General features: G+C 39.9%; 1 protein-coding gene across 1 annotated transcript; it reads left to right on the forward strand.

Annotated features, from left to right (window-relative positions):
- Positions 1 to 13,177: 13,177 nt before the first annotated feature.
- Positions 13,178 to 46,581, forward strand: LOC116986775 (protein phosphatase 1 regulatory subunit 12B-like). The gene is made up of 7 exons (XM_033042444.1): positions 13,178 to 13,598; positions 23,348 to 23,364; positions 23,936 to 24,080; positions 27,371 to 27,475; positions 27,574 to 27,624; positions 28,463 to 28,513; positions 40,430 to 46,581. The coding sequence occupies exons 1-7, from the start codon at positions 13,497 to 13,499 to the stop codon at positions 40,514 to 40,516; spliced, it is 558 nt and encodes a 185-aa protein (XP_032898335.1). The 5' UTR covers positions 13,178 to 13,496; the 3' UTR covers positions 40,517 to 46,581.
- The last annotated feature ends 25,508 nt before the right edge of the window (positions 46,582 to 72,089 follow it).

Genomic DNA, 72,089 nt, shown 5'->3' on the forward strand with positions numbered 1-72,089 from the left:
AGTTACAATGTAACTAAATATTTTTAAAATATTTTTTAATGTAATGAAGTTGGGTTCTCGACAGCCACATGAATTTTGAAACCTATCGGAGCAGGTTAGAAACTGAGTATTCTGCACTGTGATTCCTCTCCTGAATCCCATAAGCCTTTCTAGTATTTGCCAGGTGTGCAAGAAATGTGATTAACCTTTCTGTGTTTGTCCAGATGATTACAGTTCCAGTAATAAATCTGTGGCTGTATCCTGAACAGAACATCCCATATGAGAAAATAGTTCATCCACCAGTTCAAAATTTTATTTGCTGCAGTATGTTCTACCCACCATGTGCACTGCAGCAATTCAACAAGGCTGCACCAATAGCATCTCTGATGGGGCCTTTTCACGGGGCGAGTTGACGCAAGATGTCACCAGAGTGAAGTGGTCGTGGTCCAGCACGAGTCTCGCACGATATAACGGGGGTAGATAAAGAGTTCCCACGGTACTCGGCATTTCTGTTATTTGTGCGAGTGACTTGTCCGTTTCCCGAGCTTTCGCGTTAAATCTTGAATGAACATCGTGAACTACACGTGACACAAATGATGTAACTTTTTTTTTCACACACTATATATATCCTCCCTTGGTTGAATTGGCTCATTTGGAGACATATTTTACTGTGTATGTGGGAGACACAGATGGACTGAGCACAGTACCTCGGTCTTACTGTGTGTGGGAGAGGGGGAGAAAGAGACGTACACTCACAGAGGCAGAGTCTCTCAGCCTGTGTAAGAGGGAGAGAGAGAGAGGCACACACAAGGTGGATGTGAAATCTCACCTGCCTGTTTCAGTGACAGACACCCGCCGCCAGTAAATGAAGACACCCCCATCTGTCTCCCCCTCCTCTCCCTCGACTCCCCCACCTTTCCCTCCCAACTCCAGTCCCGTCCCGACCCCCTGGGAAACTGAATAGAGCAACAATATAGATATAGAAACTGAAACAATATAGAAACTGAATAGCGCAACATGGCAAAAACATGTCTGACACGCTTTACCCCCTTTCTTTGAGATTTTCTGGGAGCCATCTCTGCAAGTGTTCCTGTTAAAAAGATTATCCAACAATGACAATTAGGTGGGACGTCCTCGAAGGACACATGTTCCCTTGTCGATATTGAGACCACCTGTTTTACTCACCTTCTGTCCCCTCTGTCCAGCTTCCGGGTTTACCGTTCACAGGAGTTCCCACGCGCTATATCTCTAAAATCTGAAGTTAGGTAATGTCTAAAGGAACTGCAGACGCTGGTTAATGCTGGTTAATACGCACAGAAGGACACAAAATGTTGGTGTAACTCAGCAGGTAAGTCAGATCTGGGAAGAAAAACATAAAAAGCTGGAGTAAGTCAGCGGGTCAGGCAGCATCTCTGGAGAAAAAGAATAGGTGGCGATTCGAATCGGAACCCTTCTTCAGACAGCCTAATCGGAATTGAGTCTGAAGATGTGTCTCGTCCCGAAACATCAGCTTTTTTTCTCCAGAGATGCTGCTTGACTCGCTGAGTTACTCCAGCTTTTTGTGTCTGTCTTCGGTTTAAACCAGCATGTGCAGTTCACTCCTTACACGGGTCTCTGTACAACATTGATTGGTAGCGTTCCGGACCCCTGGACCCGAGGACTCCGACCTGTATCTCTCAAAGAAGTACATGTGAAAAATTTCTCACAGACCATAAAAATGCGTAACCTTTCAGTAAAGTCCCTTTTAAAGTCCCTTTTAAAGATTATAGTTATTTTCTTGAATCTCATTAACATAACTCATGAATAAGTTGATGTCCATATGCGGATGCAAATCTTTATTTTTATTTATTTTTTAAATTCAATCCCACAGAAGATAATTTTTACTCACCTTCTGTCCCTTCTGTCCAGCTTCCGGGTTCACCGTTCGCAGGAGTTCCCACGGTACCCGCAAGAGTTATTACGGATATCGCACTGGCCACTACGTTCATATAATGTTGCAATGTTCAACCACAAGTGTACAAGTCAATCTTGGAGAAATTCAAACTTTCTTGAATTTTCTCCCGAGTGACCAAGTTACACGATGACCTGCCGTTAGCGCTACGGTGGTCCACGGTGGTCCACGAATGCCGTACTGTTATCGCACGAGGTTCCCACGATGTTAAACTCCGGTTAACTCTTGCGTCAAGTCGCCCCGTGAAAAGGCCGCTTAAAACCTGCAACATTTACCTTCTGAAGGAAAAGAGCAGAAACCTGAAAGGGATGGTACTACCTGAGAATCAGCATGTTAAATTATCACTATTCCTTCAAACTCCCTGGGTCAAAGCCTTGTATTTTCCTAAGTAAAATAGCTGTGGGCATATGTTTACTGCAATAATTCAAAACGGTAGCTTGCCATTAGCTTCTCCAGGGCAGTTAGTAGTGATCTATAGCCATGGTGCCAAGGCCAGCATCTGTGGATGAATAAAAAAACATTGCAGAAATTGCCCTCACTAATTCTACAAATATTCTTCCTCGTTGGGCACGCTTCTATCATTCCTCATTAACGCAGGTTCTATTTTAGCTAATGTTTCTAAAAATGCTCATAGAAATGTTTATCAGCAGCACCGAACATTATGTACGCTTTGACCTGTTTCCATCTGCTACATGTAGCAGCTATTTCCTAAATAATTTAGAAAGCTTGTGTGGCCTTTGTCCCGTGCTCATTGTATATTCTGAAGTTTTCAAGTAGTGTTTTGTTAAAATGTGAAGGGTTAGAATATTGCTCAGTTGTGCCCTTTCTAGGTATAGACAAGTGCCGTCTTGGATAAACTGGCTACCCTGCTGATTTCCAAATATGGTAAGGTATGCCTGGGCAGAGTTTGGAGCTTGCTGCTAGGATGTAGGTCATGGAATAGGTGAAACAGTAAGTAAAATTTAATACACTATCAAACCATTGATTATCAATTCATCAAAGACTTGAGGGAGCTGGAAAAACAAGTTATTCTTGAGCAATATAATCTAGATCAGTTTGATGTAAAATATAAAAATTCACCATTTGCACTGCTTTTATCTGATTGGAATATTTAACTGATGATATAATTAAAGTCTTTTTGTACATGAAAATGTCGTCAAAATTTAGCTCTTGAACAAATGATGTATTCTATAAACAAATGTTAAAAGCCTCAAGGCATGTTTTTAAAAATACAATGAAAACATAACGCCTATTTATTTAATGTATTTAAAGTAGCAAAATTGTTTCAAGGGCTTCATATGACCACAGTTAGATAAACATTTGATCTGATAAAGTGACATTAGGGCAGATGACCAAAAACTTTGCCTATTAGGTTTTAAGGAATATTTTAAAGGAAGGTGTTCTGGAGAAATTGAGAGAAAATTCAGAAGTTTTAAAGAATCAGTAGCTTGTGGAACAGTTAAGTTAGGGATGTTGAAGAGGTTAGAATTAGAGGAATCTGATTTCAAGATTATAAGAGTTAAGAACAGTAAGACCACATAGAATCAGAATTTCTACATGAGAAATGAAAATCACATTTATACCACCCACTGCTCCTGAACCTCCCTAATTGTTAACTGATTTGTTAACTGATTTTCAAATGTCTGAAATATTTTCAAGACTACACGTTAATAATTTGATTTGTTTGCCATGGATATAACATTTCATAACTAAGTCACATGGACTAAAACTGCAAATCAATAAATTGACTAGAAATGAAGTCAACTTTAATAATCTAAAACCTCACCAATCTTTTGAAGCTCTGGTAGTGATGCATATGCTCTGTAAGATGAGTTACAGTTGTTCTAAATAAATGTGCAGAGAGGAAATCAATTGCCGGTAGAAAAGCCAACTTGGGGCTATCTTTTTGAATTTGCTGTATAGGTCCATAGAATATACCGTACTGATTATTTGACTCCAGCATTTTTCATGGCTCTGCTCAATATTTGACTTAAATGTACATAGTCGACAGATTGAAGCTTGTAATTGAACAAACAATTTTTACACTCAATGCAATATTGTATTGAGATAGATAAACAACTTATTACATTTTGGCAACCATAATTTTGTAGTTCATTTATATTTTTCCTCAAAAAAACTGCTGTGAGCCATGATTACATTTTGGCCGGGATGGCTTTCAGCTTTCAGAAGAACATTCAATAAAATAGTAATTGCTGGAACTAGCTGCAAAATAATGGCAAGAGACTGCAGATGCTGTAAGTATGTCCTGCATCATGACAAGCAGAATAAATCCAACAAAAAGCTTTTCACTGTACCCCTGTACGTGTGACAATAAACTAAACTGAACTGAACAAAATCCAATCCAATTATCGCTCAACAAGTCTATTTTCAGTCATTAACAAAGTGACGGAAGGTCTTCTGACGGTGCTATCAAGCAACGTACTCCACAATAAATTGTTCATCAGTGTTATATTGGGTTTATCAGGACCTCTTGTCGCCTTACTTTGCTGCAGTTGGAAATGTCAACCAATGTTACCCTGGGTATGACTGGACACTTACTTGGACCAGCTTCAATAGCTGGGTATCCTGTGCCAAGTGACTCATCAGCTGACCTACAAAAGGTTTCCCATCAACTACAAAGCTTTATTTTTGGCAAACTCCTTGCTCCTTGTACCATACTAACTTGAAAATATGTAATCAGTCTTTCATTGCCCTGAAACTTGCTGCCCAACAACACAAATTTTCAGTAGTATGCAGTAGTTTGAAATGGCTCACTATCTCAATGGCAATTCACAATGGACAGTTAATGTTGACTGTAAAATTGAAGTTAATATCAGAAATAATTATTTTTCTATCCACAGCATAATTGTTTATTGACATATCAGTGGTAAATAACAAGTTAAACTTGAAATGATTATTTATGTTTTACTGGGGTAGTATCTAATCATAGCAATATGGTCCTTTGAAAGTAATAATTCACATGTGATTCACTATTTGATTTCACCCATCCTACCACCGCAGTCTTGCATAAATGAGTTCAATCTTGACCTCTGGTGCAGCCTGTGGGATGTTTGCACATTGTGGGGTTTTCCTGGGTGCTCTAGGTTCCTCCCACATCCTAAAGACGTGCAGTTGCTAGCTTAATTGGGCAATGTAAAGTTCTCCCCTACTGTGCGAGGTGATTGCTAGAATCTGAGTGGAGTTTGTGGGTAAATGGAGAGTAAATTGGGATTACTGTAGGATTGGTATGAATGGGTACTGGAAGGATGAATGTATTTATTTATTTATTTATTTATTTATTCCGAACAAGTAAAGACATTAACGACATTAATATTAACAAAATCGAAATTATCAAACAATTGGACATTACAATCAATATTTACAAAGCAATGAGAAGAACAAAATCAAAGTTCCAATGTCCAACTCTGTGTCTGTACAAGCTCGAAAAGGAGTGAGAAGAAGAATAACTTATTAAATCTCACCCCTTTTCCCCAACACTTCTACCTTATTTAAAAATCAATTCATTACTAATAATAATACTACCCTAGGCAATTTCCCATAATACCTACAGACATTTCTATACATACATATACATACATATACATACAACTATTATGTACATACAAACTTCATATCTGAAGTACCCAAACATAAGTAAACAATAGTAAAGCAATAGATAAACATCAACCCCCACTTGTCAACCATCCCCTCCATCCCTGTACCCCTTGAGAATTATTTTTTTATATATCTTTTAAAATGATTCATGTTTGTGCATTGCTTCAATTCCCCGTTCAATTTATTCCACACTCCTACTCCACAAACCGAAATACAAAAGTTTTTTCTAGTCGTACGGACTTTTTGTTTCTTAAAGTTAAATATTCCTCTTAAATTGTAACCCCCCACACGCTCGTTAAATAATTTTTGAATGTTTCCAGGTAAATTTTTATTTTTGGCCCTAAACATTATCTGAGCTGTTTTGTATGTAACCAAATCTTCTAATTTTAATAATTTTGACTCTAAAAATAATGGATTTGTATGACACAGATACTTAGCATTATGGATAATACGAATTGCTCTTTTTTGCATCATGGTTAATGAGTGTATCGAATTTTTATAGTTATTACCCCAGACTTCTGCACAATAATTTAAGTAGGGTAAAATTAATGAACAATAAAGAATACGGAGTGATTTGTAATCCAGAGCTTGCTTGGCTTTGTATAATACAGAGATACTTTTTGACAATTTTAATTTTACATGTTTAATATGTGATTTCCAGCTTATTTTATCGTCAATTATAACCCCAAGAAATTTATTTTCATGCACTCTTTCAACTATGGTGTATGGTGTATGGTGTGTAGATGATGGGTTGAGGGGCCTGCTTCTGGCTGTTATTGCTGCCACCCTTCATATACAAGGCAATTAATCAGAGTTAGACAAAAGTGCTGGAGAAACGCAGCGGGTGAGGCAGCATCTATGGAGCGAAGGAAATAGGCAACGTTTCGGGCTGAAACCCTTCTACAGACCGTTCTCTTCCAGCCCAGCTGAGGCTTGTATCACCACCATTTCCATCCATGTGTCCAGTTTCCCTAACCTCAAATTGTCACGTGCATTAAGCACGTTTCCCTTCCCTTCCATGTTGACACATTTTCATTGTTCCTTTTTTTATTTATCTGTTATTCACTCATGACCTCTCGCCTATGTTCTTCTTGTTTGTTCTCCATTCATTAACAACTATCGATATTTTTCATCATATACTTGAACACTATGGTGATGTCAATTGACATGAATTAGTTTGTGTTCAAATTCCATTTACCAAAACTAATTTGTATTAGGTGTATTGGATATATTGATTTGTTTGCTGGTCTGCTATGATGCCATGTACAACTGTTCACTGACTGGCATTTTAAACAGCTAATTAATAAGCCTCTCACCCTCAGTCTCCAGTTTAGTGCCAGCCCGGCACCTCCCTGCCAACGAGCAATTTGAGTATTCTAAAGGTATAAAACAGTATTGCAAGCGTGGAATTGACTATATTATTCAGTTTGTTATTATTTGTTTGAACTACTGGGCATATTGGATCATAAAGTGTCACCTTCTGTGGTGTTTAATATGATGTGAGTAGACTGTATTCAGTCCACAAAGGAGCTCTGTGTTGTAATTGCTTCCGCTATCCATTAAGCTTTACATTTTGTCAAACAAGGTAATTTCATTTTCTAATTGCAGAAGTTGTACCAAGTGTAATTTGAGGTTCGTGTGTTGCATAGATACGAAAGCTGCTATGGTTGAAACAAGTTCAGTTCTTAGCAACCATGCCAAATGTTTAAAGACGTGGAGAATACAATACCTAGAATCTAAACTACTAAAACATTTAAATAAGGCTACTGACAGATTTTAAGAGTTAAGAATTTGCATGGGTCTGCCTTATTATTTGAACTCCCCATTGTCACTACACTGAATTAACAAAACTATTTGATTATATGAAAGTGTCTTCTCCACGTCTATCTAGAGTTTTATCATTAATGACATTGGTCTTTGTCAAGCCCCTGTCCCACTTTCACGACCTAATTGGCGACCTCTGCCAAGTTTGCCCTTGACTCGTACTTGCAGCATGGTCGCCACGAGGTGGTAGGAGGTCTTCGTAACTCTTCCTCATGCTTGTGAGTGGTCTCCGCGTACTCGTGGCCTCAAGTAGGTTGCGGTGTTTTTTCCAGCCTGATAAAAAATGTCCACAAGTTTTTTTTTAAAAAGGTCAGCATGGAAAAAATTGATACTTTTTACTCGTAGGTAGGTCATAGTAGGTCGTGATGGTAGTCGTAGGTAGTCGTAGGTCGTTAACTGGCCCGAGAAAAACAATGTAAACATGACATTTTATCATGTGATAATTTCTACTCATAGCTAGTCGTAGTTGGTCTTAGGTGTGGAAGACTGAGGTCGTAGACATAATCGTAGGAGGTCGTAGACATAGTCATAGGAGGTCGTAGACATAGTCGTAGGAGGTCGTAGACATAGTCGTAGGAGGTCGTAGACATAGTCGTAGGAGGTCTTTTACTTCGGCGCATCAACACGACCTTGACATTTTTTTTCAACTCGTCTAGGGTCTTCTTAACCAAGTGGGACGACCTAATTGTAATATTAGGGATGAAAAATCCTATATCTAGAATATCTAATCCAAGTTTTTGTAATTATAAAGAATGTTTACAGCAAAAGATTGTTTTTGTGCGTTTGCATCGTGTTGAACATTCGTTATTCCTCATTGTCCAAGAGAACCAGTAACCAGCAGGAAAAAGTTGTGCGACATTCAGAATATTCAGTCGGCACCAGCAGTAAAAGAAATGTTCAGGCATGGGTAGGTAATTTTCCAAAATTTGCCAGCAATTTGTTTAACATCTGTATTCAATCTTAAAGTTGTTGCTTTTACCTACAACAGAAGTGAATATCTTTAAATTGTGCATGACCACCAAATTGGACATGCTCCAGTGAATCAATATAGTGTCCAGTCTTACAAGCCCACGTGTTGTTCATGGAGTACATAGAACATACATAGAAAAGTACGCAAGAACATGCCCTGTGACCTGCGTTGTCTGTGCTGAACATAATGTAAAATTAAACTAATCCTTTCTGCCATATCCATCCATTCATCCATTTGCCTATCTCAAAGCATTAAAAAAGCCACTATCACATCTGCAGCCACTTTGTGGTGTCATTGTAGTATATCCTATGTTTAATCCTCTACAATGGCTTCCCTACTGCTGATGAGGTTCGACTGTCTATAATTTCTTGAATTTTCGCTATTTCTCTTAAACAAAGGAACAACATTGGCTAATCTCCAGCCCTCCGGGACTGTGCCTGTAGCTAAAGCGAATTCAAAGATCTTCGTCAAGATGGAACGATCTCCACTTTTGTCCTTCTCAATAATGAAGGATAGACCACATCAAACCCTGGGGATTTATCCACCTAATGCTCTTCAAGAGATCAACACCACCATGTTCTTGATCTGAAAATACCTTGGCACATGTCCATGTTCTTCTAGGTGAATACCGATGCAAAGTACAACATTCAACCCCTGGAACTTGGAGTTGTCAATCATGTTCACCCTGAAACCAAGTCTGCAATGGCCACAACATCATAGTTCAGTGCCCTGATCCAGACTCAGTCCATATGCTTTAACCATAATGCTCCTTGCGTTGAAATAAACGCACTGCAGCCCACCATTCTCACCTTGCTCAATAACCTGTCCCTGCTTGTCATAACCTCTATATTCCCATTAATCCCTGTAAGGATATTGATTTCTCTGCATTTCAGGTGGAAACCTATCCCTCGTGCAGGTACTCCCTGCCCTTGAAGAGAGCCTAATAATCAATTTGCCTGAAGCCCTCCTTCCTGCATCAATTTCTTGGTCACACAGCTTTCTATTTCTTGCATTGTTAGCATGTGGCACAGGTAGTATTCCTGAGATTACAAGCCTGATGTCCTGTTTTTTAACCAACTGACTGACTCCCTATAATCTCTTTGCAGGACCTTGACTCCCTTCCTATCTTTGTCATTGGTACCAAAGAGGATGGTGACATCTGGTTGCTTACCCTGCCCTCTCAGAACTTTTTGATAGAATCTAAAAGCCATCTTTTTTTGAGAGACTTTTTTTGCCAGTTCCAACTTAATTGTTGTATTCATCTATTGTTTCTTACTGGACAAAAATGCTGGAGAAACTCAGCAGGTGCGGCAGCATCTATGAAGTGAAGGAAATAGGCAACGTTTCGGGACAAAACCCTTCTTCAGACTGATGCAGGGTGGGGGGCGGGAAGAAGAAAGGAAGAGGAGGAGCCAAAGGGCTGAGGGAGAGCCAAGGACGGGAGGAGACCGCAAGGGCTACCGGAAATTGGAGAAGTCCATGTTCAGGCCAGTGGAGTGCAGACTGCCCAAGCGGAATTTGAGGTGCTGCTCCTCCAATTTCCGGTGGTGCTCACTCTGGCAATGGAGGAGGCCCAGGACAGAAATGTCAGATTTGGAATGGGAGGGGGAGTTGAAGTGCTGAGCCACAGGGAGATCAGGTTGGTTAATGCGGACTGAGCGGAGGTGTTCGACGAAACGACCGACAAGCCTACGCTTGGCCTCACCGATGTAGCTTAATTAAAAAGTCATATATGAAAGATCAAGCTGTAATTTTGATCTCCTGGGTGTATTACAAACCTTATAATACTTACTGAACTGATTGCTATAATTGCAGATGATTCTTTGTAGAAAATCTGACAGCAAAATGGCCAATTTTTCTCTCTAGAATTTAATCAAAAATTAAGCTGTACTGCTTTATGTAAGAGTTTGTAAGGAAGTGTGCTTTGAAACACACACATTCAGAAGATTTTTTAACCTAACACATTGTAAAACCTCATGCCCTTTAATGAATCTCATATCTGCACATTGCAGAACCATTGTATTATTTAACTAATTGCTTTTGTGCATTCCAGCACACAATGGAATACTCGAGGAATATTCCTTTGACATTCAAGGAAGATATTTGACCCATTGTTCTTGTCGGGTTTTTTAAATAACTATATTGTCAACATCCCTACTCGTTTTCCATTGTCTTCCAACTTTCTGTTGCAGATTTATATCATTACAAATCACAAATAATTCTGATTTGTAACAGCTACCAGTAACTATCCAAACCCTCACCATGTTGCAATTTTATTCACATCTCCCTATCAAAGTTTTTGCTAATCACCTTAAAACCGTTCTCAAAGTACTGACACTTCTGGCAGTGGAAACAGTTTCTCCCTGCAAAAGTACTTTAAGCACCTTTAATAAATCTCCCAACGTCAGAGATGCTAATCCCAGTTTATTACATGTGGAGATTCTCAAAATCTTTGATACCATTCTGGTAAAATTTCTTGCACAATGCCTTTATAAAGCGCTGATGTCATTACTAAATTGTGATACCCAGAATTAAAAATCTAAACGGTAATTTGGAACTGCTTATCTTCCTTATTCTTTTAAAGCGCTTTCTCAAGAGGCGACTTGATGCAAGAGTTAACCAGAGTTGAACATCGTGGGAACCCCGTGCGATAACCGTACGGCATTCGTGGACCACCGTGGCGCTAGCGGCAGGTACTCGTGTAACTTGGTGACTCGGGAGAAAATTCAAGCAAGTTTGAATTTCTCCAAGAGTGACTTGTACACTTGTGGTTGAAGATTGCAACATTATATGCACGTAGTGGCCAGTGCGATATCCGTATTAACTCTTGCGTGTACCGTGGGAACTCCTGCGAACGGTGAACCCGGAAGCTGGACAGAGGGGACAGAAGGTGAGTAATCTGGAATGAACATGCTGTTAGGCTGGGATCATTCTCTGCGAGATGATCTTAGTGCGGGAGACAAGTGTAGGAGAGGTGTACTGACTGTGTGGGCAGAACTTTGGAAGTGATTGCCCACCATTCTCAAAAGCCGCTGTGTCTCCCTGTCCCTCCAACTCCAGAGGAATCCGCTCCCCGATGGGCTGCTATGGCGACAAGTGGCAAGCGACAAGGGATCTCCGTGCTTGCAGTCGGTGTCCCGTTGGTCCTAACGTCTCCGGCCACCCCCCTGGACTGGAGCTGAGACTGTGAACTGTACCGCCCTTGCCCCCTCCCTCTGCAACTGCAAACAACCCCACAGTTCCTAGTCTCAGCTCCGGAGACGTCACAGCCCGAGCTGCGTCCCCACATCCGCAACCCCAAGAACAAGACGTACCTTGCACACCATCAGCTTCTGTCCCTACGGGGAGCGTGTTCCTCTGGAGTTGGAACGGGGCTGCGCTGCTGCTGGCTGTGGGTCTCTGGGATCTCAGTGCTTGCAGTGGGCCTGGGGGTCGGTGTCCCGTTGGTCCTGACGTCTCCGGTGACTGGCACTGACCTGCTGGCATAGCCGACGTGAAGACAGTGCAAAGCCCCCGCGCCGGTGCAATGGGCGGGGAGCTGAAGAGGGGAGGGAAGGGGTCACACACATGGCCGGGAAGCAGAGGGGTGTAGGTGGGGTGAAACTGAAGGGAGCGACAATCTGCTGCTGCCTGTCCGCTGAGTTAAAAAGTTCCCAGGCAAGACTCACGATACACTGTATATCGTGAGCCTACCGTGGGAACTTTTTAACTCAGCGGGCAGGCAGCAGCAGATTGTCAATTATTAACCCTCCCGCGCAATTACCTTCTCTTTTATGAATGGGGATTCACAATGTTCATTCAAGACTTAACGGGAAAGCTCGGGAGACGGACAAGTCACTCGCACAAATAACAGAAATGCCGAGTACCCGTGGGAACTCTTTATCTACCCCCCGTTATATCGTGTGATATCGTGCTAGACCACGACCACTTCACTCTGGTTACATCTTGCGTCAAGTCGCCCCGTGAGAAAGCGCTATTATTCCATCGCTGTTTCTGAAACGATATTTACTTTGCTATATTTTTGTAGATGCTAACCATGGTGGAAATGTCTGTTTGGGGACAGGTTATTGGTCAGAGTAATTTTAAAATTATTTAGATTAGTGGAAAATTGTTTAAATACTAATTAATGTTAATGGTCAGTAGTAATTTGTCTCGGCTGCAAAGCAGATATGATAGTGTTGTGAAAGAAATGGTCTGAATTGCGTTCATGTGTAAAAAATATCACTTTTTAAACACGCTTCTATTAACGTGGACAAAGGGATGGACTACAATGAAAGGATAATTTTAGTAATTGTGAGGAAATGCATACAATTTATACATAAAATACACAGCTGCAATAAATACTCTAATTTCACCAAACGATTGCAAAGAGTTAATTGTTGACTATGGCAGCTTATTCCACTGAATGGATGAAGCTGTTCAAAAGTAACTGATATTGCTCTATCTTCTTTTAAATCTGAGAACGTCTACCTTCTGAACCAGTGACTTCCTTGTTAAAACTATTGATCCTATATGTACGTAAGGAACTTTTAAGGAGTTTCTTCCTCAGAGGAAAAAAAACTTAAATCCCATCTGAAACCAAATGGTGCCTTTGGCTTAACTCCAGCATTCCTTTTCAAGTCAGAAAAAAAAAATTGGAATGTCAAAAGAAAGCAGTGCTTGAAGCAGTCCAGCTAAGGCAATAAGTACAAAACAGAAGTTGCTGTGTTCGTACATCATCGAGAGTTGCTGCAGTCCTTGATGTGTGCAGAGTCTCAAAATGAAAAATTGTGCTTTGATATTTATCTCAATTTAGTCTTCATGTGACACAGTTCAGGTAAATTGAAACCATTTTCCTGCAGCTGCAATATTTTGAAAGACAGTCCTTTAGGATTTTGTTTGTCGCTTTCATCTTTTTTTTTCAAATGCGCTGAACTCTTGGTGAAACTGAAGAAGAACAAAATTTGACTTGAGGACCAACAATTTTCATCTAACGGTCTTATTTTAATTTTGCCTGTCAGCTTGCAATGTTGTAAAGAAAAACGTATGCATTTCAGTTTTGGATACAGTACCAACCAGTTCTGAAGGCAGCGTGTTAGAGCACAGAGGAGACTTGCTCAGCAAAGTGAACACTATCACTGTACTGATCAGAAGCGGATATCTTGGATTTGGTTAACTATGTCAGCGCTATATTCTAGGAGTAAGGACCTGACGAGAAGCAGAAAAACACAGCCAGAGACACCACCTTGCTCACCTTCACCCACCAGCAAGACATTTCGAGTAAGCAAACCATTGTCTTTCACTGGAGTGCTCTGGTACAGTAAGAAAGTGACAGTGAATGTGCAACAGATAAACCATTGGTTGGTAAAAGAACCTTGAAATATCTGTCACACTTGGTCTTTAAGCAAACTGTGTTCTATTTATGGTTATGGAGAATTAATTAGTTGCATATTGTTAGTATATTTGGATGTTTCAGATAATTTAGACAGTGATTATGTTCTCATAAAGATCCACGTTGAAATAAAAACATGCTGCCGGCTTTTCCCACTATCTTAAACAATGATTGTTTACAGCCAGCTCACGACTTGATTTTGACAAACGGACTGAATTGTTGGATGGAGTTAAATAATATAACAATCAAATGCAGGGATTTTGTCTGCTATCCTGTGTTTTGTAAGTCCGATTTTTATATGGTTCTGTTTACTGTTTCATTCGGACAAGTCTGAGCTCATGTTTTCCTTTTCAGTAATTGGCACTGACACGTATATGCATCCCCAAAGGTTTCACCTCAGTAATGGTTATTAATCGGCATTTTAAATACAGCAGGGTGGCTAATAGGTGAACAATCCAAAGGAAAATAATGAAGTTTATTGCAAACAGATTTATTTAATGTCAGTTCTAATTGGGTGGCCTCCTTAAGCATATACAGGGACAGTTTCTGGGAGGTTTTTGTGGAACACTGATGTCATAATTAGAAACAGCTGTAAGTGCAATAAGCACAGTGTTGGTTAACTTTTTGAGTAGGTTGGAAATGAGGGGAAAACTTGCTGGAGATACTTGGCTTGACATAATTGCAAATCTTAACAAATTTTTGATCAAAAGACCACTTCGAAACCATTGGATTTGTTGGTTGCGCGCTTGAATGCTTTTTGCTTTTAAAATGGATCCATGAAAAAATATACTTGGTGAAATTCAGTGACTCTTTTGCAGAATCACAATTCTTAATTTCCTTTCATGCATATGCTCAGTAATACATCAGTAAATGTGCTTGAACAGTTTATTCATAGCAGATTTAAATATCATGTTTTATCAGTTTAGGTAGGAATATATTTGGTGTTCAATGAAACTTACTTACATTTGATCTACAAAAATAACATCTGTTTTATAAGCACCTAGATAATTAAAAATTTAATTTCAGATTGAACTAAAATGTTTGCTATCAGCCACACAAAATGAAGAAAAATAAGTAGCTAAGGAGGGTACATTGAAATATCTTAAGTGTTTACATTTTTATGTATTATAATAACCGTACTTTTAAAATTCTGCTGTGAAGCAATCTTTCATCCGTGGGTAGTACTTTAGCTTGCACTCGCATTTCCTAATTGTTTTCTTCCTTTAACACTTGCTTGGGTTTATCTTGGTCACCTTGTGCCTTACGACGTGACATTTGCAGTGCCAGTTCCTCATTTCATTCAGGAATGAGGATGCTGAAGGACTACCTAGCCATGATGGTTATTGCTGCCAGTCCTGGATGTCTTTGTCCAATGTGCAGAGATACTCTTCCAATTTCTAACTTGTCAGTAGTAAACATTCAGTTTATATTTGAGTGTGCGTACAATTGTGGTGCAGTACAAAAAAAACTTTTTCTGTGACTTCCTTTTCCCCTTTCGCTTTCCTTTTCCTCTTTCACTTTCCTTTTCCTCTCCCCTACTCATTACCTAATTCACATTTTGTCTTTCATTTTTGTGGTCTGTTTTAATGTTTTAATTTTAAATTTATTTTTCATAACATAGAATTATGGATACATTGGGGTGATTAAAATTGTTGTGCTTGTTGAGTTTGGATTTTATTTTTTTAAAACACATCCAATGCGAACTGCCCTTCCGACCTAAAAAATTCACTCTTAAATAAAACTGGCCAATAATGTTTGATTTTCGTGTGGTTACTAACATTAATACTGCCTCTTATCCTGCTGCTGTGAGTTTGAGAATTTTAAATATTAATTCAGATTTATTAGGTTCTATTTATTTAATTCTACTATCTAAGCAACAAAAAAACATGTGTAGTCAGAAATAAAGTTTAAATATTAAAATTAATTTGCGCAGGTCTATTTCAGTTTACAGGTGGCTTATGGGCCTGTCCCACTAAGGCGACTTTTTAGGCTAGTACAGGAGACTCTGCGCTTGCCACATTTTCGCTGGTGGTCTCTGGTGAGTCTCTTTCATGGTCGTGAGGAGTTCTCGCATTCTGGGAACAAGACGAGTAATGTCGCCGCAAATTTTTCAACATGAAAAATTTTCTGCGACCAAAAATTGGTCGCCATGGAGGTAATCGATAATCCTGTAGTCGTAGATGCAGTTGTAGTGGGGTCACCATGTAGCTGTAGGTAGTCGAGGTAGTCGTGAGTAGTTTAAAGGGCCTGTCCCACTTGGGCGTGATTTGCTCGCCATTTACGCGACATCATTTACGCGTCACGGCGCACGCGCCGTGACGTGCACGTGATGCGTGCATGGTGCGTGGTGACGTAGGCAGTGATGCGCGCGCGCACGACGACCCAGGATTTTGGGATGTACAAAATCTTCGAGCGCCATCTGCGTGACGCACAAATGATGCCCAAGTGGGACAAGCCCTTTAGTTAATCGCCTTTGCTGACCATTCATTTTCATTGGCTCATTGTGGGGAAAAAACGTAAGCATGAGTTTTCAGAACCAAGGATAACCGACCGGTAATGTTAAATGTCCCCCGAACTTCACAGCTGTGTATCTCTGGCTTATTAAAAGTTGTCTGGCTTGTTAAAAGTTGTCTCCCCTCTTTCTCCCCCCCCCCATCTCCCCTTCCCCCCCCCTCTTTTAAAGGACTTACTGTACATTGTGCTAGCCGTCTTAATTAAAGCGCCAACCTTCCTGTTCATCGCTGTGTGTGTCTGTATCACCTTGGCTTTGCACCGTGTGAATATCAGACAGCGCTCCCCCCCCCCCCCCCCTGCTTGCCCTGGCCCCTGCCTTTGCGATGTGTTTGTGTGTGTGTTCCATTCTGACAGTCGCCGTTCCTGTTCCCGGTTTTTCAGGCGACTGCCGGCAACTCGACAGCCGCCAGCAGTAGGCTGAAAAATCACCTAAGTGGGACAGGCCCATTAGTCGGAAGTACTCTTGCCTCTAAAACAAATGCGTAAGTTCAAGTTCAACTCCCGAGACCCGAATGCAAAATTCTCAGCTGGCACATTCCAGCGCACTACTGAGGAAGTGCTCTACTGTCAGAGATGCCACCTTCCAGGCACTTGACTGAAGTTTTCAGATGAATGCAAATGAAGTTATTTCAAAGAGCATGGGAGCCATCCATATTAGCCAAACAAACTATTACCTCAATGGACTAATTTTTTTTTTTTTTTTTTTTAAATCAATCTTTCTGGCCATTATCGCCATAGTGCAGAATATTTTCCATGCTTCCAACACTGCATTAGTAACTACATTTCAAAATACTTGATTGCCTACTAAGTGCTTTTGAGATGACCTAAGGACACTCAGCACATCAATGTGCTGGTAATTTATCGGACTGGGAAGAAAGGAGCACTGTCTCTTTTGAAACCTCGAACTTGGCTGTTGATTTTTTTTTTTTCTAGAAACTCTAAACTTTGAAATATTATGAATTAAAGGATATTAAATTATGCAATGACAATGGCAAAAGTATTCTTTGAACTAAGATAATTTGTTGTGGCACAACTTCTTCAAGCTATTTGGCAGAATTATGCTTTCTGAAGTTATCATTCACAATCGGCATACAGTATTTATTTATAAAAGCCGAGGTTTTATTGTTGATGTTATTTCATATTCTATTCTGCATATAGGAAGATTTTATCCTAAACATTCTCCCCTCTTACACAATTATGTAATAACACAATTACACACTCCTTTTGCCACTGATAAATTGACAGGCAGGGCAGTGTGATGGCTTTCGCAAGTATTGAAGGTGTTAAAGATATAAAAAAGCGGAGTTTGATTGCTTTGGAATAGCCCTCACATTTTTTAAGGTAAATCACCATAAGATTTTGGAAGCAATTTACATTAGTTCACTTGATATTTGGTATTTTTATACCATAATCAATATTTTGATACCATACTGACCAGTTGTATTTTAGAGTAGGTTACCAGGATGAGCTTCACAGTTCTGTTTCAGTGCAGATACAGTTAAACACTCTTGACTCTTGAGCAAGAAACCAACAGATTGTTATTTTGAGTACAGGTCCACCACCGATTTTCTGACAAGTGATGATCCAATACCTCCTTTCATCCAGACAAATTTATGAGAGAGCACTTGAAATCCTCCCGGAAGTCCACCCAGAAATGTGGTACCTAGGCCGGGTGAGACGGCCGATCTCAACCTCATTGGGTCTTCTGCGTCGAACTCAACCTCATTGGGTCGTCTGCGCCGACCGGTGCATCAAATTTTGCGCTCTGCAGCCAGAGCTCTGGAACTTCAGCCCAGCCAGAGTCAGCAGGTCTGTTCCCATAGACTACTTTCGAGGCCGTCTTTGCAGGCCAGTATCTTGGCTACCTGGCAGCCAAGGTGGACTATTCTGGTACCGTTGGACTCTTCCCGGAAGTAGTGACATCTGCTGGTCTGGCAAAACAGACAATCCAGAAAGGCTATGGAACCAAGGGTGCTGGAAAATCGGTGGTGAACCTATAATTCAGGAATCTTGGTAGTAGATAATGTTTTAAAGCTGATTGCATTTAGATGTGAAATTACACAATTTATTTTCCATTAAATAAATTAATAAGCCCATCTAAAAGAAATGTAGTTTGGCTCAATTGAAATTACAGACTAAATAGCTGTATTTATTCTGAACATCCATTGAATCATAGATATTTATGGCACAGGGAGATTATTTGGCATATCGCGTCCACGTTGGCAAAAATGGATCTTGTTTTCATCTCAATGAACCAGTATGCTAGAGTGCCAGGGAAGCTCTTTGCTTGAGAAAATGCCTTTTGCTTCTTAATCTAACCAATCAAAATGAGCAGACCCTTTGTCAAGCAGCTACACCGTGCTTTAAGTGATGCCATTAGCAATACAGTATATTTGTTCTGAAAATATAGGGATATTGCATTGGTTTGCAGGCTAGAATTAAAAAAATTCAAATTGTTCTTGTGGGTCCTTGCACCAGAGATTACTGCGGTGGACAAGATGCATCTGTCTTCAGTTACATCGTCTGTGGGAGAAGGGAAGATTGTCCAATTGAAGGAAATGTGCCTTCCTACATCAATCCAAGCTTGTCTTAAAATAGCTCTATATTTATAGAGATTTAGCTGGGCTGTTCTAAACATTCATTTAGTAATAGTGTGAGTTGAAGGAGAACGAGTCAGGAAAAGGAGTTTTACTGAAAAAGAAACTTCACCACTGGTCGCACGGGAAGATTATATTCAGAATATAAATCAGTTCAGTATTTCACAAAGTATCTTGGACTAAATTTATGAAACAAACAAGAATGCTGAAGACGGATTTTGACTCAATGTCACCCATTCCTTCTCTCCAGTTGCCTGTACTGCTGAGTTGCTCCAGCAGTTTGTCTATCTGATTTAAACCAGCATCTGTAGTTCCTTCGTGTACATATAATGCTTACATTTTCCTTTATCAACATGTCAGTGAAGACATTTTATGTGGCTCCCTTTTTAAAAAAAAAACAGGTACTTTTTGAACAATATGCAACTTTGAATGCTACCCTCTAAATGGAAGCACTTTGTACGCCTATATCCTTGGGGCTTATTAAATTAATACTGAACCAAAACATTTCTTTCAAGATACAGTTAGTCATTTTGAAATTCCTCTAGTGGCATTGATTGTTCATTTGTTAAGGAAGTAATGTTGGATTGGGCTCCGACATTTTAACTATACATTAGGATCAGTTATAAGACAAGCATGTGATCTTTCTGATCTAGCTGGTCAGCTAGACATTGCATGTGACGGTCAGGATCTTTGACGGTCAGTGGAATTCTTTACCACAGAATGCTGTGGAGGCCACGTCAGTGAATATTTATGGCAGAGATAGATAGATTCTTGATTAGTTCAGGTGTCAGAGGTTATTGGGAGTGGGCAGGAGAATGGGGTTAGGAGGGAGAGATAGACAGGCATGAGTGAATGGCAGAGTAGACTTGATGGGCCGAATGGCCTAATTCTACTCCTTATGATCTCCAGCATTGCAGGAGCTACCTGGGTATATTACATACCCACATCCTGGAGTAAACTTTCTGCGCCAGACTAAACTAGCAGTGGCATTCAGTACATATTACCGGCTGTAAAGATTTTTTGAATAGATAAAGGTGTTGTAATCCATTGCTTAACTTAAAACAGCTTGCTGGAAAGAATGACAGGAAACAATAGTAACTAAAATTCTGTTCAACCATTTGCTGTTTTTGAGTCCTTGTAGTTTTGAACTTAACCTCCTGCGCAGTGTTTTGAATGTTAAAGTTAGATACTGCAATTTGAATTGGATACATATTACGTTAGACAAAGGAACTCAATGTAGGTAAAGCTTGTACAAGTTATGGATGAGACAGGTTTAGAAGGAAATGGGTCTAACGCAGGCAGGTGGGACTAGTGTAGATGGGGCATGTTAGTCGGTGTGGGCAAGTTGGACTAAAGGGCCTGTTTCCATGCAGTATGACTCTGACTCCAAGTATCACATTAATGAGCGGCATTGTGAATTTTTACACGTAAGTTCATGTCGCAGAAGCAATGTTGAAGGCTCCTGATTCCACTGTTTGATGTTTCAAAGGCTGTGAAGTCAAGTCACTGGGCAATATATTACGTGCTGATGTAATACTTGAATTTAACCATTGGAATATTTGGAAAGATGGTTATTTTCATTATTAAGCGTGAGTCAGTCAGCTATTGGCAACTTCCGTCCTTCATAATAATAAATACAAATGCACATATTGGTTCATAAAAGTACTAAATGAAAACTTGATCTCTTTTTTGTTTTAACTTATTAAAACTGGATAATTCCGGTCTATTTAGCTGATGAAACAAACGCACATTTTGAAATACTGTGAGAAACTCTGATCTTTTTAGAAGATATTACAGAGAAATTAATTTTGTCTTTTCTGCTTTGATCTTTTTACTGACGTCACTTATACAAGTATTTATACAGCGAGACACATGGATTTCTATTTTCCATTTGCTAACTTTATCTAACTTTCATCCAAACTTCTAAGCTTTGAATAATATATAGACTTAGAAACATTCTTAAGGTCGGATACAAACTGTCACTCCACAACTGAATTCACCATTGCATCCAGTGGTGGAGGAGTGACCTGATGAAGAGCAGTTCTGGATGCACTTCACATCCAACCAATAGATTTATGCCAGAGAGGGCTGGTGTCTGATTAATGACTTTGTTTACATGAGGTCATTGAGCCTGTGGAATATCATACATATTTATACTTGATTTGAAATGTTTTGTTGGCTAAATCTTAAATGTATTCATTTTTAACTTTTTATTTAAATCCAATAATATCCATCTCCGTCTAAAACAGTGGTTCTGAACCTTTTTGGCATACGTAGGCGCATACGCGAACAAAATACTGTATGTGGTATCTACCTTTGTTAAGTTCTTAAAAATGGGCTCAACAAATGGATATGTTATTTATGACCCCTTCTTGTCCCCTGGTAAAGCCCCAAACGACCCCCAGGTTAAGAACCACTGGAAGACATCTAAATGGCCAAAAAGCCTTTTTGCAGCCTTTAACAGAAAAGAAGCTGCTGTTCAGCCTTCCACAAGAAGTACAGCTGGCCGAATTTAAGCAGAGGCTTTTTTTCCACGATTACCCAGCCTGAAAAGAGTCTTATTTTCCACATTAAAAATTGAAATATGAGAACTGTGAAATTAGTTATTTAATGAGATGACTCCGTAAAATTAGCAGAATAGCAACTGATTTGTGTACCTTTTGTTTAAAAAAAATTCCCCGTGAATCTCCTTTTTTTAAAAAAAAAAAGGGAAAGATTCAGCTTCATTTTATGCAGTTTTCTCAGTACCTTGCATTCTTTTTTGATTTATGTAATCTTTCTTTCAGCCTAAATTGTCTTCCCTGCTTTTTTAAAATAATCAAGGTGTGATCTTCAGGTGTAGTTTCCTGCTTTCCAAACACCTTGTGTTCAAGTTGACTAATTGAAGGCGAAGTTGGGAAGAGACCTCTATTGAGCACAAATACATGGACCAAGTATGATTTTTGTTTTGGTGTTTTAGGAATTGTATACAGAGCACTATAAATAGCAATAAAAAAGCAAAAGTACTGACAATGAATACGGAGGTCTCCAACACAATTAAAAAAATAAAGATACTAAAGTTTGGGGATATGTTGAATGTGATCTCTCACTTCTTTTTACTGGTGCCTTTTGGAAACTCTCAAAAGTGCACAAATTGCATGTGATCTTTTTGTGTTTTCTTCCTCTTCGTCTGACCACCACTTTAAACGTCCAACCTCGACCTCATTTCTAATATGCAGCATGTCCCAATATGTAATTTTTCTAAAACAGAAGGGGCTTCAATAGCGAATTAGTAAAATGGTAACTGTCTGTCTATAATCTGATAATGTGTCAAATTATCCTTCGACTAAATATTTTCCTCCTTCCAGGTGCAATTTTTCTGGAGAGTCTTTGCTCCGTAGTAAATTTTAGAGAAGTATATTATCGTTATTCTCATGAAGGAGGATATACTTAAATTCCAAATAGCAGTTGTTATGAGTATCTTGGTCATCTCTTCCCATTCAAATGCTAATAATGAGAGCAGAAAATAAGATACATTTAATAAAAGTACACTTTACAACCTTAAATTGCAAATGAAACATGAAGTTCTTTATAAAACTATGTATTCATTGAAAGCATATTTTGGTATTATGTTTTTGGACTTTGCTTTAATTGATGGTAATGGGCTTTTGGTAAAAACAGATTTTAAGGAGACATTATGATTAGTATGCTATAATGCAAGAAACTGAAGACTGCTTATGACAGTTGTGTAAAACATTTTACAAGAATACTTAACCAATTTTGGATTGGAACGTATTTTGAAGGTTATTCAGCAGAGACAGATACAGGAAATACCAGTACACAGACATTAATTGCAGCATGAAGAATAAGTGATTAGCCTTGGAAGAACTGGCAATATGTATTCTAATTCAAAATTCTCATCCCTAATAAAATACCATATATATTTGAATTTACTTTCACATATCTTTACTTGAACTTTACTTAACTGGAGTTGCACATCCTCTTAATTTGGAGAGTAAAGTTATGTATTTGTTAATTAATTGCATGGTGGTAAAGAGTCCTCAATCCTGATCTGTAAAGGTACCACTTGTAGTGTATTCAGCTGTTTCTCAGCCCGGTTGGATGCAAATCATGAGCTAGCATAGTACGTTTCTTCATCCAGAGGGAAAAAAAATAGTGTAACATTTTGTTTTGCATATGTCTCTAATCCCAAATAGAACTTGATTTGACCAAGTGTTTCCAGACACATGATGTATTTCTGTGCCAAACTTTGAACATCAATAATCTGACACATCTGCTAGCAGTTCCTTTGGGTTTAAAGATCCAGCATGTTAGGCTTCAAATGAGCTATGTCTCTAACAATCAGATGATGTGTTCTGTTCTTGAGGGGTTCATATTCACTTTCTTTACTCACAGTATTTGTGGGTTCGGATTGAAAATCTGCTCTATTATGATGCTGATTTAATTTCATGCCAAAATCCTAATTCATCAGTAAAACTTTAGATTGTCTCATCAATATACTAAACAATTTTGTTTTAATTTTGCAGCCTGACCGTCTCAGCAGGTAAGAACATTTCCATACCTTGCAAATACTGTAACATCCTGTCCATCCATTTTTTAGTGTTGTATACGATACTTCTTTCAAAGTTAGCTAACTTTAAAGGAAAAATAGTTAACCTTGGTCTTTGGCATTGCCAAAATATTCATGCACCGTTTTGTGGGAGAAACGGCAAAGATATTTGGTCATATTTGGACGTGAACAATTTCAATCGTTGTTTTAAGTTTTATGTTAACATTTAGTTCAGGAGAAAGCATGTCAAAATGTCTTAATTTTCTTGACAGGTAATAATTTTTGGATTAACTGAAAACTACCCTGTTAATAATACCATATTTGCTTGCATTTTATGAAGAAATTGTACAGATCTGATAAGTATTTAATTTATCATTAAATAATGGAATAATTATGAAGTGTCAATGTATACTCTATTGACACTTAGCCTCCAAGTAAAAACAGTCCTTTTGCGATCTGAGTCAGGGGTGTATTGTTTTGGATCATTAACAGGGATTTGATTTGATGTGTTTAATATGGCAGTTATACAGCTTAATTGTGGATTTTGGACTGCTTTTGCTTTCAGGTTGGATTCTGGATCATCAAATATCTCGACAGACATTTGCAGTGATCGTTTGTTGAGTCGAACAAGTTCCTACACGCGCAGGGAGAATCGATTGGCATCCCTAACTAAACCAGAGCAAGACAATGCTATAAAGGATTATAAGAAGGTAGCTAGCAAAGATGGCACACTTTGATATGCTATCACCAACAATTATGATATTTATGAAAAATTGCACCAAATTAATTATTTACGAATGCTTGACTAATCTTCTGGAATTTTTTGATGATGTAACTACGAAAATGGACAAGGGAGAGCCAGTGGATGGAGTGTACCTGGACTTTCGGAAAGCATTTGATAACGTCCCACATAGGAGATTAGTGGGCAAAATTAGGGCATATGGTATTGGTGCTGACATGGATAGAAAATTGGTTGGCAGACAGGAAACAAAAAGTAGGGATTAACAGGTCCCTTGCAAAATGGCAGGCAGTGACTAGTGGGGTACCGCAAGGCTCGGTGCTGGGACTGCAGCTATTTACAATATACATCAATGATTTAGATGAGGGGATTCAAAGTAACATGAGCAAATTTGCAGATGACACAAAGCTGGGTGGCAATGTGAACTGTGAGGAGGATGCTATGAGAATGCAGGGTGACTTGGACAGGTTGGGTGAGTGGGCAGATGCATGGCAGATGGAGTTTAATGTGGATAAATATGAGGCTATCCACTTTGGTAGCAAAAACAGGAAGGTAGATTATTATCTAGATGGTGTCAAGTTTGGAAAAGGGGAAGTACAACGGGATCTGGGGGTCCTTGTTCATCAGTCAATGAAAGTAAGCATGCAGGTACAGCAGGCAGTGAAGAAAGCGAATGGCATGTTGGCCTTCATAACAAGAGGAGTTGAGTATAGGAGCAAAGAGGCCCTTCTGCAGTTGTACAGGCCCTGAGTGAGACCACACCTGGAGTATTGTGTGCAGTTTTGGTCTCCAAATTTGAGGAAGAACATTCTTGCTATTGAGGGAGTGCAGCGTAGGTTCACAAGGTTAATTCCCGGGATGGCGGGACTGTCATATGCTGAGAGAATGGAGCGGTTGGGTTTGTATACTCTGGAATTTAGGATGAGAGGATCTTATTGAAGCATATAAGATTATTAAGGGTTTGGACACCCTAGAGGCAGGAAACATGTTCCCGATGTTGGGCGCGTCCAGAACCAGGGGCCACAGTTTAAAAATAAGGGGTAGTCCATTTCACACAGAGAGTTGTGAGACTGTGGAATTCTCTGCCTCAGAGGGCGGTGGAGGATAGGGCTCTTAAAGATAGCGGAGTCAGTGGATATGGGGAGAAGACAGGAATGGGGTACTGATTGTGAATGATCAGCCATGATCACATTAAATGGTAGTGCTGGCTAGAAGGGCTGAAGGGCCTACTCCTGCACCTATTGTCTATTGTCTGTTAATTAAAGACGTGGCAAAATATTTATTTTGAAAAATACTTTAATCTATTTAATAACACTGGCAATTGATTTGGAATCGTAAATGGTTCGTGCGTGTAAATGTTTCTGTGAGCTAATTGAATTGTTTGCTCACAGGAAGGCTAAATTATTTGCAACCCACGAATCAGGATGGGTCGATGCTCAAACTTTTATCCAAAACAATAAATGTGCTATTTGAGGAAATCTGTTTTGCAATATGTTCATCCAGTACCAATAATAGGTAGGCATTCTCCTGTGAAATTAGTTATTTGGGTTGCTTAAAATATAGCAAGAGCATTAAGCTGTTTCTACATATTAGAAACCTTAATTATTATACTGCTGCATTCCTCTTCTCCTTTGGTTCCTAATTGCTTTCTGACGCCTTGACTGTAAATGGTCTTCGCAAATATTCCTTTAATTTTTGTAAAAATCTGTTTAGGTTTGGAAGATTGCAAAATTGCAACTAAAATGTGATATAATTTAGCATTTATTTTGTATTTTTAACTATAACTAAATATGATTGTGGTCTAAGAGATTACTGTAACATTGGGACAATATAATATACCCTGTCATTCATAAATGTTCACAATATTTGGAAACCCATCTCTGGATTAGTGGGGGGGGGGGGGAGGGAAGAGTTACATTTGCAGCATTAAGGTTGTTTGTCTTAAGTAAATAGACATTTAAGTTATTGGTCACCAGGCAAGGAAACTTTAAACCTGCGTGGGTATATTTTGGTGTTGAATACTAACAAGAAAAGAACAATATTATCCTCTTTGTACATTACAACTGAAGCATTAATTTTATTACAAAAATCAAGTGGTTCATAAGTAATTAATAACACCCTTCATTAATATAGTGTGCATGATTAAATAGTCAGCATAAAGTGGTCTAAAAATAGGCTAACCATCAAAACCTAGGAGTTTTTGAAAAAAAATGTATTGCTTGAGTATTTATTCATAACTTCAATGCCTTTTTGGCTTGCTAGTTGTGTTTTAAATGGAAGTGTTCCTTCAACTCCATTTACAGTAACAAAATAGTCAAATCTGTGCTCTAATGTCCATAATCTAATATAAATAAATCCCAAGCGGCTGAATGTTTAAAAAGAGGATCAGTGGAAAAACTACTGCAAACCCCATGGACAGTGAAATTGGAATGGGCATGGTTCTTTGTGATTAAATCATGTAATAGTCAGCTTTTCTCTCTTACAAGATTGCTCAAACTGTTGCTTATGACAGCAAAAAGAATTTGTACCAGAATTGAATTATTTTGCAGCACACTTACTTTTAGAATTTGAAGCCATTCTTTCCATCTCACCATACCCGTCCACCCACATGAAGGCCGAGCAGTCCTTGTATAATATGAATAGAGTGTATTCAACAGAATACAGTCAATGTTCCAAAGTTGAACATGATCTCAGCTCAAATTACATTGTCCAGGCTGGATGTCATTTTTAATTTGTCCAGAAACAATAATTCAAATGTATTACATTCCTGGCAATATTGGGAGGTTGTTAAAGAATATCTGTTTGGAAAAATATGGGGATAGTTTTAATGTATACAAGATGATAAGGAATATTCTAAATTGTTCCCAGACGAAGCATGATTACATTCCTGAAGCCTCTCTCACTTCTGGAAGTAACCAAGTTTGAATTTAATTGTAGGTACACACAAAATGCTGGAGAAACTCAGCGGGTGAAGAGAAGGAATTGGTGACGTTTCGGGTTGAGACCCTTCTTCAGACTAATGTCGGGGGAGGGGGTAGGACAAAGAAAGAAAGTGGGCGGAGACAGTAGGACTAGTAGGAGGACTGGGAAGGTGGGAGGGGCAGGAGAGAGAGACCAAGGGCTACCTGAAGTTATTTGTGCAAGTTGAAGAAAGCACTTTTTATCTTTTAGTAACTGCAAAAATTTAATTTAATTGCATTGTTGAGATGATTTTTTTTTTAAATTATAAATAGTGCACATGTGTTTATTTCTGTTTTGAAGTTGTATGAAGAGGCCTCGACAGAAAATGATAAACTTAAAGCCAAACTGCAAGTGGCACAACTTGAACTTGCTGACGTGAAAGCCCAGCTGGAGAAAACGACTCAGGTAGTTTTTCTTGCAAAGCTCTTAAAATTAAATGTTGTGGTCGAGAAGGTTGCATTGACAATTCAGTGCAGACTAATGTACATACTTGTGTGTTTCAGAAACAGGAACGGATTTCTGATAAGTCTTCGATGCTGGAGATGGAGAGAAGGGTAAGTTAAGTACATCTGTACACCATGTGTCTTATCAAATAATAGGAACAAGCAATTAAAACATATTCATCTATTGTTACATCACTTTTCAAATCATTACATTAAGAGCCAACCAACTTAACTGTTCCATGGCAAACCTTTTAAGCATAAATTAGGTGAAAATACTGGTTGTTCCTTGAGTTCTGAGCTTTAAATTGAGATTTGTATAGGAAGGAACTGCAGATGCTGGTTTAAACTGAAGATAGACACAAAAAGCTGGAGTAACTCAGCGGGACAGACTGACATGAATATATTAATAAAAAGGTATCCCTAATTTACTGCATAATTTACTGTTAAAGGTAAATAAGCAATATGGAATATGGTTTTAGTTTAAAGTAATTGTACTGACGCATCATCCAGAATTGATGATGGTGAAGGCTTGTTTCTATGTTATATCTCTCAATCGATCAGTTGTAAGTGAAACAGAGAGGGGAGTGTTGTATAACCTAGAAACGTTGTCAGATGTTTAAAGTGGTGATAGTTCAGAGCACGGGTGCAGGGGTACAACGCTAGGCTACCCTGCAACTTTTCCCAGTTTGTTTTCTTCAGGATCAACAAAGTACATATCATCCAAAGTTCAGACGATTTATGGATTTGAAGAAAGTAAGAACCAAGAGGGATTGATTACCCAATCTATTTGGCTATAAAAATGGGTGTGATGACTCAAGACTGTCTATGGTCCTCCACAGCGGGGGAGACAGTTGGAACCAATCACACCTTTTATGTTTTTGATATATTTTTATCTTGAGATACTTGACTATATTCCTTATTCTAATATTGCACAATGCATCCATTACAGGAAAAACGTGCTTTGGAGAGGAAAGTTTCTGAAATGGAGGAAGAGCTAAAGGTATGATGTTTCTCTTCAGTATACAAGCATGATTGATTATACCTGAATACATAGATAATGTAATCTCCAAAGTGACCAAGGTAATTCTTTACCTTGTCAATTGCTATTACATATTTACTCTCCTATTCAGTCATCCATGCTGGATATCGAACAAATTCCAGAAATGTATGCTTTTTTCCCTCCAAGTTGATCAAGATTCTCTAGTGATAATCTAGAAGCCTATGGATAATCCCCCTTTTAAAATACTGAACTTTTAGCAAAGATTCTTTCTTTAAAAAAGGCCAAGTATTTCCCTCCTTTATTTCATTAAATGCAGTTATATTCTTAATTCAAAATACAACAAACAAAACACTTCCAAATGAGGAATCGGCTAAAGAGGTATTGCTTCTTCTTCACTTTGTTTGAGGCGCATCATACTGAGCCACTACATTAAAACAAAGGCAATTCAGACCGCTAAAGCCGTATAAACAATCTCAATTGTAATCTTGAATATGGAAGCTTTGGTTGCAAATCCCTTAATGGAAACGTATCTCAAGGCCAAAGTTCCTAATCACTATTTGAACCCTCTGTATTCATGCTGCCCTCCGGCTTTTATTAATTTAGTTGGATAGGTAGCCTTTGTGCTGGGAATGGACACCTCATGTAATATAGTGTGAAGACTTAAGCTTCTTTCCAAAGTATTGCCTGAAGTTACTGTATCGGCTTCAGGCATTTCAGCATACAATTAACCTCCATCCTACAGAATCTCCACTCAATTGACTGCCCTCTTTGTACCATTTTAATAATCCTTGCAATTACAAAAGTAGAAGTGTTTTGATTTGTAACCGTGCACACCTTCCCATGAGTCTGATTTCCTTTGCTGCATCATTGTAACACTTAACGGGCTCTTCCCTGAAATTTGCTAAACTTGCTGAAGTGCTTCTGGTGCATAATTATTCTAGTGTTGGCAATTGTATGCTTAGCTTGTTTATTTATTTAATGGAAGATAGCAAGGATTGTAGTGAAAAATATTAATAAGCTAAGTATGTCAGTTTAAATTAATGGGGAAATTTGCAAATTCCACACCATTATTTTGACTTTACGTTAAATGTGCTTGTTTATATTACTTAAATCAAATGTGATTTTGTACTGTTTTTGTTCATTCCCATTGTAAGCTTTGAATTTGTAACCTTTACTACTTTGCCTCTTGGTTTGCTAATTGATGGGCAGCACGGTGGCGCAGAGGCAGGGTTGCTTCCTTAAAGCTCTTACAGCGTCAGAGACCCGGGGTCAATCTCGACTACGGGTGCTGTGTGCGCAGAGCTTGTACGTTCTCCCCGTGACCCACATGGGTTTTCTCCTAGATCTTCAGTTCCTTCCACACTCCAAAGACGTACAGGTTTGTAGGCTAATTGGCTTGGTATAAATATAAAATTGTCCCTAGTGTGTGCAGGATAGTGTTAATGTGTGGGGATCGCTGGTCGGTGCGGACTCGGTAGGCCTAACAGCCTGTTTCTGCGCTGTATCTCTGAACTAAATTAGTGTAGTAGAATCTACTTGTTTTCCTTGGTTAATAAATATGTAAGTATACAAGATTCACTGTACCTGAGAAGTGTAATTCACAGCATTCTATAATCAGTGAACTAGCAACAAAATGGACTGAAACCAGTGCGGAAATTCAGACAGCATTGATGGAAAGGGAGCAAGAACCACCATTAGTCGATTGTCCTTCAGAAATAGGAAGTTTTGGAAGTAAATGCACTTTAATTTATACAGGTACATGGGCAGGAAAGGTTTGGAGGGATATGGGCCAAATGGGGTAAGGCATATTGGTCGGCACGGACACGTTGGACCAAACGTTGTACAACTCTGATTCTAAGTGGTAGAAAGTCATAGGGAATACCTGCGATAATGAGGAGACCAAACTTAACCAGCTGACAAAATGATGTTAATACCATCTAATCATTGGGTAAATGAGGACAGTTAAAACAGAATGTAGTATTCAGTAGTTGGCAGAACCCATGGGACCATTGATGTACAGAGGGATCTCAGGATGCAGGTCCATAACTTGAAGGTTGCAACATAAATGGATATGGTGGTAAAGAAGGTGTGTAACATGTTTACCTACATCATTCAGGCCATTAAATATTAAAGTTAGCAAGTTGTGTTGCAGCTGTTCAAATCTTTGGTTCAGTCACACCTTTAGAGTATTGTGTGCAGTTCTGGCCACCATATTGCAGGAAGAATGTGGATGTTTTGGGGAGGGTGCAGAAGAAGTTCACCAGGATGTTGCCAGATTGCAGAATATTATAATGAGAGATGGATTGTTTTCACTGGAACTGAAGAGTGATGTGCTGGCCGATAACATTTTGAGAGGCGTAAAGAGAATAAATATATTTTTTTCCCTGGTGTGGAAATGTCAAGTACGAGAGGGCTTGGGTTTACGGTGAGAGGGCGAAAGTTTAAAGGAGATTTACAAGATTTTAAACGGGGGTAAATGCTTGAATCCACAGCCAAGGGTCATAGTAGAAGCAGATATGATAGCAACGTATAAAAAGCAGTTACATAGATGCACGGACAGGCAGGGAATGGAGGGATATGGACATGTACATAGGAAGATGGAATTGGTTTACATTGCCATCATGCTCGGTGCAGACATAATGGGCCAAGGGACCTGTTCCTGCACTGTTCTGATCTCTGTTGCAACAGAAATAAAAGAACTGTTGGAGCCAGAACACGACATTTGGTGGAAATCAGAAAAAAAAGAGAATGCAGCATTTGTCTTGTTTCTTCCCTCTGCTCAAAGATCCCAACTGTTGTTCCAGATGAAACAGCAAGTCACTTGCATTTCTTCAGCTCAGAATATTGCATTTGATGCGCACGATTACACAAAAGCACTGCAGCTTAACGTGCACTTGCTTTCTTATGTCTTCAGTTCATTGACTTAAAATATCAACTCGCTTGCACTCTCCTGCCTGATCTTTAGATTCTTTATTTAGAGATATAAAAACAGAAAACCAGTAGGATGTTCAGTCCTTTGATCTTACATAGCTCAAATTTAATATAATTATGGTTTATCTTTTGTTTCACTGCCATATTCTTATTGTCTCCAGCCAAATCATGATGCCTTCATAGTTATCTCCTTCTGAAGTACATTCAGAGACTTGTCATCCACATATTTCAGTGGTAATGATTCTGCAAGGTTGCCACTGTCAGTGAAACAATTATTCCTCATCCCAGCCCTATATGTCTTGCCACATATCTAGATATTGTGACCCCCCCTCATTCTGAACCCATCAGTCAGGTGAAAGGCCCTTACTCCATCCAGCATATCAAGCTGTCAGATTTGCAGATGCTAGAAATTCAAATTTATTATTTGATTTGAAAATTAAGTTTGAAATAGTTTGTGGAATGTTCTTCAAATTTTTAAGTAGTTCTACATTTTATGGGACATCTACGTTTTGGTTTAATATTAAGATGTAGACAGAACAATGCAGCAGACGAACAGACCCTTCTTCAGCCTGCAATATCTGTGGCAAATTGAACAAAACTTCTCTGCCTGCTTGCCTGCATGCAATCCATATCCCTTTATTCCCTTACTCCAATTCCCTGACTATCTGAAATGCCATTATCGTACCTGCGTTCACCACCTCTGACAGTGCATTTCAAGCACTCATCCCTCTCTGGGTGTACAAATAATAACTTGCCCCACTCATCTCCTTTAAACTTTGCCCCTCTAAACTTCAAGTCTTTGACGTTTCTACCCTGGGAAAGACTTTGTCTATCTGTGCCTCTCATAATTGTATATACTTCTATCACATGTCCCCTCAACCTCCAACATTCTGGGGAAAACACTTGTCTTGTTACTTTCAAGAAGCAATGAACTTGGATCCGTGTGTATATCAATATTGTTAAGGGTCTCATCAGTAACAGTATACTTTGCCCTTGCATTATGTTTTAAGATGCAGGGAAATCTGAATTTAACGTGTAATATTTGCAAAGTTCTCTCTTAAATCACTGTCCAAATTTTGTTTATTTTTAAATCTCCATTTCCATCCCTATGTGCTGTTCTCAATGGAACATTCCAGATAAAGCTGCTGCTTGCTCTGAGGCAATTAAACTAGTCGCTGGTAGCTGAAAATAAGCCCATGACCCAGCCAATTGAAAATGCCTCTGGGTCTTCAGAGGAGCTTGAGACTGAACTCGCAGACTTTAATTCCCCCTTCCCCCAGGGCCAACCCTTTCTATATAAAAACAGGTGTTTCCATTTGAATGCTATCCCTGTACTGTTTCAATTTGCAGAGCCGTTTGCAATTCTAGTATAAATGTGCATTTAAAAGAACCATCTGTTAAGAAGTAAAATTACAGTGCAATCTATTGCAAATCATACAGTTTGAACTATTTTTCTAACCATGGTTTAAGAAATTCTACCTCCCATCCCCTTTTTCTGACCACCTCAGATCTATCCTGTCATTAAATCAAAGAAGTTTAAAGAACAGAATGAGGCCCATATACGTGCCAGCCAAGATAACTCATCTGTTGCTAACCCTTCGTCTGTAGTCATTTAGGCTACAGCACATCAAGAGTTCGCCCATGTATGTTTTGAATGTGATTTTTTTTCTCTCCACTACCATTCTCCCCAGTAAGTACCATACTCCAAGCATTTTTACTGTGATATGATATTTTCTCAACACCCCACCTCAAGGAAAAAATATTATTTCTGTCAATTACCTTTCACCTATGCCACCATCTAGCCCTCTTTCCATCCCCTTCCACCCATTCCTGCAGCTCAGTAATTTGCTTGCATATTTCTTCTAATTTGCATTCTTCCAACTCGCTACGAAGTTCTGGTAGGTTTATGGTGCACTTCAGAAGTTTGACCTTTTAAATTCCTCATTTCAACTTGAGTGAATTCATTTATTCCGCTTTCTAACGCATCATCTGCCTTCAGTCATGAATTGTTTTTGTTTTAATCAATTTGCGACTCACTTTTGTAATCTCCATCTTAATATTGCCTGAGAACTGGCTGTTCTTTTAACTGTGCTTCTATGATAGCAATAAAACTGTCCTTTAATCTTCCTCAGTCTGCAACTCATCAGCCTCATTTCCTAACCTAGTTAGATTGAAGAAAATAAAATCATTCCCAACCAGAAGAACTACAGTCACTTCTTCCTATTACCAATTCTTTATGAGAATCCAGACCTTAAGATCTTTTAAATTTGGTAATGAAGACTGGAGGTGTCTCTGGCTTGTCTGAAGACAATAGAGGGAATACATCTGCTGCGCGTTGTTATTTAAAAGCTGGTGCTGAATGTTTGATGTTGATGACGAGGATTTTCTAACCATTGACAAATTAACAACGCTACCTTTGAACTTGAAAGTTGCCCCATATGGATCTTGCACGCTCGGGTGTTAATTCCAGTTGCCCCATATGGATCTTGCACGCTCAGGTGTTAATTCCAGTTGCCCCATATGGATCTTGCACGCTCAGGTGTTAATTCCAGTTGCCCCATATGGATCTTGCACGCTCAGGTGTTAATTCCAGTTTTCCAGCATTAATTACAATCATGCTTTAGTGTTAGAATAACTCTAGGATGGTGAAAGTATATTATATTATTACAATTATTACTGTATATTAATATTAAGGGCGGCACGGTGGCGCAGCGGTAGAGTTACTGCCTTACAGCAGCCCGAGACCCAGGTTCGATCCCGACTACGGGTGCTATTTGTACGGAGTTTGGACCTTAACCCCGTGACTGCGTGGGTTTTCTCCGAGATCTTTCATCCCACACTCCAAAGACGTACAGGTTTGTAGGTTAATTGGCTTGGCAGAAATGTAAATTGTCCTGAGTGTGTGGAAGATAGTGTTAATATGTGGGGATCGCAGATCAGTACGGACTCCGTGGGGTGAAGGGCCTGTTTCTGCCCTGTATCTCTAAACTAATATTATAGCACCCATGGTTATGATTGGACCCAGATCTCTGGCTCTTTAAGGCAGCAACACTGCCGCTGTGCTACCATGCCACCCTGAAATATACTGACCATAAAACAAGATCTCACACAGGTGATTCTAGTTCATGACAGAAGGTGCAACAGGGCATCCTGTCAAGATGCAGTACTTCACAATTTCTGGATTTCCTTACAGTGATGCAGCTGGTAGAGCCACTGCCTCACCGAGCCAGAGACCTGGGTTCATTCCTGACATTGGGTGCTGTCTGCGTGGAGTTTACGCGTTCCCCCTGTGACCACATGGGTTTCCTCCGGGTGTTCCTGTTTCCTTCCACATTCCAAAGATGTGTGGGGTTTGTAGGTTAATTGGCTTCTGTGAATTGCCCCAAGTGTGTAAACAGTGGATAAGAAAGTTGGATAACATGGAACTAGTGTGAATGGGTGATCGATGGTCAGCTTGGACTCAGTGGAAGGGCCTGTTCCTTGCTCTATCTCTGAATCTAAATCACACAAGATATTTAATTTTTTGAGATCCAGCCATTACTGGCTAGTCCAGAATTTATGGCCATTCCCCAATTCCTCGTGAACTGTCGTCTTTAACCACTGCAGTTCTGCTGATGAAAGCACCCTACTGTGCTGTTGTGGAGGAAGTTTTGGAATTTAAACCTAAAGAACTGGAGTCAACAACCTCAGCCGCTTGAGAGTAGACTGATTTGGTAGTAATTCGAATGATTAGACCACTTTCTTTGTGAGCAAGGCATACCTGTGTAATTTCAGAATTGTAACGGAATGACAGTCAGTTCTAGCATGCCTGTCTTCAGTACAACAGTGGCCACCCCTTCCAATTTAGGTGCCAGAACCCCAGATATTTGCGGGAATGGTTTTACATTTTTTGACTGGGCTGCAATAAGCTTCAACCTACCTAAATTTGTTGCTTTGATCAATGCCTGGTGATCCGTCTGATATTATTGTTTCTGCAGCAATGTTGTACGTTGAGCAGCTTGTTTAGGCCATTTCAGAGATAAATTAAGAATCAACACCTTAGTTGATCTGGAGTTGCATCTGCAGCAAAGATGACAAATTTCCTTGAGAGATACATTTGTTTTATGGGGTAATGATGGTGAACGCTGACAGTTTTGCCATTATACCAACTGCAGGTCATGGCCAATAGAGTTTCTACATCAGGGATATTTAATTCAAAGAAATAACAGTTCTCTAAGCATCTGTTAGTCATTATCCAAATCTCCTAATTCTCTAGGGAAATTCATATGTGCTGTCATTCCCAAAAGTTCATGCAGTTTCAAAAATAGTTTTTGTTTTGAATTTCAATGTAAAATTTGACCATGCAAAATTATCTATGGCAACAATTTAAAATTCCCTAAATGAAACAGTTTGTCCTAAGGAGTTAGTGCACTTCGCTGTACTAGGAACATTTGTGATGGAAAGAACTACCAAATCATTGAACCAGAAGAAAGTTATTTGTTAAATCCAGAAATGCTTTAATATTCTCTCAAACTGATTTTGAAAGTCTGAGTTCTAGATATAGATAAATATTAAATGAATACTATGATACAAAGTTGCTTTAAAATCAAATTTCAGAAATAGTCTTCATTCTTCAAAGCCAAATAGATAGAGGCAGATTGATTTGTTGTTGAGCTGTATGTACTTTAGCTAACCTATTTTACGTTCCTAGATTGTTAAACATAGAAGGCTATTTCGTAATTAATAATTCATCCGACATTTACTTTAGAAATTAGAAATTCACCACTTTTTTCTTTTTTGCATATGTGAAAACATTTTTTTATCCACAGAACATTTCAGTATTTAATTGTAGAAGTGTTGATGCACCCAGTGAAAGTGTTGCGAATTGATGACTTGTTGGCCTGAACCTTCCATTTAAACATTGTTTGGGGCATTTTATTCCTACTTAACAGCATTCATTTAAAGATTAAAATGCTACAGAATTCAGAGGTCAGACGACAAAAACAGCAAAATAAGATTAAACAAGGTCTAAAGCCTTAATTAGTACACCCGTGTGACTGAACCTCACACGTTGATGTTTATCGTGACCTCTGTCAGATCCCTTTTGCAACATGTGATTTTGTTTTTAACAGAAGTCTGTCTTATTAGCAGCTTAAGCTTGCATTCCTTTTTATCTTAGTATACTTTTGAACTACATTGATTACAGATATTTTGAGCAGAGAACAAAGCCATTAATGTATATAGAAACCATCTCCTACAAAATCACAAATTCATAAAATTATGATCCATATTTTGTGCTTTTTTTTGGTATCTCGGTATTTACTGATTGCATTCTCATTTTATTCGTTACATATGTGGTGCTGAGAAATAACCCAATGAGGCCCATCGGTAACTTCAGTTATTATCATTTAAAATTTAAGAGGAAGTAAAGCCAGAATCTGATCAGTGTTCAAGATAATAAGAATTCAATCCAAAAGCATGGTGCAGATTGTGGAACATCTGTATCCATTGTGTGGGTTGGCCATTTTCACTGCTTTGAAGTATGTAGCTAAACATGTGTTCTTTTTGGAATCTTTTAGTATGATGAGGTAACATTTTCTTCTGCACAATTTATCTACTGCAAAATTCTGTCATAATAAAGTTGCCAATCTGAACATCTCAACCCTTCCCCCTAGATTAAGAACCCTATTTCCAAAAGTAAATTGTTCCTCAGCTGAGGAATTCCAGTGGTGCAAACACTTTTACCATATTGAATGGCAACAGCTACATATCCAGATCAGGTGTGACAAGGTTGAATGAAAACAGTGATATTCCCACAATATTAACTATAACCTAAACTATACCTTCTGCAATGATCTTTGTACAAACACATGTTCCGATTTTGACTCGGTCAAAAGGGGATTGATATAATCTAACAGTGAATTGCATTGTTTTTACTTGCTGTTTGCTACCACAGGAGAAATTAAGTTGATATTTCCATCCAAACATATTTATCTTTGTGTATGATGGGTCTCATTCATATGCCACTGAGAGAATACATGCCATACAGAAATAAATTGTATGTGTACGTGTGTATATATGGATTTCAGCAAGGCAAGCGACAAGGTTCAGCATGGTAGGCTGCCTTGGAAGGCTAGATCACATGGGATCCAAGGGGAGATAGCTGAATGGCTAGAAAATTGGCTTCATCGAATTGGCTTCATTGGTGGGAAGTTGTTTTTTTGATTGGTATGCCTCAGAGTTTGGTGCTGGGCCTGTTGCTGTTTGTCATCTATATTAATGATTTGGATGCGAATGTACATTGCAAGTTTGCTGATAGCACCAAAGTGAGTGATATTGTAGATAGTGAAGACGATTGTCAGAAATTGCAGCATGAACTTGATCAGGTGGGCTGAGGAAAGGTAGATGAATTTAATACAGAGAAATGGAAGCTGTTGCACTTTTGGGAAGTCTAATAAGGGCAGGACATACATGGTGAATGGTAGGGCTCTGTGGAATGTTGCAGAGCAGAGGGATCTTGGAGTGCAGTTACATAGTTCCTTGAAAGTGGCGTCACAGATAGATAGGGTGGCCAAAATGGTCACCATGTTATAGGAAAGATGTTGTCAAGCTGGAAAGGGTGCAGAGAAGATTGACGAGGATGTTGCCAGGTCTCAAGGGCCTGAGCTATAGGAAAGGGTTGAGCAGGCTAGGACTTTATACCTTGGAGCTCAGGAGGATCAGGGGTGAACTTATAGAGGTATACAAAATCATGAAATGAATAGACTGGGTAAATTCCCAGAGTAGGGGATTTGAGAACCAGAGTGGTTTAAGGTGAGGTAGGAAAGATTTGATAGAAACCTGAGGAGTAACTTTTTTTACACAAAGGGTGGTGGGTCTGTGGAACAAGCTGCTTAGTTGAGACGGGTACTATTGCAACATTTAAGAAACATTTAGTCAAGTACATGGATAGGGTAGGTTTAGAGGGATATGGGCCAAAACCTGGCAGATGGGACTAGTGGAGATGGGGCATGCTGGTCTATGTGGGCAAATGGGACGAAGGGCCTGTTTCCACTCTGTATGACTATCTGCCCTTGAGCTTGCCCATCAGATCTCACTTCACGGTTCCCATTATCACTTTCTTTGCTTATCAGATTCCAGCTCTGTAGATAGCAACTGTCTCCACTTTTATCCCTCCCTCCCCCACCGGCTTCCAATATCCCTCTTTTAATTCCTCCTTGTCTTTTTCCATCTAACACCCCCTACCTCTATCTCACATTTACACTTGCCCACCCGGCCTCATCTGCACATTATCACCAGCTCTGTCCACCCATCACCTATTGGCCCCTATCTCATCCCTCCCCCTCTTTATACCAACTATCTTTCCTCTCCACTCTCAGCCCTGATGTCGGGTTCCAACCCCAAACTTTGAAAATTTCTCCCCCATCCAGATGCTGCTTGAGCTGCTGAGTTCCTCCAGCGGTTTGTTTTCTGCTCCTGATTCCACCATCTGCAGTCTCTTGTCTCCATAAATGTATCTGTTGTATGTTACACTTGGATGAAATTTTTTTCTCAATATCAAAGGAGGGGTTATTTTCATTTCAAATCCAAAGTGCTTTATTGAAACAGAATGCTGTCATCAGTTAAGTTGTGCCCTCCTGCTGCTACTGTATCATCCTGCCCTTTTAGTTTAACGAGTAGTCTTTGTCAACTACGTTAATTTTGCAGTGCTTAAGCAGCAGATTTTCATTTTGAATGGCAACCAAAAGCTTGTATATACACCAAATTAAAAAAATCATAGCATTTTCATGCATATTGTCCAAATTATTTCTTGCCATATTTCAATTTACTGCTTGTTCGAAGGGCAAGGGAAAAGATTTGGTTTGATCAGACCAGAGATGTTGTTGTGCCTTTGCTCATTGTGATAAAATACCATTCCTAATAAGAACTTAAGGCTCATACCAAAAGAGCCTCCCCCAATTTTCTCTCAAAATGGCAGTGCTCCAAAATGTCTTATTAGGACAACTACTTCAAATTGTTGAGTCTATAATTGACAAAAATGGAGTTGAAAAATATTGCTGGTCTTAATTTTTTTTTTAAACGATGTTTGAAATATTGTTAACTTTTTTGTAAATGGCAATTCTGATGTATTTTTATCCCACTTTTGTTTACATGTTATGAGCAGCACGTTGTTTTTGAACCACAAATTGCCCTTCAACTACAGTGGTGTAACGATAGATGTCTTCCTTGCAGCGCCAGAGACCAGGGTTCGATCCTGACCGCGTGTGCTGTCCACACAGAGTTTGTACGTTTTGCCTGTGACTACGTGGGTTTTCGCCGGCTGCTCCGGTTTCCACCCACATTCCAAAGACGTACAAGTTTGTAGGTTAATTGGCTTTGGAAAAATTGTAAATTGTCCCTGGTATGTAGGATATTGCTGGTGTACTGGGTAATCACTGGTCGGCACAGAGTCAGTGGGCCAAAGGGCCTGTTTCTGCACTGTATCTCTAAAGTCTAAATGAGATTGCTCTGCTTGACGACCACTTCCAGTGTTTGCTATTTGTTTCCAATAGGCATTGATGTTAATCATCTGGATAATCAGCATTTATTTCAGTCTGGGTTAATGGCTGTTAGTTTCAACACAACTACATGTGAATATCAACTTGTGGCCTATTGTTTCTAAAGACAGTCAGGCTGGCGTTCTTGTAATTTTACTCATCTTTACAATGGGATTAAGTTGAAGACTATATAATATCAAGATAATGCACAGGTAATCAGTGGAAGGTTGATGCTTGTTTATTTTTAATGGAACTTGTATCTACCGACTATGCTTATCTTACATAATAAAGACAGAAAATGGGCACACCAAATTGTGCAGATGCTGGAAACAAAATGCTGGAAATATTCTGCAGGTCAGACCGCTTCTCTGAGAAGAGAAGAAGTAAACATTTTGGGTCGAGGTTATGTCTGAATTGGTTGTGTATCGCTCTGCCTCTTTTTAATAGAACCTCTGCCTTCTCTTTGCAGGTTTTGACAGACTTAAAATCCGACAACCAAAGGCTGAAAGATGAGAATGGAGCCCTAATCCGTGTTATAAGTAAATTGTCAAAATGAAGCATGTCCTTCTAAGCAAGAGGCAAGGAAAGTAAAACCAACAATGAGCCTACTTGTTCTACAAAAGAGCCATCACAATAGTTTCCTCCAGAATGGGAAGAGCTTAACTGTTCAAGGCTTTCTCCAACCATTTGATGTCTGAAGGTTCATTCAGGTTATGATTCAACTCTGCAATTACAAGGTCTTCAGTGATCCATTTAGGGAGAGAAATGCTAACTTTTGAAAGAAAAAAATCACCACAAGTCCATAGTTGTTAAGAGAACACTTGCAGCTTTTCACAATTGAGCCACGTCCTGTAGTGTTTCAGAATGATTATGAGAATTGCCTATCACTATCAAGCCTGGTCAATCACATTAACAGCGCCCCACAATTAGTCGGCTGTGTGTTGGCAAATATTTCTGTTATGCAGTATTCACTTTTCACAGCAATTAAAATCACTGCAGAACAAGGCTTGTTCCTTTTAAAGTTTTAAAAAAACCCCATCAGCTAGACTGTATGGTGCAGAAAGTATTAACCCTATGTGCAATATGCTGTTTTATTATTTTAACAAGATGCTCGTGTACAATTCAGCTGCCTCCTTTCACTTTATTTTGTTTACCTTTTTTGTCAGCGTGAATACCCTTTTTTAGTTTTGTATTCAAATCTTTAAGATGGTCGTTAGTCTTTGGTTGTCTCTTGCTGAAGTAAAATATGTGAAGCGATGTTGGATGGCTACCAGTCTTTGCCTATTTTTGCCCAGCTAACCCCTCTTAGATCAATGTTTATTCCATCAAATGATGAAAAAAATATTGGATTCAGATTACGGTTGCTTACTGGGACGACCTCATAGATGCATTAAAACGTGCTTGCTGGTTTTGCAATTTTCTTTTGACACTTGACACTTTCTTGTGCTTCATCTCATGTCACACAAAGCTAGTGTTAGGTCAGACTTTGAGAATTATTTTGCTCTTGCCTATACACTCGGAATATTACAACTTTATAGGCTCAAATGTTTTTTTTATCATTTCATTGCATGCCGAGCAATATACTATCTCCAATGTACTACTGCTACAGAAGTGTAAAGCAAAATGGTACTTTTCTAAAGACCACCTCCTTAAATAATGGAGTTCAGGGAAAGGATCCATTCAAAAACCCATGGTATAGTCCTTAAACTGATGGAATTCACAAACAAATCTAGTATTTGTAGAGTGCTTTTCCATGGCTAAAATGTCTAGTTTTAGACAATGCCACTAGGGTACTGAAATCTGTGTGTGTGTGCGTGCGTGTGTATATATACATTCTCAATGGTACCAAAAAGGCCGTCAGTTTTGTGTTTTTGTTTACCTTAATCAAGCCTACAGGTTACTAAAAATGCATCGGGTGGTTTTTATTTTTTAAATCCTGTGTAAAATGGACCTTGCAGTAATATGGCTGCTGAATAGAATGCAAAAGGATTAAATTATTAACAGTCCTTTCTACTGCATTGAGATTATGTGCATAAGAGATCTTTACAGGAGGGTTCATCCTGCTGGGATTTTACAATATGCAGCTGTTGGTGGCCTTTTAAACTATGAATATATTATTAGATATCATTTAGTGTTATAATTTGAACATTTTTGTCACATGTTGGGGAATGCACATGTGGGGAAATGTGCACATTATTTAAAGCTTGTAAACACATCTGTATTTTATGGTTAAATAGACCACTGAGTTCAGGTTTGAAATTACATTGTACAGCTATTGTATGTAAATGAAAAGAACTAAACACATTGTCACCTTTGCAGATGCTTCTATTAAATGTGAGTCTCTTACTGCTCTGATAATACAATAAGTGTATTAAATTCTTGTGATGCTTTTGGTTCTAAGGTTGGAAGTACTGTATTATACATAATGTGCAGCTTGCGTAAGATCAAGTTTTATGCAGATACAAGGTCATTCTTCTGATGTGCTTATTATTAGAATCACCTTTTAGATTTACAATTGCCTAAAGTAAAATAAACTCTGGTCTGCTGTGAGGTATTGAAATTCACTGTGCACCATACAGTACAATAAAAGGGTTGACTATATCAACCAATGGACCAGGATTTTACCTCCAGTTATATTTGCTGGTCATGGTTGATACCTAGCACCAAAAGTGCTTTTGTGCTTACAAGAGGGATAATATTTAATGTGCACAAGTGTCATGACTGGGTGATGCGAATGGTGAGAGGGTTTGAAAAATGGCTGATTTAATTAATTAAAACCTTTTTTAAATCAAATTGAGGGACAAATTGCATTGAAGGACTGATCTTTTAAGTTGCCCGATTTAAGGTAGAATTAATTTTCTGGAGCGAATGGACAGTTTTCAAAATTCATCCTTGGGCACCATCTTTTTTTCTAGTCTTCATTGTTAATTAAATGTGCATTAACCTGTTCCAATTTTTAGTTTCAGCAAAATTTTATATCAGTTTTAATACTTATGCAGACTATAGTTTACGTTAAAGTTCACTAGAATTGTGTATTTTAAAGTGATCCACATTTTAAGTGGATCACTTTAAAAGCCTTGTTCTTTAATGGCTAAATTAGGTCCCATCTGGAGTCCCTCAGAGCCTGGGCAACTCATTTAAAAGTTGACAGTGTGGTGGACATCTCAAGATGTTACTGATGATCATTTGACTTTCCAGGATTGCGTGCAAGACAAGGCAACGTTATTTTCTTTTTAACTGGCTTCAAGTTGTATTTTCCACACTTCATGGTTGTGGATTTCATGACATTAGAGGTTTGAAGCTACTGGAGTCGAAATAGCGCTTGATGGTCCAGCCTCATGTTAATTGTGTATAGATCTGATTGAAATCAGTCAACAGTGTGGTTTTTGATGTATTCAACATCTAAAGTTGATTTTTAGCCCTTTTAAAGACAGTCCGCCCTCAAATTGTTAACATAATGTGGGTAATTCTGGAGCTCAGTCCTCATCCACAAGTCCTAGATCAGTTGTTCCACAAGTGAAACTATCAGACTCTTCAATTATGTCATCATGCGAAGTTGAATACAAATAAATTATGCAACCTGGAAATTTACTCTGTCCCTATTTGAAGAGCACGTTCAATGTAAATGTATCAGAATCTGTTACAAACCCTATTATATGAATCTGACATAGTGCCCATTACCAAACTTCCCCGTTGTGCAAAGACGTTAACCTGATGTGCTCGTTTCCATAATTGTGTTTTGCTGATATACTTTTTGCTAAAACCAGAAGGATAAACTGTCGCTATTATTTCTTCCTGGCAAAACATTTATTGCTTATCGTACAGTAAGCATTTAAAAAAATGTAAATAACATATCTTTCATTATCAGGAGTATTTTGTATGTGAATGATGACACCAAGGTGGCCATTAAAATATATTTTTCTACTTTAAGTCCTCCTGGTCTCGGTCGGCACCCTGACACCGGGGAAAACAACAGGAAGATTTTTAGTCAAGTCAAGTTTATTGCCCTATACACAAGTATGGTGAAAACCTTGCTTGCATCAGCATCACAGACTCGGATAACACTTACATTTTATAAATTCTACAAAGTGTGAGGAAAAAGACAGTGTAAAACACAATTAGGAAATCAACTCCAAGAGGTAGTCGATGTTCCGTTGCAGAGATGGGATAAGAGTTTTGCAAAGTGGTTAAAGAATCTGATGGTTGTAAGAAAGTAGCTGTTTCTGATCCCAGTTGTGTGGGATTTGTGGCTTCTGTACTCCTTGCGCATGGGTAGCAGTGAGAAGAGGGCATGGCTGGGATGGTGGGGATCCTTGATGCTGCCTCCATGAGGCAATGCCACATGGAGATGGTGGGGAGGACCATGCCCATTATATTCCACGCTGAATCCACCACACTCTGCAGCCTCTTAATTTCCTATGTGGTGGAATGGCCTTGATGCAAGCAATTTTCTACAATGCATCTATAGATGTTTATTAGTGTTTGGTGACACGCCAAAGCTCTTTAAACTTGTAAAAAAATATAGAGGCACTGGAGTGCCACGTTCGTGATTGCATTTACGTGTTGGGCCCAGGAGAGGTCATCCAGGGAGTAAATACTCAGGAATTTGAAGCTGCTAACTCTCTTCACTGCTGAAGGACTGTCTGAAGAAGGGTCTCGATCTGAAACATCAACTATTCCTTTTCTCTAGAGATGCTGCCTGACCCGCTGAGTTACTCCAGAATTTTGTTTTAATCTTCGATGTAAGCCAGCATCTGCAGTTCCTTCCTACACAATGAAAACTGGCACATGTTCTCCTGAGTTCCCCCTCCTGAAATCAACAATCATTTCCTTGGTCTTATTGATGTTGAGCGATGGTATGTGTTGAGAGAGAACGCAACCAAGTCTTCCGTATGCTGACTCATTACCATCCATGATTTAATTTATAGATGGCTTGGAGTTGTTGGTGCCACAGATGTATGTAAGAAGAGTAGAGCAGGAGGAAAAGCACACAGCTATGCTATGCACCTGTGTTAGTGGTCAGTGAGGAGGAGATGATGGTATTAATTTGCACTGATGTTTGTTGAATGGGAAATCACGATTCAGTTGCAAAGGGAGGTACAGAGGCTCAGGTCTTGGAGCTTGGAGATGAGTGTGGATGGCATGGTTATGTTCTATACTGTGGTCGATGAACAGCAGCTTGATGTATGTGTTGTTGTTTTTCAGTTGATCCAGAATGGAATGGAGAGCACATTCTGTTGATCTACTGTGGCAATAGGCAAATTGATGCAGATCAAAGTCATTTCTGAGGCAGTTGATTTGCACCATAACCAACCTCTTGAAGCAGATCATTACGATGGATGCAATTGCTACCGGATGACGGTCATTGTGACAGGTCACCTTGATCTTCTTGAGCACAGGTACGAGAGCTCAAATATGTTCTTGAATACTCCAGCTAGTTGGCCTGCATAACTCTTTACTACTCAGCCAAGTACAACATCAAGACCGGATGCTTTATGTGAATACACCCTCTTGAAGGATGCTGATATTGACGTTTCAGACAGAGATCAATAGGATTATCATGGGCTGTGGGAGCTCATGTAGGTGCGACATGTTCTCACTTTCAAAGCAAGCATGTAAGACATTGTTCATCCAGAAATGATGCATTGTTGTCACCTATCTATAGAGTTTAGTGTGGTAGGAGTGCAGCCTCTTCCACGGCTGTCGATAATTTATGATACAGTAACAGTTCAAGCGGATTCAATGCTTAATAGCAAGCTTGGTAAAGGGCATAATGTGCCTAGATCTTTGCTACAGAAGAAGGGTTATTTACATTTTGAAACTTAGTGATTTACAAGGCATTATAATCTATGGGAGACTATTTTTCCTTTCACCTTTTAAAAGTATGTAACAAAATAATGATTGCAGTATAACAACAATTTTGGGTCAATAATGGCTTGTTCCTAAGATACCTGAGAGTGGGGGGGAGTTGGATGCTAGAAATTGAAAATGCTCACGACAATATCTTAAAGAAGGAAGACCAGGGTTAATGTTTAACTGTGTCCCCTTTGTCAGATATCTCAAGCCTGTTGTTCTTGAATTGGATCAGAAAGTGGCTGAAAACTCTCACTGGATCACTAATGCAAGATGTTTATTGCGCAGCCAGACCCGCGGTAAAAGATTTTACTGAGATCGAAAACGCTGTGTCAGCTTCTCTATAAGATGCAACCAATCCGTAAAAGTAATTAATGGGAAATTGTGTAAATCAGTACAGATGTGTATTAACAACACATGCAATTCTGATTATTCAGAAATCCAATCACCCATTCATGTCCTTATTTTGGTACCATTTTTAAACCAATAATAATGTCCAGGTTTTTCGCATTTTAGAATTATGTTAACAATTATAGACAGATATTGGTGCACTGCAAATTGTTGTGTGGTTCATGAGTGTTTTAAGTGATAAGGGTGTGTATGTAATTTGCATTTGTTCAGATTGTATGAAGTTTATTTATTTGATCTATGCATAGAGCCGTTAACTGCTTACAGAACTTTTCACATCTTGTATCTGCATGAAACTGGCTTCAATAAACTGCAGAAATATGTATTTTGTCAAATATAAATAAATAAATTTTAAATATGTTTGTGCAAGTTGATTTTTAAACCATGAGTGTTGTAATACTTAAAATGGGGTAGTTTATTTTACCATAGATATCTCATGTTTCAGAATAGAATAGCATGTCTTCAGAATACTCTTAACACATAATGTACCAACTTGTTTAATTGTCGGCTGTCATTCGGGATTTTTTTTTTTTTTTAAACCCCTTCTAAGCATCTATTTTGAGCTGCAAGTAATACAAGCAGAGAGGAACAATGGCTCCTTAGTGTTTGTGCAAACTGCAGTTTTGACTGTTGATTCTTTGACTATTGAGGGGTTAGCTTGGAGTTCATTATAGAGCCATCAGAAACCCAATCAGATGTAACTATGCCTGCCATCCCAACTGCAGCCCTAGGCAACATCAGCTAATACAGCACAACCTGGAAATATAATCTAATGATGACTGTTATATGCTACTCATCTTGATAGTTGCTTGCAATATGCCTGTTTTTGGTGATAAAGATAATTTAAACTCTCAAAATAACATTTAAAGATGTTCAACATGTAAACAGGCCCTTCAGCCCAATTTACCCATGCCGACCAAGATGCCCTATCTCTACTAGTCCCACCTGCCTGCATTGGCTCATATCCCTAAATATTTTCTAACCATGTGCGTGTCCAAATGTCTGTAAAAGTGGTTATAGTAGCTGCCTCGATTACTTACTCTGGCAGCTCGTTCTGTATACCCATCATCGTCTGTTTGAAAAGGTTGCCCCTATTAAACCATTTCCCCGCTAAACTTAAACCTATATCTGTTTTTTGATTCCCCCACTCTGGGTAAAAGAACTGTATGCATCCTATCTATTTCCCTCATGATCTTATACATCTCTGTAAGATCACCCCTCATCCTCCTGTGCTCCAAGGAATATAGTCTTAGTCGACCCAAGCTATCCCTATAGCTCAGCGCCCCAAGTCCTGGCAACATCCTCAACTTCTATGCACTCTTTCAGCTGAACAACATCCAGGGGCAGGGTCACCAAATCTGAGCATAATACTCCAAATGCAGCCATCCCAATGTTTTGTGAAACTATAACATAACATCCCAACCTCGATACTCAATAACCTGACTGATGAAGGCTAATGTACCAAAAGTCTTCTTTGTCACCCTATCTATCTTTGTCGCCACTTCCAAGGGACTATTACCTGCACCCTTAGATCTCTTTGCTTTAAAATAGTCTACAGGGCCCTGCTATTCACTGTGAAGATCCTACCTTGATCCGACTTCCCAAAATGCAACACCTCGCATTGAACTGCATTAAACTCCATTAACCATTCCTCAGCCAACTGGCCCAACTGATCAAGATATTGCTGTAATTATTGATAGCCATCTTCACTATCTACGATACCACCACTTTGGTGTCATCTGCAAACTTACTAATCATGCCTACTGCATTCTTGCCCAAATCGTTGATGATAACCGCAAACAGCAAATGACCTGTTATCGATCCCTGAGGCACACCACCAGTCACAGGCCTCCGGTCTGAAAAACAACCTTCCACCATCACCTTCCTTCCATGAAGCCAATTTTCTTTCCAAATGGCTAGCTCTTCCTGGATCCCATGCAGTTTAACCTTCCAGAGCAGCCTACCATTGGAACCTTATCAAATGCCTTGCTGAAGTCCATATAGGCGTCATCTGCGGCTTTGGCCTCATCAACTTTTGAGCTGTTTAATTGAAATCAAACTCAGATTCTTAAGACACCATCTCTCATGCACAAAACCATGCAACCTCTGTCCAAATGCATATACTATATCCTATTGATTTAAAACTTCACAGTTGTCAATTAAATTTGACTCACGAGAACTTAAGCACTTAATGAGGCATTTAGGCTTTAAACCTAAGCAATATCTGGGATGGTTTAGTTTAGTGAAACAGCCTGGAAACAGAACCTTTCGCCCATGGAGTTCACACCGACCATCGGTTACCATTCGCACTAGTGCTGTTATCCCACTCTCTACACATTAGTGACAATTTACAGAGACCAATTAACCTATAAACCTGCACGTTTTTTGGATGTGGGGGGAAGCCAGAACACCCAGATGACAGGGAGAACGTGCAAATCCCACTGAGAAAGCACACGTCAGATTGAAACCAGGTCTCTGGCGCTGTGAGGCAGCAGCTCTACCAGCAGCTGTGCCATCTATTTAAAAAAAACACATTTTTAAAATGAGTAAGTATACTGTAACTGCATGAGTTAGTTTAATCTCAGTAATATTGCTTGCTTGATCCCAGTGTCGGGTCTTAGTTAAGACTTTCTACATTTCATGCACCACTTCAAAATTACAGGTACAGAATTATAAGATTTGTAATGCATCAGTGATTGTATTTGCAATTGTCTTAATCATAGTGCACTATCTTGAGCGGAACTGTTCGCTGTTTATAATATTGCTACTTTTTCTTATTTTTTGAAAGCAGCGCAAGATTACAGGAAAAAAAACAACAATATGACTGCAATTTGTTATAATATGAAAAATCGAAAGGGCGAAAAAATAGGTTGCACCTTGTGTACTCTGTCTCGATATACCAGAGCAACCTATAATTAACGATGGTACACAAAATTGCTGGGGAAACTCAGCGGGTGCAGCAGCATCTATGGAGCGAAGGAAATAGGCGACGTTTTGGGCCGAAACCCTTCTTCATAATTAACGATGTACTGTTGAAATAAAGGAAATATAAAATAACTTTGTATGTAATGTTCTCACGCCAACAGTAGTATGGTAGTGACCAGATAGCTTGTTAAATATAAAACACAAAGTGCTGGATGAACTCAGCAGGCCAGGCAGCATCTGAGGAGGGAATGGACAGGCCCACGTTACAAGTTGGGATCTTTCTTCAGACTGATTGCTGTAAGCGGGAGAAAGCTGGAACCAGTCTGAAGAAGGATCCCAACCTGTAACGTCACCTGTCCATTCCCTGTATAGAAGCTGCTGCCTGACCTGCTGAGTTTCTCCAGCATTTTGCTCAAGATTCCAGCATCTGCAGTTCCTATCTCAACCTTTTCTGTTAAATGAATGGGTTGAAGGACAAATTTTGATGAGAATTTAGTGGTAATTCATGAAAATAGCTATCATGGGAATTTTTCCTGCACCCCAGATGCAGATACCTCACCTTAGAATTAGTATTTCCCGTAATCCTCCATTTACTCATTACCTGCATAGTCGCTCAATTGTGTACTCGAGCATCCACAACAGCGCATGAACCACAATCTTCTGAAAGTAATTTAAATAAATTGCAGTCTGAAGAAGGGTCTCAACCCGAAACATCACCCGCTCCTTCTATCCAGAGATGCTGCCTGTCCCGCTGAGTTACTCCAGCATTTTGTGTATCTTTGATTTAAACCAGCATCTGCAGTTCTTTCCTACACTATAAACTACAGTTGATGCTCATAAGTGATAGGAGTAGAATTAGCCCCTTCGGCCCATCAAGTCCTTTCAATCATGGCTGATCGAACTCCCTCCAAACCCCATTCTCCTGCCTTCTCCCCATAACCTCAGACACCTGTACTAATCAAGAATCTATGCCTTAAAAATATCTACTGATTACCACCACAGCCTTCTGTGGCAAAGAATTCCACAGATTCATCATCAACCTCTGACTAAAGAAATTTCTCATCGCCTTGCTAAAAGAACATCCTTTAATTCTGAGGCTATGACCCTTGTCCTAGACTCTCCCACTAGTGGAAATATTTTCTCCACATCCACTCTATCCAAACCTTTCACTATTTTGTACATTACAATTGGGTCCCCCTTCATTCTTCTAAACAGCGAGTATAGGCCCTGTGCCGTCAAATGCTATGTAGCTGCAAGTAAGTTCACAGTGGCTCTGCCCTGTATTGCCCAAAGAGATCTCACAGATACAATGCATTGAAAGGAATCCTTCAATACCTCTTTTTGTTCATATAACGTAGTACTATATGTAATCCAACAAATGTAATTTGTGCTATGGCATTGATTTTGCTTGAAATTAATGTATACTGTTTCAACATTTAAGATCAATTCCGATATTAGTGGTACCAGTAGAACAATTTGGCACTTGCCTAGCAAAGCCTAGTCTTCCAGGGTTCCATACTAAAAATTAATTTAAAATTATATGCTAGTGCAACATTGTCAACTCAAATCTTTTCAACGATGAAAATGTAGGTAACGCCATTCAATGAAAATCAGACAAACTGCTGGAGAAGCTCAAAGGGTCAGGCAACATCCCTGGAGAACATGGATAGATTATATAATACGGGTCGGGATCCTTCTTCAGACTGAGGGCAGGGCCAGCCAAAACACGGCAGATAATCGGTAATTCAACGAAAGTCAGCAATGCTTATTGACAAAATTGTTAGCTAAGTCTTCATTTCAAAATGGATTTATAAATATAGAAAGGCAAAGCCTGATGTTTGAGTATTTTCTGAATGGCAGGAGGAAGATCAGAGAAGTTTTGGTGAAGCGAAGGCCAGTTACATTCAAGAATGTTTAAAATAACATGTTCCCTTCTTTATACTCCAGTTATCCAGTAATATTGGTTGTTGTATCACCTACATGAGGTTAATTTCACACCTGCTTGAACTTCAAAAGAACTTCAAACACTGATGGAACAGCTACTTTTAAGCCCATCCTCTGCAACCCAAGCATCAATGGCAACCAGCATCAACAAGGATCCACCCATCCTGCGCAAGCTCTCATTTCACTCCTACCACTGGAAAGAAGGTATATGTCTGAAAACCCTGTTCAAGATTGGCTTCTTCCAAGCAACCACGGGCTCTTGAACGCTACACAACACTAACTAAATTATGTCTAGTAAAGAACTGCAGATGCTGGTTTAAATCGAAGATAGACACAAAAAGCTGGAGTAACTCGGCAGGACAGGCAGCATCTTTGGAGAGAAGGATTGGGTGACATTTCGGGTCGAGTACAGGGTCTTGGTGAGACCACACCTGGAGTATTGCGTACAGTTTTGGTCTCCAAATCTGAGGAAAGACATTCTTGCCATAGAGGGAGTACAGAGAAGGTTCACCAGACTGATTCCTGGGATGTCAGGACTTTCATATGAAGAAAGACTGGATAGACTTGGCTTGTACTCGCTAGAATTTAGAAGATTGAGGGGGGATCTTATAGAAACTTACAAAATTCTTAAGGGGTTGGACAGGCTAGATGCAGGAAGATTGTTCCCGATGTAGGGGAAGTCCAGGACAAGGGGTCACAGTTTAAGGATAAAGGGGAAATCCTTTAGGACCGAGATGAGGAAAACATTTTTCACACAGGGAGTGGTGAATCTCTGGAACTCTCTGCCACGGAAGGTAGTTGAGGCCAGTTCATTGGCTATATTTAAGAGGGAGTTAGATGTGGCCCTTGTGGCTAAAGGGATCAGGGGGTATGGAGAGAAGGCAGATACGGGATACTGAGTTGGATGATCAGCCATGATCATATTGAATGGCGGTGCAGGCTCGAAGGGCCGAATGGCCTACTCCTGCACCTATTTTCTATGTTTCTTCAGACTAACTAAATTATGAACTGTGGACTGTCTTGGTTGTACTAAGGACCTCGGGCATTTTAGCAGTAGCATTGAGGTTAATAATTAATTTGTTTATTATATGTTATCCATGAGTATTGTGTTTATAGGCCTGTTATGCTGCAGCAAGTAGGAATTTGATTATTCTGTTGTCTACATATGACAATTAAGCACACTTGACTATTCTGCCAGCCACATCATGTCACACCCACTCCGTATTTTATCAAAAATTAAAACAAATGTTGGAAACACTCAGCAGGGTGGGCAATGTTGATGGAAAGAAAAACAAATTTAATGTTTCAAGTCAGGAGTCCCTTCATCAGAACATCAGCCCGGAAGGTTACCTCTGGAGCCTCTGTCTTGATTTTGGATCCCCTACATGTTTGGGTTCATTTGATTTTTCAATTTTTATTCTTGGTTTACCGAAACAATAATCCAAAATCATTTGCTTGGTTTAAGCCCTTGGGAAATTGTCCTTGTTCAATTTTCATCCTAAAATATATCAATAGCATGCTTGCGATTGCTGCATTAGTTGTGTTAGGTATGAAAGATGAAAGAAAGGTGCTTCATTCAAATTGGCAGTGGCAGAGTTAGATGGAGGTTAGGTTTTAATTTCGCATCTGACCAGACCACCAGCTGCGATTGAAACGTAGGCAAAGGCAGCAGCCATTTGTGGCCGGAGGGGTTCCATCTGCAGGAAATTAAATACATGTCCGGCTGTTTACTTTTGCAGTAATGACTGAGAAGAGAATATGGAACAACTTGCAAAGAAAAGCCCGCCCTCTACTGAACTCGCACCGTGCAATGTACTTGAATCTACTTTAGGGTTTTGTACTGTAAGTGGAGGGAATATTCCTGCAAGAAGTTATGTGCCACTGTAACCAAAATATGTTCTAAACAGAACTAAATACAAGGCATTGATTTCCTTGTTTTGCTCTTTCAACAATACGTCATGGTACTATTCATAAATTCATTTGGAAATGTGAATTTTATTAAAATTCCCATGGGAATGCTGGACGTTTTTATATATAGTCCATCTCAAGTTCTTACTGAAAGGAACATTTGAATTGCACAAAGCACTGCAGATGCTGTAAATATAAAACGGAGACAGAATGCTGCAGGCGCACGAAGCTTCAGGCAGTGTCAGTGGGGACAAAGCAGATGGGATCCAGAGTGGAGGTGAGTGAACAAACGTATTGGTTGCAGATGAGGAGTGGAGAGAAGATGGGGAACGTCTGTGAGAGTGCAGACCAGAACTGCTCTAAAGTGAAATATACTAATTGAATTTAAGGTCCAGCCACATCTGTAGGGATGAAAACATTGCTACACTTGAAACTAAGCTACAAGATTGCATCGTACCTAATTAAAAGACGGGGCAGTTTCTTGTGTTTCCACTGGAGCATGTTAGGAGGCCGAAGACAGGTCAGAGTGAGATGGAGAATTAAAGTGACAGACAACTGTAAGCTCACGGTTGCCCATTCATTGCTCGGGTCACTACAGTGTTGGGAAGACCATATCGTGAGCACTGAATGCAACACACTAAACTAAACAAAGTGCAAATGTGCCAATGAATTGATGCTTCTATTGGAAGAACTATTTGTATTCCTGAACAACGGGGAGCGGGTGAGGTGAAAAGATGGATGTTGCATCTCCTGTTCTAACATGGGGAAAGTGCTGTGAAATGAGGAGTAGTTGGTGATAGAAGTGTGAATAAGATGGTGGAGTCCCTTTGGAATGCTGAAAGGAAGAGGTGGGCAAGATGCGTCTGGTGGTGCAAAGCCAAAAGACCTGGTAGAAACTGGAGGATGAATGTAGAAGCTGGTAGGGTGCAAGGTGAGGACAAGGGTAACTCTTCTGACTGGAATGAAAACAGACATGTGGAAAAATAGAGGAAATACAGTAGAGAGCCCTGACTTTCTGGTAGAGGAATACTCATTGTTAAGAAAAAAGAAAGGCCCAGGTATGGAAAGTCCTGTTTTGCTCGTCAATAGACAATAGGTGCAGGAGTAGGCCATTCGGCCCTTCGAGCCAGCACTGCCAGTCAATGTGATCATGGCTGATCATCCCCAATCAGTACCCCGTACCTGCCTTCTCCCCATATCCCCTGACTCATAGAAACATAGAAAATAGGTGCAGGAGGAGGCCATTCGGCCCATCGAGCCAGCACCGCCATTCGTTGTGATCATGGCTGATCGTCCCCTATCTATAACCCGTGCCTGCCTTCTCCCCATATCCCTTGACTCCACTAGCCCCTGGAGCTCTATCTAACTCTGTCTTAAGTCCACCCAGTGACTTGGCCTCCACTGCCCTCTGACAGAGAATTCCATAAATTCACAACTCTGGGTGATAAAGTTTTTTCACACCTCAGTCTTAAATGACCTCCCCTTTATTCTAAGACTGTGGCCCCTGGTTCTGGACTTGCCCCACATTGGGAACATTTTTCCTGCATCTAGCTTGTCCAGTCCTTTTATAATTTTATATGTTTCTATAAGATCCCCCTCATCCTTCTAAACTCCAATGAATACAAGCCTAGTCTTCAATCTTTCCTCATATGACAGTCCCGCCATCCCAGGGATCAATCTCGTGAACCTACGCTGCACTGCCTCAATCACAAGGATGTCCTTCCTCAAATTAGGATGTGGTCTCACCAGAGCCCTGTACAACTGCAGAAGAACCTCAACTCCTATACTGACTCCACTATTTTTTAAGAGCCCTATCTAGCGCTCTCTTGAAAGCATCTAGAGAACCCACCTCCACCGCCCTCTGAGGCAGAGAATTCCAACGACTCGCCACTCTCTGTGAGAAAAGTGTTTCCTCGTCTTCGTTCTAAATGACTCCTAAATGGCTAAGTCTAAAGAGACAGACACAGCGAGAGCCCACAGGAGCCCCCATGGCTGTATCTCTGATTTGAAGAAAGTGAGTGGAGCTGAAGGAAATGTTCATCATTAGACCGAGTTCAGCCAAGTGAAAAAGCAGTGCTGGGAGGGGACTGGATGTGCCTCAGTTCTTCAAAGAAATGCAAGGGCTCTGTAGTCATCTTAGTGTGGGACGGAGATGTAAGAGAGATACCTGTGACTAGTCCACTTCATCCCCCTTATTCCAGAGGAGGAGGAACAAGGGGAATGGATTACTCGCAGGAATCTCTCCAAGTTTTTTGGCATTTGCGACTTAAAGCATTCTTCTCATTTTTCCAATTCTGAATGAAGGGTCCTTGATCCAAAATGTCAACTTACTTTCTCTACCCACTTATGCTGCCTGATACTGAAAACTTCCAGTGTTTTCTGTGCTTGCTCAACAGTTAAACCGTTGAATTACGTAGTTTAATATTTTGTTGATATCTGCACATTCAGATCTTTCCAATTTAATTTCAGTTGAAAATTTCTGACTAAGGCATAATATATTTTTACTCCTATCTCTTGATGTTTTTTCATTATAACTAACTTTGGGAACATTTTTGTATTTCACTTAATTTCTCTGTGTATTTTTATATTAATCTTTTGATCTGCTTTCTTAATCTGACGGTGGTCCCAACAGCCTAAGCTTTGTTTACACTTCATGAATACCCATTGTTTGTGAATTAATAAAAAATAAACATTTCCCTTGATCATCTTCCCGAGGTTTGCAATTAAAAATAATATTGTCGTTTGGGGTGATTTTGTGGGGTTTTTTATAGGTCATAATTACAAAGTCCTACTTTTATGATCTCTCAGTTGCTTCCCACAATTTTGTTTTCAGTTATTTTCTTCATGGAGCAAGTGGCATTATCTGAAATCAAGTCTAATTCTTCTTGAAACATAGAAAACGGGTGTAGGAGGAGACCATTTGGTCCTTCGAGCCAGCACCACCATTCATTGTGATCATGGCTGATCATCCACAATCAGTAATACGTGCCTGCCTTCTTCCCATATCCCTTCATTCCGCAAGCCCCTAGAGCTTTATCTAACTCTCTTTTAAATACAACGAGTGAATTGGCCTCTACTGCCTTCTGTGGCAGAGAATTCCACAAATTCACAACTCTCTCGGTGAAAACGTGTTTTCTCACCTCAGTTTTAAATAGCCTCCCCTTTATTTTTAGACTGTGGCCCCTGGTTCAGGACTGCCCCAACATTGGGAACATTTTTCCTGCATCTAGCTTGTCTAGTCCTTTAATAATTTTATATGTTTACATAAGATATCCTCTCATTCTTCTAAATTCCACTGAATACAAGCCCAGTCTTTCCTATCTTTCCTCTTATGACAGTCCCGCCATCCCGGGGATTAACCACATGAACAATAGCAAGGTGTGGTCTCACCAGGGCCCTGTACAACTGCAAGAAGAACCTCTTTACTCCTATTCTCAAATCCTCTCATTATGAAGGCCTACATGCCATTAGCTTTATTCACTGCCTGCTGTTCCTGCATGTTTACTTTCAGTGACTGGTGTACAAGAATACCCAGGTCTCGTTGCACTTCCCTTTTTCCTAATCTGACACCATTGAGATAATAATCTGCTTCCTTGTTCTTGCAGACAAAGTCTGTCACAATCCCCCTAAACCACCACCAGCAGATGTGAGCAGACAGAACTTTGCTCTGGTCTCATAACAAATTAAATACAGGAAGAGTTGGGGGGAAATAACACCAGGAAAAGTCAATTTGCCAACCAGTGACAGGAACATCTTTTTGGGTTTCATGTGTTGCAATCTTTGCAAATTCACGTTATAGGAGTGGAATTAGGCCATTCAGCCCATTGAGTCTACTCCGCCATTCAATCATAGCTGATCTCTGCCACCTAATCCCATTTTCCTGGCATCTCTCCATAACCTTTGACACCCATTCTAATCAAGAACTTGTCTATCTCTGCCTTAAAAATATCCACTGATTTGGCCTCCACAGCCCTCTGTGGCAATCAGTTCCACAGATTAACTACCCTCTGACTAAAGAAGTTCCTCCTCACCTCCTTGCCACTTTCCCCATGCTCCGTTAATGACATTTAAGACGATATTAAGTTACTGTAGGCTTTGATTACAAGGATCTTCATCATTAATTTTGCTGCATTTTCCTCCCAATATCTCGCATCCTTATACGTTTTCTGCAACTTTTCTGCTGCAGCTGTACTGGATGAATGAGGTTCATACCCCTGATTCTGCCTGAGAATTGGATTGTTGATGATGTGTAAAATTGTAAATCTGTGAGAAACCGCAGGACCTCTACATTATTACTTTCTATCTACACATCTGTATAGTTTATTTTCTGTCACAACATGTTTAGAGAGTAATATTGTTTTTAGTACATTTTTGATTCAACTTGGCACACTAGTTGTCCTTATGATCATAATATTAAATGTGGATAGAAACATAGAAACATAGAAAATAGGTGCAGGAATAGGCCATTCGGCCCTTCGAGCCTGCACCGCCATTCTATATGATCATGGCTGATCATCCAACTCAGTATCCTGTATCTGCCTTCTCTCCATACCCCCTGATCCCTTTAGCCACAAGGGCCACATCTAACTCCCTCTTAAATATAGCCAATGAACTGGCCTCAACTACCTTCTGCGGGAGAGAATTCCAGAGATTCACCACTCTCTGTGTGAAAAAGGTTTTCCTCATCTCGGTCCTAAACGATTTCCCCCTTATCCTTAAACTGTGACCCCTTGTTCTGGACTTCCCCAACATCGGGAACAATCTTCCTGCATCTAGCCTGTCCAACCCCTTAAGAATTTTGTAAGTTTCTATAAGATCCCCCCTCAATCTTCTAAATTCTAGCGAGTACAAACCGAGTCTATCCAGTCTTTCTTCACATGAAAGTCCTGACATCCCAGGAATCAGTCTGGTGAACCTTCTCTGTACTCCCTCTATGGCAAGAATGTCTTTCCACAGATTAGGAGACCAAAACTGTACGCAATACTCCAGGTGTGGTCTCACCAAGACCCTGTACAACTGCAGTAGAACCTCCCTGCTCCTATACTCAAATCCTTTTGCTATGAATGCTAACATACCATTCGACTTCTTCACTGCCTGCTGCACCTGCATGCCTACTTTTAATGACTGGTGTACCATGACACCCAGGTCTTGTTGCATCTCCCCCTTTCCTAATCGGCCACCATTCAGATAATAATCTACTTTCCTGTTTTTGCCACCAAAGTGGATAACCTCACATTTATCCACATTATACTGCATCTGCCATGCATTTGCCCACTCACCCAGCCTATCCAAGTCACCTTGCAGCCTCCTAGCATCCTCCTCACAGCTAACACTGCCCCCCAGCTTCGTGTCATCCGCAAACTTGGAGATGTTGCATTCAATTCCCTCGTCCAAATCATTAATATATATCGTATATATTTACTATTGTTTACTTATGTTTGGGTACTTCAGTTATGAAGTTTGTATGTACATAATAGTTGTATGTATATATATGTCTGTAGGTATTATGGGAAATTGCCTAGGGTAGTATTATTATTAGTAATGAATTGATTTTTAAATATGGTAGAAGTGTTGGGGAAAAGGGGTGAGATTTAATAAGTTATTCTTCTTCTCACTCCTTTTCGAGCTTGTACAGACACAGAGTTGGACATTGGAACTTTGATTTTGTTCTTCTCATTGCTTTGTAAATATTGATTGTAATGTCCAATTGTTTGATAATTTCGATTTTGTTAATATTAATGTCGTTAATGTCTTTACTTGTTCGGAATAAATAAATAAATAAATAAAAAATAAATAAATAGCTGGGGTCCCAGCACTGAGCCTTGCGGTACCCCACTAGTTACTGCCTGCCATTGTGAAAAGGACCCGTTTACTCCTACTCTTTGCTTCCTGTCTGCCAGCCAGTTCTCTATCTACATCAATACTGAACCCCCAATATCGTGTGCTTTAAGTTTGTATACTAATCTCTTATGTGGGACCTTGTCGAAAGCCTTCTGAAAGTCCAGATATAACACATCCACTGGTTCTCCCTTATCCACTCTACTAGTTACATCCTCCAAAAATTCTATAAGATTCGTCAGACATGATTTACCCTTCATAAATCCATGCTGACTTTGTCCAATGATTTCACCACGTTCCAAATGTGCTGCTATCCCATCTTTAATAACTGATTCTAGCAGTTTCCCCACTACCGACGTTAGACTAACTGGTCTGTAATTCCCCGTTTTCTCTCTCCCTCCCTTTTTAAAAAGTGGTATTACATTAGCTACCCTCCAATCCTCAGGAACTACTCCAGAATCTAAAGAGTTTTGAAAAATTATCACTAATGCATCCACTATTTCTGGGGCTACTTCCTTAAGTACTCTAGGATGCAGCCTATCTGGCCCTGGGGATTTATCGGCCTTTAATCCATTCAATTTACCTAACACCACTTCCCGGCTAACCTGGATTTCACTCAGTTCCTCCATCTCATTTGACCCCCGGTCCCCTGCTATTTCCGGCAGATTATTTATGTCTTCCTTAGTGAAGACAGAACCAAAGTAGTTATTCAATTGGTCTGCCATGTCCTTGTTCCCCATGATCAATTCACCCGTTTCTGACTGCAAGGGACCTACATTTGTTTTAACTAATTTTTTTCTCTTCACATATCTATAAAAGCTTTTGCAGTCAGTTTTTATGTTCCCTGCCAGTTTTCTTTCATAATCTATTTTCCCTTTCCTAATTAAGACCTTTGTCCTCCTCTGCTGGTCTCTGAATTTCTCCCAGTCCTCTGGTAGGCTGCTTTTTCTGGCTAATTTGTACGCTTCATCTTTTGTTTTGATACTATCCCTGATTTCCCTTGTTATCCACGGATGCACTACCTTCCCTGATTTATTTTTTTGCCAAACTGGGATGAACAATTGTTGTAGTTCATCCATGCAGTCTTTAAATGCCTTCCATCGCATATCCACCGTCAACCCATTAAGAATCAATCGCCAGTCTATCTTGACCAATTCACGTCTCATACCCTCAAAGTTACCTTTCTTTAAGTTCAGGACCCTTGTTTCTGATTTAACGATGTCACTCTCCATCCTAATGAAGAACTCAACCATATTATGGTCACTCTTGCCCAAGGGGCCACGCACAACAAGACTGCTAACTAACCCTTCCTCATTACTCAATACCCAGTCTAGAATAGCCTGCTCTCTCGTTGGTTCCTCTACATGTTGGTTTAGAAAACTATCCCGCATACATTCCAAGAAATCCTCTTCCTCAGCACCCTTGCCAATTTGATTCACCCAATCTATATGTAGATTGAAGTCACCCATTATAACTGTTTTACAGTGGATACTAAACATTACATAACCCACATCATAGTGGTTTTAACAGATGGGTGATACATTGAATTATGTATTTATGTATACTGTGGCATAACACCAGAAGACTGTGCGAATCTCACAAAATAATAAAAATGCTTTATTTAAACTGTATTTGATATTAAACTGCTTATCATTTACTGAACACTGTATAATCAGGCGACTAGTTTGAAAATTATATTTTCACTGGCATTTGGACATAGAATATCACTGGCTATATATATCAAGGTAACCATGAATGTAAAGCTTTTATTTCAGAACAAAATGCCCTTAAGATTCATTATATTGATTCCTTCCATAAGCCGGACTACCATCCTGATTTTCCAACCTATCGCATTACAGACTGTTTTTCTAGGACCATTGTACTACAAAGCTGAGAAATTATATTCTGAGCTCGAGTATGTTTCTCTTCACCCTACTTTTTGCACGTGTGCTTGGCTAGATTAACTTTGCACAAAACATTATTTTGGTTTCCTAATTTGAGGAAGGACATTCTTGCTATGGAAGGAGTGCTGCGTAGGTTCATTAGGTTAATTCCCGGGATGGCAGGACTGACATGAAAGAATGGGTTGACTGGGCTTATATTCACTGGAATTTAGAAGGATGAGAGGGTATCTTATAGAAACATATAAAATTCTTAAGGGATTGGACAGGGTAGATGCAGTAGAAATGTTCCCGGTGTTGGGGGAGTCCAGAACCAGGTGTTACAGTGCAAGAATAAGGGGTAAGCCATTTAGGACTGAGATGAGGAAAAAATGTTTTCACCCAGAGAGTTGTAAATCTGTGGAATTCTCTGTCACAGAAGGCAATGAAGGCCAATTCACTGGATGTTTTCAAGATAAATTTAGCTCTTAGGGCTAGTGGAATCAAGGGATATGGGGAAAACGCAGCAACAGGGTACTGATTTTGGATGATCAGCCATGATCATATTGATTGATGATGCTGGCTCAAAGAGCCGAATGGCCTACTCCTGCGCCTTTTGTCTATGTCTAGGTTTCTATGGTATCCCCTTATCATGTATCTATGCACTGTAATGGCTCGATTGTAATCATGTATTGTCTTTCTGCTGACTGGAGAGCATGCAACAAATGCTTTTCACTTTTCACACACATAATACAGGTGCACAACCTTTTAACCGAAGATCCAAACAACGAAAACCTCCGAATAGCGGACATTTTTTCAGTCCTTGAAGAAAGTCCTTGAAAACGTTCACCGAGGGCGGCCCGCAGAGGTGACAGCAGAACCTCCGGTCGGTCCTCGAAGAAAGGGGAACTAAATCCCCATTCATTAAAGAGAAGGTGAGGGTATATTGCGCGGGAGGGTTAATAATTGACAATCTGCTGCTGCCTGCCCGCTGAGTTAAAAAGTTCCCACGGTAGACTCACGATACACAGTGCATCGTGAGTCTTGCGTGGGAACTTTTTAACTCAGCGGGCAGGCAGCAGCAGATTGTCGCTCCCTTCAGTTTCACCCCACCTACACCCCTCTGCTTCCCGGCCATGTGTGTGCCCCCTTCCCTCCCCTCTCCAGCTCCCCGCCCATTGCACCGGCGCGGGGGCTTTGCACTGTCTTCACGTCGGTGATGACAGCAGGTCAGTGCCAGTCACCGGAGACGTCACGACCAACGGGACACCGACCCCCAGGCCCACTGCAAGCACGGAGATCCCAGAGACCCACAGCCAGCAGCAGCCCAGCCCCGTTCCAACTCCAGAGGAAAACTGCAAACTGGCCGGAGACGTCAGGACCACCAGAAGCCGTTCCCCGAGCTGCGCCCCCTCATCGGGACACCGACCCCCAGGCCCACTGCAAGCACGGAGATCCCAGAGACCCACAGCCAACAGCAGCCCAGCCCCGCTCCAACTACAGAGGAACCTGGGTTGCGGATGACGGGGCGCAGCTCGGGGCGTCGTAGGGGCCCATCGGGGAGCGGGTTCCTGTTGGTCCTGACGTCTCCGGCCACCTGCCATCCTCCGGGAACTGTACCGCCCTTGCAGGAGAGTGGGGTTGTTTGCAGTTGCAGAGGGAGGGGGCAAGGGCGGTACAGTTTCCAGTCTCAGCTCCAGTCCAGGGGGGTGGCCGGAGACGACAGGACCAACGGGACACCGACCCCCAGGCCCACTGCAAGCACGGAGATCCCAGAGACCCACAGCCAGCAGCAACTCCAGCCCAGCCCCGCTCCAACTCCAGAGGAACACGTAGGGGCAGAAGCTGATGGTGTGCAAGGTACGTCTTGTTCTTGGGGTGGCGGATGAGGGGGCGCAGCTCGGGCTGTGGGCAAACTGCCACTTGTCGCCGTAGCGGCCCATCGGGGAGCGGATTCCTCTGGAGTTGGAGGGGGAGGGGGGTATTGTGCTGTTTGATCGCCCCCTGCTATCCCAGGGACAGGGAGACACAGCGTCTTTTTAGACTGGTGGGCAATCACTTCCAAAATTCTGCCCACACAGTCAGTACACCTCTCCTACACTGCATTTCATACAGACATTTATTCTGCAAGAAAAAATGACATTGAAGACTCAAACTCGCGACCGAGTAACTGCCGGGATCAAGGCGCAAACTCGCAACCTTGCGGATATGAGCCGAGCACTCTACCACTGAGCCAGCCATTAAAATCTACGCTAAAAAAATTCCATTCCGAAGGCCGACAAATTCTGAATTACGAAAAGTGTCTGGTCCCAAGGCTTTCGGATAAAAGGTTGTGCACCTGTAATAAACTAAACTGAAACTGATTGTATTCATGAATAATGTGGTCTGATTTGACTGGACAACATGAAAACAGACCCTTGTCACTATCTCAGAGCATGTGACAATAAATTGATAACAATAGGTTTAGGTTTATTATTGTCATGTGTATTGAGGTACAGTGAACAACTTTGTTTTGCATGATATCCAAACAAACCACGTACTATACATAAATCGTCAAACTGTACAATTGATAGAGAAAAGGGGAAGCTGCCGAGTGCAGAATGTAGTCCTCAGCATTGTAGCGCATCGGCTTCATAGACAATGGCCGATGTCTACAATAGGATAGAGGTGAGTCGGACAGTATCCTCGCTTATGGAAGAGCCATACAGAAGCCTGATAACAGAGGGGAAGCAGCCGTTCCTGAGTCTGATGGTGTGCACTTTCAAGCTTCTATACCTTCTGCTGGAAGGAAGCAGGGAAAAGAAGGCATGATCAGGGTGGAACAAGTCTTTGATCATGTTGTCTGGCAAAAGCAATATGAAGAATGCATTTTTCCATAAATGTCAGACCCAATTTGATTGCAGACATCTACCTTAGTAAATGAAGTTTATGGTATCATTTGAAGTTCAGAAGCTTCCTTAAGGCAGTGGATTCATAACTTATTTTTACTTATTGCAAGCAAATTAGAGATCTTTGTGACTTAATTGGCTATGTCTCAAGCTGAATTTGTGGAAGAGATGTTGAAAGGAGTTTATCTAATTAAATCATTATTGTTATTGTCTGACAGGTGAGTCTTACTTATGTGTAATCACATCCTAGATGATATAATTGAAGTTATTGAAGTCGATGGCAATTAAAACCTGAGACTCTCGTCAAGTTGAGTTTATAGACCACAGTACATTGGTCCAAAGTGCTTCCAGCTCCATTATTTCCTTAATAAGCTCTGTTTCTCTTCCTGCCTCATGACTAATTCCCTTAGGGTACCTGTAGGAGTTGTCACTTTGTCACATTGATTTATTGACAGGATTCCCATGAGAGTTCCCCTCTTGTTCTCCAAAGTCCCAAAGGATCTCTCGCTGAAACTTTAGAAAATATTAATTGTGATGTTTCAAACGTAGTATTTACTTTTTTAAAGACATGGCTGCAGCAAGGAAGATTGGTCAGATGATATTTCATGCATGCATTGACAATGGTGTGTTGAATGGTTGCATTTTTACTATTGTGCAATTTACAGGTTGAATTAACGGTGTTGAGAAATTAGCATCACGTTCAAACTGTATCAGAATGCAGCTTAAATTGAGGAGTCTGACACAGTTTGAATTTGATGCTAATTTTGCAATTCACCTCCAACCATCCCTATTCATATTGTAAATCTTCTCGTAAAGATACAATATGAATAGTGATGGTTGGAAGGGAACGGTTCAACTGGATTTGGAAGAGGACGATTAGTGCAATTTTTTTCCATTGCTTTAGCATAAAGAAAGGTCCAGAGGCATTTCCAAAATATCATCAGAGGCAACTTGACACCAAGCCACAAAGATGTTCAGGTAGGTGACTAAAATCTTGATCATAGGTCGGTTTTAAGTGGCAGCTTTAAAGGGTGGAGAGATTCAAACACTACCGGCAGAGTAATCATAATCTGTAGTGCATGGACGGCTGGAACTGGAGGAGGCACAGACCTCGTAGAACTTTTGAGTGTCCTTTATGAAAACTCCATTCAACTGTCTATAAATCAAGGACAACAATTCCAGCGGTACAATGGTCCACATCGATCTAAAATTAAGAAACCTATCTCTCTCAATACCAATAGCCAATAACCCATCGTTTAAACCATCAATCATAGACAAATCATTTATACATTGGGAAAGAATGGGAATCAAAACGCTCGAAGATCTGTATGAAGTGGGAAAATTACTATCATTTCAACAACTACAACTGAAATATAATTTGAAAAATAACCAATATTTTAAATATCTTCAAATTTGTGATTATTTGAAAAAATACACAAAAGACTATCATAATATGCCTTCCGACTTACTGGATGAAGCAATGAAGACAAAGGCGGAATCAGCTAACTTAATATCGTACTTATATAATATCATTTTAAACATAGAAATACCCACAACAGATGGAATTAGAAGAGACTGGGAACAAGAATTAGCTATAAAAATTTCAAAAGAGAGCTGGGATAAACATTTACTACAGGTGCATAAATGCTCGATCAATGTACGACATACGCTTATCCAATTCAAAACATTACATAGACTATACTATTCAAAAACTAAATTAAATAAAATCTTTCCCAATGTTTCACCAATCTGTGATAAATGTCTGTGTCAAGAAGCTACCATAGCTCACTCTTTTGTTTTTTGTACAAAAATCCAAAAATTCTGGCATGGAATATTTGATATTTTTTCAAAATTAATTAAAATAAAACTGGTACCAAAACCAGAATGGATCATTTTTGGGATATCGGAAGGTATCCCTGAATTAAACGTGTATCAGAAGAATTTACTCAATTACGGGCTAATAATGGGAAAAAAGCTCATACTTAAATTCTGGAAAAATGCGCCCACACCAACAATAAAAATGTGGATATCAAATATGTTTGAAACATTACATCTGGAAGAGATGAGATTCCTCTTAGCAGATAAAGCAAACCAATTCCAAAAGACGTGGTCTACGTTTATGGACCTATTACAAGCATGAGGTGCAATAGTAATTTTAAAAATAAATAAATAAATAAATGGTATCAGGACCTGGCATTGGGAGATAAAACAACAAAAACAGACTTGGTTGGTAGTCTTTCTGCGGAGTTTAATGTTATAATAGAGCGATTGTCCTTACTTTCTTTTTCTTTCTTTTCTAGGGTCTACTTTCTTACTTTACTTCCTTCTCTAACTTCTTTTCTAAGGGGCTTTCTTTTCCCAACACTCTCCTGCACTTCACAACTCATGCGCACCTTCTTTACTTTCCTTACCTCTATCTTTTTCTTAAAGCTTTAAAAAAAAAAAAAAAATGAAGCGGTACAAAAAATGTATTAAGATATATGTGTTGTGTGTTATTGTAATTTACCGTACTTCTAATATAAAAAAAAAATAAAAAAAAAACAATGGTCCACATCGCAAGGATGTGTGGGTTTGTAGGTTAATTAGCCTCTGTAAATCGCCCCTAGTGTGTAGGGAGTGGATGAGAAAGTGGGATAATGTCATAGAGCTAGTGTGAATGGGCGATCGATGGTTGGCATGGACTCAATGGGAAGAAGGCCTGTTTTTGTGCTGTATCTTTCAATCAATTTCTGCAATTTAACCTCTTGGTTGAAATGTCTAGTCCATGGCTATATATGGAAAATATTTTCTGCATCCCCTATACATCCTTCTTAAAGTAGTGAATAATGATTGATTAGTTATTTATTGTTACATGTACTGAGTTACAGTGAAATTATTCTTTTGCATACGGTTCAGTAAAGTATTACTATATATAATCACACTCTTAGATTAAGTACAAAGTGTATAGAAATTGTCTACTGAGACAATATACAAGAGTCGCCAGGTTGTGGCACCGTTTACAAAGTCCAAGTTGCTTTTAGTGCAGCTAACCATAATGGCCCGTTATCTGGGCGGCGTTGCAGGGTCGGCCTGGCCAAACAAAGTTGTTGGTGTCCTCCACTGATGAAAACAATGGAGCTCTGTTCCATAGACAGAGCTGCTAAGGATCTGTGCTGAGGAGAAAAGGATTTGCCCAAACAATAAATGACAATACTGAGGTGGGAACAGGAGAGAAGACCACAGAAGCTGAGAGCAGTCATTTGTGAGTTCTTCCGCCATTCAAACTGAGTGAGCAGCCAGTACTACTGACCATGCCTCTGAATGTGACCGACTAAATGACATGGGATCATGTCATTGTAGATGGGCGGTGAAACGGCAGTCAAAGTTGCTTGGAATCTAGTAATATGACACAATAACATCAGGGAGAAAACAAATAATATCTAAGTGAATTCTTGCCGATGAAACGCAGCTACAGGCAGCATTATCTCAGATCCTGGCACCATCGCTGGGAAAAAGTAACAAATCTGTTAAATATTTATACTACTCTTCATCGGCTCAATTTAGTAAAATCCGTGTGATTTATGTTGGTCTGTGGCTCTATAACAGATTCAAACTCAAATCTACTTGTTACAGTGCTAAGTTTACTTTAATGTGAAAATGTCGACGACATGCTGACAAAATTCTGTGATGAATAAAAACTACGCTGAAATCCAGAGATGTTTCTGCAAAAACCCAGAGATACTCCTGCAATAGCTTACTGACGGCCCCATCCAGAATGGAGGGGAACGATATTGCTACAGTCCTGCTTTCCAATAGCACTCATGGAGTATTGAGATGTTGTCATCTTTGAAGTTCTCTGGTGAGGAGCTGTTTTTCCCATCTGAAAGTAGAAGGATAAACTTTGGAATGTAGGAAAACTATGTTTAATCATGGCAATTTATACATTCTCCCAGTGAATGCGTGGGTTTTCTCCGGGTGCTCCGGTTTCCTCCCTCACTCCAAAGACGTACAGGTTTGTAGGTTAATTGGCTTGGTAGAATTGCAAATTGTCCCTCGTGTGTAGGATAGTGCTTGTGTGCAGGGATCGCTGGTGGGTGCGGACTCGGTCGGCCGAAGGGCCTGTTTCCGCGCCGTATCTCTAAACTGAAAAAAACTAAAAGTTGGGATTTTGTCAACTCCAAAATTAAAGCTGAGACTGCTGGAAATACTCAGCAGGTCAGGAAACATTTAGGAAAGTCAACACCATTTAGAACAGTGAACTTTTCAGTTGCAAGCACTGAAAAAGTTACAAATCGAATAAATGTTTAAGTTCTAGAGAAGGGGAATAGGCGGCAAGAACAAAGATAATGTTCATGAGGGGTGGAGATTAGAATGATTTCACTCCACATGCTTTGATTTCTTGCGTTTCTATATTGTAGTGCAGGTATTCAGACACACATTGAGTGAGCATGGCTGGAGGTTTGACCTCGTGACATTAAAGAAATTGTCATGTATTTCCAACTCACGATGCTGTCTGTGGGTTCACCCTCAGGAAGAAGAAGGAGAGGAGAACTCAGAATTTAGAGCGTTCTTATTTATTTTTCCTTTCTATGTGGCAGAGAAAGTTTGAAAGTAAAGTGATAATGGAGTAAATCTTTCTAGCTTTTATGAATAAGTTATGTTGGATCAATGAATTACTGGTAGATTGACGTATTGCAGCTGGACATGTACAACATGATGAGCTCTGGTTAGTTCTGGAACACAAATATTCAGCATAGGAAACGTGATGTTCAGGCTATAGTTTTTTTCTGCTTATCTCATACACTTAGCCACTGTACTTGAACATAAAAACCAAATCTATATTTACCATTATATTCCCAGAGTTCTAATCGAGTAGGATAACCTGATAAGGAATTGCAACGATTGTATGTAGTTGTCTTTGATCATCGGACATCTCCTTTGTACATTCCTATTTGAGGTTACTAATTGTATTCAAACAAATCGTTAATATTTTTTGAAGCACATATTTGATTACTATCTGAATATTCCACATAAATGCAAAATATTTATTTAGATTTTTCAAATTGCTTCATTGATTTAATTTGTACAAGAAGTCTCCTTATAAATATGCAGCTGTATACACTTCATAAGCACTGGCATACCATACCAATGCCTCAACTGAAATAAACTTTAAACAAATGTTATAAAATATCTTCCACTTATCAAATGCTCGGTTACTTTCATTAGTGCAAGGAGCTGTGAATGTGTGTAAGAAATTGTGAGCCCTGTTGTGTACTGCATTGATCTTGAATTACATACTCATTTATGGTGAAAAGTCTTGCATTTTCTTTTGCCATTTAGTAGGATCAGGGACTGCAGATTTTACACCTCCTGATTTTCACCTCTCCCTAATGCTCACCACAGATGCCCAACTGATTTCCACTTCTTCAAAGCGAAGCTCCCTCTGCTGTGTAGGAAGGAACTGCAGATGCTGGTTTACACTGAAGTTAGACACAAAATGCTGTACCTCAGCAGGACAGGCAGCATATCAGGAGAGAATAAACGGGGGTTGTTTCAGGTCAAAACCCTTCTTCAGACTGAGAATTAGGGGAGAGGAAGACACAGAGATATAGACGTGCAAGGTGTGAAAAAGAGACATCAAAGCGGAAAATGTTGAATCGATCATTGTTAGCTAGGGGAGGGTGACATCAAAGCTAAGAGTTGGAGTGCTGGAGGAATCAGAGGGGGAGCAGCGAGAGAGGAGGAGAACTTGCAGAACTCTCAGTGGAGAGAGGAGGAGAACTTCTTCAGAGTAGGTATACCTTGAGAAGATTTCATAGTGGAGCAGACAAAATGTGTAGGAATGAACTACTGATGCTAATTTACACTGAGGATGCATTTGATGACCATAGAACTGCAGACTACTAGCCCTTAAGGTACAAGCTGTATTCTCCAACTTAGCCACAAATTGGAACGATGGTACGATGCAAAGAAGGAGTTTTTGATCTGGTGGATTAAAGACCTTGTGATGAGGAAAATTAGATTTAATAACAGCAAAACATTAATTTGCTAATCTAATCAAAGTATGTACTGCAGCAGATTGTCAAAGTAAATGCTTTAGTTTGTCTTTAAGGTATTGTCACTGGTAACACTTCAGTTTACAGTTCTGTAAATTTCAAAATATCACTAAGCATATGATGAATCATATCATAGCTCCCTCCCCACCTCTATCTTTCAGTCTGAAGAAGGGTTCCGACCCGAAACATCACCTATTCCTTTTCTCCGGAGTTGCTGCCTGACCTGCTGAATTGCTCCAGCATTTTGTGTCTATCTTCGGTATAAACCAGCATCTACAGTTCTTTCCTACACATACCATTACCGAGTGTTCCCCAACCGGAAACCATGGATAAACTGTGAGTTACATTCATGGGGGAGGTCCAGGTCCACTGCATATGTCAAATGATCCCGTGCAGGATAAGAAAGCTCGCAGTGACCTTTGCAAAGCCATCAACGGAAGGGAATACTTTATTGTCACGTGTGACTAGGCACAGTGAAATTCTTTGCTTGCATACTCAATGTTTCAAGAATGCCAAGCGACAATACCGGGATAAACTTGAGTCCCAGTATAGTCATTCAGACACCCGCAGACTGTAGCAAGTTCTGAATATTATAACTGGCTGTAAAGTGAAGTCAGGCAACATCACTGGTGATAGTGCGGCGCTATCTGATGGACTTAATGCATTCTACGCTCTCTTTGACCAGAAGGTGAATGGAACGATGCCATCCGTCCCAGCAGACTCAAGTGTGCCTCTTCCCAGGGTCAATGCTGCAGAGTTAGATTCACCCTCCTGAGGGTGAACCCACAAAAAGCAACAGGTCCAGTCAGAGCCCTTGGCTGCATTCTCAGTAATTGCGTGGACCAGCTCACGGGAGTGTTCACAGACATTCTTAATCTCTCCCTACTCCATTCTGATGTAACCACCTGCTTCAAGAAGTCCACTATTATCCTGGTGTCAAAGAAAAGCGAGAAGTCGTGCCTTAACGACTACTGTCCAGTGGCCTTGACATCCACCATCATGAAATGACTTAAGAGGCTGACTATGGAACACATTAAATCCAGTCTAACAAGCAAGCTTGACCTACTGCACCACTGGTCCACAGCTGATATCATCTCCCTGGCCCGACACTCATCCCTGGAACAGCTGGATAAGAGAGATACCTGAAACATAGACCACAGCTCTGCTCTCAATACCATTATCCCATCTAAGCTCATCTTCAAACGTGTGGAACTTAGAGTCAGCACTCGCCTCTGTCACTGGATCATCGACTTCCTGACCAACAGAGCACAATCAGTGCGGATAGGTAACAAATCATACTCTATGATAATCCTGATGTCCCACAAGGATGCATTCACAAGCCCTTCTTTACTCCTTGGACATCCGTGACATTGCAGCCACATACAAATCCAACTCAATTTTCAAATTTGCAGACATAGTGGGCCTGATATCAAATAATAACAAGATGGAGTGCCGGAAGAAGACTGAGAACCTTGTAACATTGTGCCAATACAATAACCTTAACCTCATTGTCAGCAAGACAAGGGAGATAGTGATAGACTTCAGGAAGCAACACATGCCCATACATTGACAGCACTGAAGTAGAGATGGTTAAGAGTTTCAAATTTCGAAGAGTAAATATCATCAGCACCTTATCCGAGACCAGTCATATCGATGAAATGGAAAAGAAAGCACACCAACACCTGTACTTCCTTGGAAGGCTTAGGAAGTTTGGCATGTCCCCAATAACTGTACAGACAGCACACGTAGTCAGGATGGAATCTAGGTCGTTGGCACTGCAAGGCAGCAACTCTACCGCTGCGCCACTGTGACTCCCTCCTTTTTAAAATGTTAGTTATTTTCTAAGGATTTGCGTCGTCACATATATCTTCCTACATTTCTACTTCTGTAAAATTGCAGCATTTGTAAAAGATTAAATCATGTTACAGTAAACAATATGATAATTGCTAATGTCTAAACAAGGTGGAATACAATGGGCAGCCTGAACACTAGTGCAGTATAAAACCATGAATGATCATCGCATGACGTGAATATTTTCCACTGCTTTCAGTTCTTATTTCAGATTTCTTGTTGCCCAGTCTAATTATAATAAAAATTACTGTCACTTCCCTTCCGGATAGTTTTACTCTCGACTGAATTTCCACTCGCCCTCTTTATCTTGGCCACATTCAATCATTTATTGATCATGTATCAGATAGATGTTGCATCTTTTACTCTGATAGTTGTTTCAGGAACCACAAGTATGAGGCAACGCATCTCAAAATCCATTAGTCTAATTGTAGGTTGATTGACCTCTGTAAATTGCCCCCAGTGTCATGATCCCTTATCATGTATCTATACACTGTAAATGGATTGATTTGTAATCATGTGTTGTCTTTCTGTCGATTGGTTAGCACGCAACAAAAGGTTTTCACTGTACCTCGGTACGTGTGACAATAAACTAAATTAAA

This window comes from Amblyraja radiata, chromosome 24 (genome assembly GCF_010909765.2).
Source record: "Amblyraja radiata isolate CabotCenter1 chromosome 24, sAmbRad1.1.pri, whole genome shotgun sequence".
NCBI classification, from domain to species: Eukaryota; Metazoa; Chordata; class Chondrichthyes; order Rajiformes; family Rajidae; genus Amblyraja; species Amblyraja radiata.

Excerpts from the sequence above, each read along its gene's own strand:
- LOC116986775 (XM_033042444.1), top strand. The coding sequence starts at position 13,497 with ATGTCAGCGCTATATTCTAGGAGTAAGGACCTGACGAGAAGCAGAAAA. Across the intron at positions 24,081-27,370 it reads CTATAAAGGATTATAAGAAG|TTGTATGAAGAGGCCTCGAC; the intron begins GTAGCTAGCAAA and ends TCTGTTTTGAAG. Across the intron at positions 27,625-28,462 it reads TGCTGGAGATGGAGAGAAGG|GAAAAACGTGCTTTGGAGAG; the intron begins GTAAGTTAAGTA and ends CATCCATTACAG.